This window comes from Protopterus annectens, chromosome 8.part0 (genome assembly GCF_019279795.1).
Source record: "Protopterus annectens isolate FY-2018-M chromosome 8.part0, PAN1.0, whole genome shotgun sequence".
NCBI lineage: Eukaryota > Metazoa > Chordata > Ceratodontiformes > Protopteridae > Protopterus > Protopterus annectens.
In genome coordinates, this window is record NC_056741.1 from 46348687 (window position 1) to 46420775 (window position 72089).

At 41.3% G+C, this 72089-nt stretch overlaps 1 long non-coding RNA gene across 1 annotated transcript; it reads right to left on the reverse strand.

Moving 5' to 3' along the window:
* Positions 1-11501: 11501 nt before the first annotated feature.
* Positions 11502-26803, reverse strand: LOC122808632. The gene is made up of 2 exons (XR_006365808.1): positions 26602-26803; positions 11502-12425 (listed from the first exon to the last, which is right to left on the reverse strand). It is a non-coding gene; the product is annotated as an uncharacterized LOC122808632 (long non-coding RNA).
* Between the last annotated feature and the right edge of the window lie 45286 nt (positions 26804-72089).

Below are 72089 nucleotides of genomic sequence, written 5' to 3' on the forward strand. Positions count from 1 at the left end.
ATGAGATGGACCCAGGAGGAATGTTCTAATACAGACTTACAGGAGGGACGGTCAATTCCAGAGCCACCAACACTAATACCAACACAGCAACAGGGAGGGAGGATGGAGAACTAACTGCAGAGAGACACACAGCACACTGTTCAGAAACACACAATTAGGAAACAGAAAAAATGAAAATACAGTACTTTTAAAACTGCAAGTTTGTACTTAACAGAAGACTAAAATACACTACTGCAAGTTTTACTTAACTTCAGCTTCCACATCCAGACCAAAAATCATTACATTTCCTACAAAATGGTCTTTAGTTTCTAGTAGCATACCACACACCAGCATTGCCCAAATCTTTTTGTACATTCCTGAACCAAACTTTTTTCATCCCCACAAGCCTTTGGTTTGGCCCTGATACCTAACAGTTACTTTTTTTCCAATCACTATTATATTAGTTGGAATGAGTTGTAATTTTCTATCATGCATATCCAATGTAACCACCCAGCCATACATTTCTGTTGGCATTGATTTTTTTTTTATGTCATGTACTTTATCACATGTTGACAGAAAAACTACGCTCAAATCCCTCACTTTTTGAGGTTCTGAATTGCACATTTTTTTTCTTTTTAACTGCAAATCAAAGTTCTGAAAAAAAAAAAATTTTTCTTTTTTCAGTTTCACCCATACATTTTTTCTGCACCTGAAAAAGTCTCAAAAGATACTCCACAAAAGTCTTCTGACCCCAAAAATATATCAACTGTCTTGTGTCTTTTAAAGTGAATCCTATTGGCAATATAATATTGTCCATAATGTCATACCTAACATCAGCAGCACTGTTTTTTCTTACCATTTTTCTGAAGCTGCTGTCCTTCTTCTCTTGTCAAATGATTCTCTTCACTCTGTACACTGTTTCATGTTCATTAACTTGAACACTTGCATATGTTTTTTACATAATTTCTGTCATCTACAGTATTCAAATGCAGAGACCTTCATCAGGTGAACATGCCTTTGTGTTTTCAGGCTGTGTCGTCTGCTTCTCTACCATGTTATCAGCTTCATTATCTGACTGCTCCTGTGACACTCAATCCATCACAGCACTCCAGCTTGCCTGTTTTCCTTCATCTAGATCTCTTTGGTTCATTCAATTCTCCAACATCCACACCTCCGCTTCCCAACTCCTTAACTAAAATTTCATCTTGCTCTGCTTTTCCCTCCAGAATTTCTCCAGCAGCAATGCTTACTTCTTCCTCCATCTTGGAATTCAAAAAACATTACCAGCAGCCCTCTGGTGCCAACTAGTACACAGAAAGAGTGGTAGAATTTCCCTGGTGCCCTGGCCAAAGTGTCCTTAGTCAATATAAATACCACCTCAGGTTTCTCCTGAAAAGAGGCCACTAGCTTAGAGGGACAAAAGTGGTTAATAAAGGGTAAATAAAATAACAGAAATAAGTAAACATTTTACAGCCTAATATTTACTAGACCCTCAACAGTAAGATGTCTTTGTTTACCCCTTCTACTGCACAATGGCAGGTGATAATGGAAAACAGTGGATCATGATAGTGTCTTTGCCTGACGGTTAAATTGTTATGTAAGTAGAGCAGTTTGTTAGCCGCATGCTGCAGCCTTAATGTTCCAAACACTATCACTAGACAGATTATCCCTGTCATTTTAAGCATTGATATTGTCCCAAAGATAAATGAAAACATACTGAAAATTAAAGCAAAAATAGTAACAGAATACAATACAATTATAAACTCTTAGTCTAGGATGGAACATAAAAGAATTGCTTGCAGCACTCATACAGTTTAGTGAGATAAGTAATGCTGACCTGTCCCTTTGACTTGAGCACTTTGATAAAATGTATTTGTTTCACTTTTAGGGGTCTGTATGATGGGCTTGCTTACTTTTATTTTCCTTTTTTGGACACATATTTAACTGAAACATACAAGAAATCACAGAAGTGCCACTGTCAGCTCTAACAGAAACATACACAGCATAAAGTAGTGTTCCTCCCAAGTCCAATAGGAACTGCTTAGGTAAACGTTTAAATATGTAACCATAATTATAATAACTAGTTACATTGCAAGAAAGACTTTATCATACTATTACTTAATTTTACTTCTCGTTTAAATGCAACTATTACAAATTAATGAAATTTATTGGTAAAAAAGTGCTTTGCCTGCATTTACTGGCATGTTAATGATGTCAGTAATATCAGCATCTTATTCTTAACTGTGACTTACACACGTTCAGTGGTATCCATTATTGCCTAGTGGCATGTTCTCCTGTACTCCTTTAGTATGTATGACACTTGGTGTATGTGTGTGTCCTGGTATATTTATATCTGTATCTATCTATCTATCTATGGGTCTACTTCTTTTCAACAAAATCACAGTTTACCGAATGTCAAAAAGCCGACTCCAATAAAGCGAAACTGCACTTCAATGAAAAGTCACAATTGTGAACCATGGTTTTTTGAACAATGGTCAGCAGTTCAGGGATGCTTTAGAAGAACAGGTGCTGTGTTTTTTTCATTTTCCTTTACAGTTGTAATGGGAGTGGAAACTGTACAGAAGTTAGAGCTTGTTGATGTAGATTGCAGTACAGTGAGGATAAGGAAATTTACCCTTTTTCCCCACTGTAGTGTGAACTCAGAGTTAGTATATATAATTAGCGGGGATGTGGGAGGTGCAGGGGGGCTGGACCCCCTGCAAAAATGTGTTTGCACTATATATTGTAGTGTTTTTACAGTTTGGTGAAATGTAGTTCCCTATAATGTGTTTTCATTGAAGTGTAGTTTCAGTTTATTGGAGTTGGCTTTTTGACGTTCAGTAAACTGTGATTTTGTTAAAAAGAAGTAGACATATATGTGTGTGTGTGTGTGTGTGTGTGTGTGTGTATGTGTGTGTGTGTGTATGTATGTACATTTATAGGGGTTCATATTAAAACACCAAATGCTGAAAACAGCGAACGGTGTGTCATCGACACATATTCAGCGAACGCTGAAAATGTCAAAACCACAGAACAGCGATTTCTTTCCTAGGGAAAGAAATCACTGTTCCAACCCCCAAAAAAAAACATTAAACACTTCCAAACACATACCCTAACCCTAATTATACCCCCCAAAAAAACAGTAAATAACTTAATACACATATGCACGTAACCCAACCATACAGCTAACGAAAAAAAAACAGTAAACATTTTAAAACATATGCACTTACCTTAACCTGCACCTTAACCCTAAGGTCAGTAATTCTCGCACATTTACATAAACAGTTCCAAACACATACACACTTACCTTAACCCTAATCGTACCCCCCAAAACAAAAGTAAACAGCTGAAAACACATACATACATAACTCAACCATACATCTAAACACTTTCACACATATGCACTTACCTTAACCCACACCCTAACCCTAAGGTCAGTAACTGTTGCACAATCACGCTCGGAAGCTATAGCGGACAAGGGACCACACTACACTTCAGAACAGGCAAAGTAACAAAGCGGTCAAGCGACTTCTTTCCCAGGGAAAGAATTCACTAAACAGCCGCTTCGCTGTTTTGCCTGTTCGCCCTATATGTGTCGACGAAAACGCATTCGACAAAATGCATTTTCGTCATTCTAATAGGAACCCATTTATAGATATCAAAATATTATTTACAATTTTTAGCACTGGAAAGATTTCCTTCCATCACTCCAAGCATTTCTGTCATTTTTGCAGTGTACCACAAATGCACAATTTTATACTGCAAAACTAGGCTGTTCTCTTCTTAAAAATATGTCTACAACTGGAATAACATTATTTTCTTTGCTTAATGTTTGTGCTGACAAACATGTACTCTAACCAAGATGCTTCACTTTTTTGCAATCATAAAGTCTTAAAAATTTGTACAAGTCAAATGACTGAAAAGTCAGATTACAAAAGGATTCCTTCCCTGTATGGATTAAGGTACGTACATGCATCTTCCACTTTTAATTGTACTGTCAGAATAAAGAGTCTCAGATATTATGCTATTTTAATCTGTAATCTGATTTCACTGAAATTCATACAGCCCATCTCAATTGTTTATTTTTATAGTACTTGTAGAGAATTTGTTCCTGAGAGTTCCAGCTGTAGTTATTTCAGTGGGGCTTTATCAGTAGCGTTCATGATTTCCCTCTGCATGGGAATTCTACTCCAGTTGTGCTGCTTTTGTTTAGATGCACCTCCTGATATGTCAAGATTTCTGGTTACAAGATAGGGATTGCTTCAAAAGTGACAGTCAGTTCAGCTGTAGAGTCAATAGTGCCAATATACACACTTTTCCATGCTCTCTTCCTACAATTTAGCACTTTTACATAGTGTAAATTTATAAGCAGTGTTGCATTTGCTTACAAATTTACATTATTAGTATCCACAAATATATTTGATGCATTGGTCTCTGCCATCTTGGAGTCCTTTCCCCATTCATCTCACAGGATGTGCTCTCCAACACTTCCTCAACAAAGAAGGGAAATTTCCCTGGCACTCTGGCAAAATTTCACTTAATTAGTTGGAATAGCACATAGGGTCTCCCTTGAAAAGAGGCCATTGGCCTAGTGGGAGTAGCGCGGTCGACAAAGCATAAAAAAATAAATGAATAAAAATAATCGATCAAGCCATCTTTCTATCTCTTGCATTAACTAGGTTAATAGTAGATAATCAGTATAGAGACGATTACATGCCTAGCCAATAACCAGCGAACAAAGGGGAGAATCTAACCCTATACCATTTGTTTGTCAGGTAAACACTTTAAACATTATGCCAACCACCTACGGCAATCATGGATGTATTTCATTCAGTGGGCACATTAAAGTTGGCTCCTTCCATTAACAGTGGCTTTATCCTTTGATCTCACCTTTTGATGTGTTTTTTTTTCTTTAGAGAGAAATATGTAACCTTCAGCATGATTGTGGTTGATTTTTTCATTCTTCCTGCCAGCCTTTTGTTGCTGTCCAGAGTTATGCCTCTTCTGTATGCATAAAGCTGTGATTCAGACCCATTTTCTGAGGTGCTGATCATTGGGGAGGTCTGATATTGATGGTACAGAGTACCCTGTAAGTGACGTCACTGGCAGTGTTGCAGATGTACGTTTGGTGACTGCAGGATTTCAGCAGGAAAGTCATGCATCATGGATGGTAATTTCATGAAATGCCATTATCCTGAATTTATATAGCTGAAAATCATTTTCAGCAGTAAGCAATGCTTGCCACTCTGCACTCCCTATGTGGAGAAGGAATCCCCACACCCCTAACTTATGTATATTAACTCCATGGTTACAGAATAGTAGGTAAAATTCACACACCACTAGGTAGAATAGTAAACTTAATAACTGAAAGTGTTTATCAGCAGTCATCATTCACAGTAATGGCACACACAAAAATATCAGTAGTACAAGTGACTGGCTCTTGTAAGTATAATCAGGGGCTTTAATAATCATGGACCCTGTAAGACTAAGCAGAAAAGGTACTCCAGTCTACATTCCTGGGTTTTCTGGAGTTTTCGAGTGTTGTTCCATTGCAAACTATAAATGAATATTTAGTAAGCCTCCTTTCAAATTTTACATGAGGAGCCAAAGTGACAGAAGTGATATTACACAACAGGTCCACTGATATTGCCAGCACTTAAGGTTTGCAACAGGAAGGGACAGACAAAGGTCAACCTTTTGCAGACATGTCCTTTACCTTCCTGTTCAATTCCATCCTCCACTGCCCAGTCCTTCCAGCACCTGAGCCATTAGCTGACCTCAGGCAGCTGGGTCACAGTCAGTGCATCATCCTTCTGCACCACAGCGATGGGAGGGTCAGAGCCTCATCCTTCTGCACCACAGCACTAGGAGGTAGACTTATTGAGTACTTGCTCTTAAGTTTTGGAATTGGTAGCCACAGCCTAATGAAGGGATACATCTGGGCATACGTAAAAGGAGACAGAGGGAAGACAGAAAGTAAAGGGCAAATAGTCAAATGGCAGTAGCTGGATCAGAAGCTGTGGAAGATCATTAAACAAAAAAGATTCCTCTGCATGGTAGCTGGTCTCACTGTCTGTAAGAAATGAGGAGTCCAGCAACTTGAGAGGATCTCAGACTACAGCCACCACTGCTATGGGTTAGAGGAGTCAGTTGTGGTGGTTTGGGCAATTTCTGAAGAAGACTCCTTGGCACCACCAGGCACAGCTCTCTGGGAATAGGCCCTGGAGCAGATCAGGGTACATTGGCGGGCTTATATTTTGCAACTTGCCTGGTATTCCCATGGGATAAACTGGAGACTGTTCATAAGGATAGGGAAGGCTGATCTGCTCATCTTGCTACCTTTCCAATTCTTACTTGAAACAGTGATTTAGAAAATATACGGATGGAGAGTAAATGAAGATCAATGAGAAAAATCAGTATCTTCAGCAAATACAGCATTGCTAATTGTGAAGGATAACATAGCTTGTCATCTGTAAGTGAAGACCAAGCTGGCACTGGATGGAGTTTGAATCTCATCACTGTCACCAGTGTTCTACTGACATGGGTTATGATCCCTGGATCTGCTCCACTGCCCATAATAGTTCTGATGGCTTACAGAGGGATGGTCTTTCAAGTCACACCACTGGTTCCCAACAGAGCAATTAAAAAGAAAAAAAAAGAAAAGTGGGCACAAATCTGATTAGAGCACCAGTTCACTAAATGCAGCCTGGTCCGTAGACCATGAAAAGAATATGCCGTGCTGTCCTGGGTATGGGCTTCCAGCATTTGCATCTGAACTAGGACTGCATGCTGATCACCTACAGAGTTGAGTCTTTGGCCTAGCACCCCATGCTTCTCCTTTTAACCATGGTGACTGCTTTTCAGGCGGCGCAGTGGTGCAGCTGTTAACGTTGTTGCCACACAGCAAGAGGTTCTCTGTTTCGATTCTTGCCTGGGGTGCTTCTCACAATTTTCTTTCTTCTTCTTACTGCTCTCACTAACTCTATTGCTCTACTTATCACCTCTCATGCTTTCCTTCTTCTTCCTACTGCTCTCACTAACTCTATTGTTCTACTAATCACCTCTCACACTTTCTTTCTTCTTCCTACTGCTCTCACTAATTCTATTGTTCTACTTATCACCTCTCACACTTTCTTTCTTCTTCCTACTGCTCTCACTAACTCTATTGCTCTACTTATCACCTCTCGCACTTTCCTTCTTCTTCCTACTGCTCTCACTAACTCTATTGTTCTACTTATCACCTCTCACACATTCCTTCTTCTTCCTACTGCTCTAACTCTATTGTTCTACTTATCACCTCTCACACTTTCCTTCTTCTTTCTACTGCTCTCAGTAACTCTAGTGTTCTACTTATCACCTCTCACACTTTCCTTCTTCTTCCTACTGCTCTCACTAACTCTATTCTACTTATCACCTCTCACACTTTCCTTCTTCTTCCTACTGCTCTCACTAACTCTATTGTTCTACTTATCACCTCTCACACTTTCCTCCTTCTTCCTACTGCTCTCACTAACTCTATTGTTCTACTTTTCACCTTTCACACTTTCCTTTTTCTTCCTACTGTGCTCACTAACTCTATTGTTCTACTTATCACCTCTCACACATTCCATCTTCTTCCTACTGCTCTCACTAACTCTATTGTTCTACTTATCACCTCTCACACATTCCTTCTTCTTCCTACTGCTCTCACTAACTCTATTGTTCTACTTATCACCTCTCACACATTCCTTCTTCTTCCTACTGCTCTAACTCTATTGTTCTACTTATCACCTCTCACACATTCCTTCTTCTTCATACTGCTCTCACTAACTCTATTGTTCTACTTATCACCTCTCACACTTTCCTTCTTCTTCCTACTGCTCTCACTAATTCTATTGCTCTACTTATCACCTCTCACACTTTCCTTCTTCTTCCTACTGCTCTAACTCTATTGTTCTACTTATCACCTCTCACACATTCCTTCTTCTTCCTACTGCTCTAACTCTATTGTTATACTTATCACCTCTCACACTTTCCTTCTTCTGTCTACTGCTCTCAGTAACTCTAGTGTTCTACTTATCACCTCTCACACTTTCTTTCTTCTTCCTACTGCACTCACTAACTCTATTGTTCTACTTATCACCTCTCACACTTTCCTTCTTCTTCCTACTGCTCTCACTAACTCTATTGTTCTACTTTTCACCTCTCACACTTTCCTTCTTCTTCCTACTGCTCTCACTAACTCTATTGTTCTACTTATTACCTCTCACACATTCCTTCTTTTTCCTACTGCTCTCACTAACTCTATTGTTCTACTTATCACCTCTCACACTTTCCTTCTTCTTTCTACTGCTCTCACTAACTCTATTGCTCTACTTATCACCTCTCACACTTTCCGTCTTCTTCTTACTGCTCTCACTAACTCTATTTTTATACTTATCACCTTTCACACTTTCCTTCATCTTCTTACTGCTCTCACTAACTCTGTTGTTCTACTTATCACCTCTCACACTTTCCTTCTTCTTCTTACTGCTCTCACTAACTCTATTATTCTACTTATCACCTCTCACACTTTCTTTCTTCTTCCTACTGCTCTCACTAACTCTATTGTTCTACTTATCACCTCTCACACATTCCTTCTTCTTCCTACTGCTCTCACTAACTCTATTGTTCTACTTATCACCTCTCACACATTCCTTCTTCTTCCTACTGCTCTAACTCTATTGTTCTACTTATCACCTCTCACACATTCCTTCTTCTTCATACTGCTCTCACTAACTCTATTGTTCTACTTGTCTCCTCTCACAATTTCCTTCTTCTTCCTACTGCTCTCACTAATTCTATTGCTCTACTTATCACCTCTCACACTTTCCTTCTTCTTCCTACTGCTCTAACTCTATTGTTCTACTTATCACCTCTCACACATTCCTTCTTCTTCCTACTGCTCTAACTCTATTGTTATACTTATCACCTCTCACACTTTCCTTCTTCTTTCTACTGCTCTCAGTAACTCTAGTGTTCTACTTATCACCTCTCACACTTTCTTTCTTCTTCCTACTGCACTCACTAACTCTATTGTTCTACTTATCACCTCTCACACTTTCCTTCTTCTTCCTACTGCTCTCACTAACTCTATTGTTCTACTTTTCACCTCTCACACTTTCCTTCTTCTTCCTACTGCTCTCACTAACTCTATTGTTCTACTTATTACCTCTCACACATTCCTTCTTCTTCCTACTGCTCTAACTCTATTGTTCTACTTATCACCTCTCACACTTTCCTTCTTCTTTCTACTGCTCTCACTAACTCTATTGCTCTACTTATCACCTCTCACACTTTCCGTCTTCTTCTTACTGCTCTCACTAACTCTATTTTTATACTTATCACCTCTCACACTTTCCTTCATCTTCTTACTGCTCTCACTAACTCTGTTGTTCTACTTATCACCTCTCACACTTTCCTTCTTCTTCCTACTGCTCTCACTAACTCTATTTTTATACTTATCACCTCTCACACTTTCTTCATCTTCTTACTGCTCTCACTAACTCTGTTGTTCTACTTATCACCTCTCACACTTTCCTTCTTCTTCTTACTGCTCTCACTAACTCTATTATTCTACTTATCACCTCTCACACTTTCTTTCTTCTTCCTACTGCTCTCACTAACTCTATTGCTCTACTTATCACCTCTCACACTTTCCTTCTTCTTCCTACTGCTCTCACTAACTCTATTGTTCTACTTATCACGTCTCACACATTCCTTCTTTTTCCTACTGCTCTCACTAACTCTGTCTGTTAAACTTTTACTTATTTATTGCATTTGTTAACTTGAAAGGTCCACTGGGTCTAGAAAGAGAACATTTTCAGTTGAGGCTCGAGGAGAAAAGCTCCACATTAATTACATACAAAGTGAAATGTTTATACACAGAACCAAGTATGATCAGCAGTGCTTTCACATTCAAAGAAAAAAATAAAAGCAACAACAGTGATTACGTTTCTCTCACTATACCACATCGACCCATCACAATTCGTTTCCTAGACTCTGTTTTTCCATCTCACAGCATCTCTCCTCCTGGCTTGCCTACACAATAATGTATCCTCCCCAAAAAAAAACAAGTAAAGCCATCTCAGTTCTAAATTTTTTTATATATCTTACTAATCATTAATTGCTACTTTTGTAAACTTTTTATGTGCTCTTGTGAAAATTCTATTGAAAAAAAATCTTATTTACTAGTGTGGAGTGTTCTCCCCAGGCATCCGCTCAAAAATAACACTTGCTCAGTTGGGCTATCCTGGTCAACAAATGTCAAATAAATAATAAAAATAAATAAATACATTAATTCATGTCTAAACTGTTTTTAATATTTCCACCCCTGACATTCTTAAACACTATATCTATCACTCTAAATATAAAAGTATGCCCTAAGTCATATTTCATCATATGGTTAGGCAGAGCATTACTGTTAACATTTCTTCGCATCTCAGACTGATGCTGAATTATCTGCTCCTTAAGTTTTTTAGTGCTCTTCCCAACATAGAACTCAGGGCATATCGTACAGGTAGCTATGTTATTTGTATTACAGGTAGCAAAGTGTCTGAAAGTGTATTTTTTATGTGTAATTGGATTTATAAACTCATTTCTGCCTAGTATGAGTTTACAGCAAGAACAATTATAACAAGGGACCATTCCCAAACCTGTTACTTAATTCTACTTTATTATCATAAGTCATGTCTTTGTAACAGAGTCACTGTTTTAAATTCTGACATTTTTTGTAAGCAAAATGTTTTTTTTTCTCTAATATACTATTTCATTTCAGGCATCGCCTCCAAAATCCCCCATTTATTCAATACAATTTTTTTTACCTTATTTGTTCTTCTATTATATGTTGTGACATAACGTGCATGGCTATGTCTGTGTCTCTGATTTATAATATTTCCGTGATCCATGGCTCTCTTAAAATAGGGTTTAGCTACTCCCTCCCTCTCATCCATAACTTGATGTACAGATTCGCTGCCATAACCTCTTTCTTTAAATTCCTGCACCACGGTCTACATTTGTTCACAACACTTTTGTATATCCGAGTTCAGTCTGCTGACACTCATCAGCTTACTTTTCACAATACCTTTAACTGTATGACCTGGATGCATACTGCTTCTGTGAGGATACCTGCTAGCTTGCACTCCTTTCCTGCGTATGCTACTAAATATGCTGCTGTTACATTTCTCTGTCTTCACATCCAAAAAAGAAATCTTATCTTTCGAAAAGTTGAGTTTAAAGTTAAAAAAACTAGTGTTTGCATTTAAATAACTAACAAACTTATTAAGTTCTTGTTGATCACCTTCCCAAATAAGGAAGATATCATCCACAAAATACTTAATAAAAGAAATCTTGGATGTGAAGTTTGATGGACAATTATAAATGTACTGAACTTCCATTGATTTAGGGCTATATTAGTGTATGTATTGACGATCGAGGCACCCAATGCCACTCCAGATACCTGAGTGTACACTTGATTATCGGAAATGAAAACATTACTAGTCAAAACTGCTTCAAGCAATTCACATATAATTTCAGTCTCTCTTCCATCTAAACCACTATTAGAGCACAGGAAGTCACGTCCAGCATCCAAGCTGTAAATTGTTAGGAATCACCGTAACAAATGAATTAATGTCGAGTGTTACAAAGATGAAATCAGTAGCTCGCTTCAAAACATGACACTCATGCAATTTAGTTAAAAAAAATCTCCTGTATCACAGATATAACTTTTCACATTAATGAGATATTTACTTAAAACAGATTCCAAACACAAAGAAATGGGCTCTGTGATCCATCCTTTGCCCGACACTATAGGCCTCATTGGTAGACATTTTAGACCCTCATTGGTAGACATTTTAGACCCTTGTGGATTGCTGGTAATTCATGTGGGACTGGGATCACTGGGCATGATACATTAAAAACTGTAGGTCATATATAGACATATTTACTGTATGTATGATATTAGGCAAATCTGCCCTAGCGATCTCCACAAAAGTTCATTCATCATTCAAATAATCATTCATAAAAGATGATCACTTTTGCCCAGCATGGCTATGGCTCTGCCTTTATCAGCTTATTTTATAACAATGTTAGTATTTTCCTGCAATTTCAATAAAGCATCATGTTCTTCTTGAGTTAAATTATACATTCTAGCTTTATCTCGAAGGTCGTACAGCTGACAAAGTTGTTGCTCACAGACACTGCATTTTAACACTGATGAAGAGAGAGATCCCGAAAGCTTTGGGGTTATTAAAACTTTTTTTGGCATTTCAGAGTTGGGTGCTTCATTTGGATTTGTCGTTTTATTGCCACGTGCTCTGTTGACCATATCTTCTGATCCAGTTTTGTTGGTAAAAGTTCACACATTCTCAGGCCACAAGATATACACGCACAGCAGAACTTAAATTTTGCTTTACAAATGTGTTAACTGTCTGAAATAAGAAATAAACAATACAGTGTGTCACATATTTAAATAATTGTTCTACCATAGCACAACAATAAGCAATAACAATGCTGTATGACAACATTTTTAGATACCCTAATAGATACTTATTCTGTTTATACTTTATTGACTGGATTAGTTCCACTAGGCCACTGGCCTCTTTTCAAGGGAAACTTGAGGAGGTATTGTTCTCCTACTCTTTTCAATAAGTGCCTTGGAATTGTTTATACCCAACTGAGCTACCTCCAACGTAAGTAGATGAGACCCCAATTTAAGGTCTCATCTAAAGAAAGGATGGTACACTGAGGAGAACAGCACTCTCCACCCTCCCACTTATGCTGACTGCAGTGTCAATATTGGAAATTAATCCAACTAACTGGTGTGAGAATGGAACACTCAACCTTATCTTCCAGCACCGAAGGTGAGTGTGTTACCTTTTGAGCCACTGAGATTAATAATGTTTATTTATTTATTTTACATTTGTTTACCGAGAAAGTCTGACTGGGCATGCATCCCATTTTCAGTGGATGCCCTGGGAGAAAACCTCCACAAAGATTAGCACAGCAAATACAGTAAATACAATACACATGTTAATAAAGTACAATACAGCGTCAAAAGGTTAATACGGTACAGTTTATGTTTTAAATAGTAAATGGTTGGAGCTTAAGGACAGTGGTTTGCTGACAATAATGCCAGCCCCAGGAAGATAATATGAGCATCTGACAAAAATATAGCACGTCAAATGATGGCCTGTACAGGGCAGTTGTGGTGGTGCCTCACAGTTCTCTGGTTTGATTCTTGGCTGGGGTGCCTTTTGTGCAGAGCCTGCATGTCCTCCCTGCAGTCGTGTGTGTTTCCTCACACATCCCAAAGACATGCCACAGGTGGATTGGACACTCTAAAATTGACCCTAGGTGTGAGTGTGTGTGTGTGTGTGTGTGTGTGTGTGTGTGTGTGTGTGTGTGTGTGTGTGGATTCACTTCATAATCTTGAAATACTGAAATCTCAAATTTCAGTATCTCGAGACCACAAAGCCGAAAATCCATAAACTCGAAACCCCAAAAGCGTGAAACTTAAAATCGTGACTTCTACACTAAACATACTGCAGACACAAACACAAACATACACCTCCCTTCACATACACAAACACCTACCCTACATAGAAGCAAGGGGGCAAGCTCCCCTGTGCTCCCCACACCCCCCTACTTAAATATACTAACTCCGAGGTTGCACTACACAGACAAAGACACAACCACACAAGCTACATTCCCCTTGCACACACACACATCACACTAACAAAACACACAGACACACACTAAAGCCCCTACCCAAAACCCGTAAAACACAAACACTTACCTACATCTCCAACCACCCACTCACACACCGCAACACCAGAACCGCTAATTCAAATTCTCTGAACTTTGGGATTTTGAATTTCGCGTTTCTGGGGTTTCGGTATTCTGCACTTTCGCCCTTCTGGTCTCAGGATACTGAAATTAGGGATTTCAGTAGTCTGAGATTCTGAAGGGAACCCATGTGTATGTGTGTGTGTGTGTGTGTGTGTGTGTGTGTGTATGCCTCCTGTGGAAGGTTGGGCACTGGGCTAGCAACTTGACAACTCCACTGCCAATTGTTCTGCATACTTTAGTTCTGCTGTTGCGACCCCTAACAGGAAAAGAGGAAACGATGGCCTGTTGCTTATGTTCATGTCATTCTATGCCTGCTGGTTAAAACGTAAAAGGGGAGAAATAATGAATATTCAGTGTAGTCTAGTAATACATGCACAGTGAACGCTGTAGTTGTTAAGGAGTCACAGTAATTAAAAGATGTGTGTATTACAACTCTGGCTTCCTGAACTTATAAATGATATTTTATATTCAAATCACATTAGGAAAATACACAGAAGCACCACTGGCAATAGTCTCCTTTCACCTAACTTATTTTGAATTATGTCTTCTTGTCTTTCGGCTTATCCCGGTTAGGGGTCGCCACAGCGGAACTCCGGTCCGCTAATGTGTGGTAGTGGATTTTTACATGCCGAGTTACCAGCCCTGACGCACAACCTTCAATGAAGGCATGCCCATACACGCAGGCCTCCACACAGAAGACGCTCTAGCTGAGAATCGAACGCGACAATGTCTTGCTGTGAGGTGACAACGCTACCGCGGCACCACTACCGCGGGTTTATTTTGAATTATGTAGCTTTATTTAATTGTTGGCACAGCTTTCAAAGAAGTCAGAGTACTCTCACATGATATGGCAGTGCCCTAGTTTGGAATAATGCCTAGGTACAATGAGAAGCCTTATTAATAAAGCACCATGAGACAGTGGACCCACATATCCTGGATTATTTAGGTCAGGGGCAGAACTGCTTCATAAATGAGTTGGACAGATCCATTATTAGCAAGGCCCAGTGACACAGCAGTGCTAACACAACTGGGAAAATCAGGATTTCAATTCAGATATGCAAAGGTAAAAACAAATTCTTGTAATTGCTTAATGTCCAAATAAAGTATCATCAGCATATGACCTAAATATATATATTTATATACCTATATTGATAATTATATAATGCAATCTAATTTGTATCCTAAAACATACATTCTGATTCAACAAAGAAATCAATTTGCCCATTGTAAATCAGGCATCAGCCACAGACAGAAAATCTGGCTACTGTAACCTAATATACATTTCAAAAACCTCAGCCTGACATAAAGAAATTTCCAACAATCTATAAGTATCAGAACATATATATTTTATGCATGCTAGTACATTAAGAAGCTGTCCCTAGGCATGAAATATTGCAGAAATTAACAAAAGATGAAGTTTACAGATACAATACCATTATTTAAAAAGGGAAGTGATTTCTTTTTTTTAATAATGATATTGTAATAATGCCAGTATTGCGCTCATGTGTAGGTAATGCTGGCTTATCCATGGCTGGCTTGTTTGATTGTGATGGTAAAGCATTACCCAGACCCCTAACGGATTGTTACCTAATGACCTCATTATTGATGAAGCCTAACTAGATTCACAAGGGGTGCAAATAAAAATAAGGAAAACTGAATACAGGGAAAATTGAAGAAAAGCAGAAGTGGGAGGTAATGCTTTGCAATGCCAGGAGCCCAGTAAACAAAATGAGTTGGCTACAAGTTGCTGTTGTAGAAATAGCGATGGACACTGCAGGTATAACAGAAATATAGGCTGTACTGTACAGCTGTCTGAGAAGTGCAGGAATGAATTAACAACTGATTCAAATAAAATCAGTAATTTCTGAAATTCATTATTACACTTTCATGGGTGCTTTGCCTATTGCATCCCTTGACATGGGAGCTATGGACCCCCGCACTCACTCTGATTATATATAGTAAGTCCAAAAGAACTTTTCTCCCTGACCTCTCCTGAAAATGGATAAAATTACCCAGTCAGACTTTCACGGCAAACAAATGTCAAGAAATACATACATAAATAAATAAATAAAATAAATAAACAAACAAACAAATAAATAAAGTCTGCTGTACCTTCAGCTACCCTGGTCTCAGAATTAGTATACATTCTACCTCTTCACACTTAAATTCTTGTTTGTGAAAGGATCAAGCTTACAACCCTTGGACATTCAGAGGGCATCTACAACTGCACAGTGACTAACATCACCATGATTCAAGATATAAGGAAAGGGCAGACAGACTGACAGACAGACTGAGGGATCAACAGGAATGAGAGTGTGTGGTTAGGGGGGAATTAAGCATATTGTGGGAGAGACAAGTGAGAAAGAAGAGAAGGAAGACATCGAAAATGGAAATCTTTGTTTTTCTGCTGCAGAAACCTGTCAAAGAATCGACATACAAAGTGAAGGCTGAATTCCCAAATTAAATTTGTTGAAAAAAAAACTTTCAGTGACAGTCAAGATTTTCTTTTTTCCCTACTTTTGTGCAACCTCACAGTATGTATATATAAGTCTGAAGAATTTTTTCTCATATGGGGGTTACAGGGAGGCTTACCCTGCAAAAAAAATGTCATTCCAAAGTTCATTGAAGCTATTTCAGTTAATTTATTTTAAGGAATCAGCATTCACTTAATATGTTGCTGAGCTATCAAGATTGATTGATTGATTGATTGATTGATTGATTGATTTGTTTTTGCTGCATTTCTGTCAGCTTCTGTCTCTGTAGTTATAGATGAAAGCAAAGAAAAGTGCCAGAACTGGACAGTAAGATGAGGCTGGATAACTGGACAGATAGAGAAGTGACCAGTGCAAAAGATGAAAAGGAACTTGTAGAACTTCTAGATCAGGCAGAGGGATCATCGAGGTACACCATTTTGAAAGCAGGACTACTTGATGTGACCCCCTCTGATTAAACTCTGCATTGTCTCTATGGAAACCATAGTAGTGGAGGCAGTGGACTATGAGATGGTGCCTCCGGTGCCCAGGAGATGGGATCTGTAGAAGGATGGCCAGATATGGGGAGAGGCCCTACTAAACTGAAAAGCCAGTGCAGAAAAAAAGATGGGCATAGAACAGTCAACTTACAGATTATGGAGCTTGTTTCTAACAAGACCTTCAAGGGCCTACAAGGTGAGCAAATTAGTGGTTATGGTTTAGTGGGTGACTATAGCAGTTACTACATATAGGAGGAGTGGGGAAAATCTGGATAAATATAAGGTAGTTGTAAAGGGTGTGAGAAGGAACAGGATCTGCAGGTTATAATCATCCTAGAAGGATGTCAATCAGTGTGAAAGGACAGTAGTTAAGGCCAACAAGATTCTGGACCATATCTAGGGGAAATGGACACATGGAGTGTTGTGATCATCATTCTGTTGCTTGTGGCACTAGTGAGGCCACATGTGAAATAATGCACCCAGTTATGATTTGCCATACAGATTAAGGGAGATAGGTCTGGGAAGCAACATAACAAAGGAGAGCTGGCAGAATGGATAAAAGACTGGAAGGTCTGATGTAGGTGGAAAGACTCTTAGTGACTGATACGTGCACAGGGGAAAGAGAGACAGAGGAAGGGTAGAAAGACTATGGATAAACCACATTGTAAGGAAACAAGTGGGTGAGGAACAATTAGGAGGAGAGGCAGCACAGGTAAGATGAAGGCACGGGGGAATCTGGATGGGGCAAGATTCAAGGTTGTTTTAAAGAACTAGGATTTCATGCACAAAGCGATATAGTTCTGGAGTGCATTGTCAGATGAAACTATGGAATGCGGGTCAGCAGACGAGCTCAATGGTGCTGGAGATAGATATGACAGAGAAGGGGGTAAAGGGAGAGATAACTGCAAGGGGACTAGCAGAAACAATAAAACAGACTTGAGGTTACTGGTGTTCCCTCAGCATCTTTCTGTGTTTTCCTGGTATATTTAATAAAACAATGCATTACACAATAGTGATGTAAGAACTGTCTAACAGCAGGGGATTTGGATTAAACAGCACTTTGAATGCAGACTGTGTCTCCATGTAAATTATCACACAATCGGTTAGATGCCAGTAGTGGCTAGATTGTAGAAATGTGTTTGCAGAGACAGTAGCAGCTGTTTGGCACACACACACAGATAATTAAATGGGATTGTAGGAGATTAAGGAAATCTCTGGAAACTGAAGCAGTGGATGGCAGAAGGCAAATGGAAACAAATAATAAGCAACTTTAATGACCTACTCAAGTATTTTGAGCTTTTAAGACTAAGGCAGTGGAAGGATGCAAACCTTGGGTGCACTTTGGGATAACAGGCCAACACATTCCTTTTTCTGTCCGACCATAAGGCCTGCAGGAAGGCCAGGACCTTATGTGGACCACCTTGTTGGGACTGTCTCCTTATTTGCGGTAGAACAGACTGTTGAAATGGTTTTGACTAATCATAGTTTTGTTAGTACAGCTGTCAGGCAGTGTGTGGCTGGGAGTTGGTACGTTGTTGTCTGAGAATTCCAGGCAATATTCCATGTAACTAGCAGACACTTAGCATGCCATGCTCTCAGGACACGTAAGGTGCACAAACAAAGTTCATGCACCTCTGTTCCAGTGATCACTAGCCTCTGATAAGAAACAGACCATCAAATTGAACAGAAAACAGCATGTGCTGTGTGTCAGTTGCTGTAGCCAAAATGCTGTCAGGTCTGATGTGTAACACTGGAGCCAGAAATCCTGTACAGCTGAACCAATATCTTTCAGAGGACATAGAGTTCAGCTGTGAAAAGGTCAGCATCCCTATTTATAACAGTTTGTTTCACTGGTGTTTGTCACTCTGTTGCTGAGTCCACAACTTGGTAGAGCTAGGTGTTGGACAGATTGCAGCATCCTTAGCCATGCAGCTGACTGTTTGTGTCCTACCATGAGCATATCATCTTCAAAAACCTACAAGGCAGACAGAATTAGGCTTCATGATCTGATGTCACCTGTGATCTTGGGACAGAAACTGGGATGAGAAACAAATGCAAGCTGCTTTCTCGTCATAAATGCAAACCTAAAAGTTTTCACAGGCGATTTATAGAAAATGGTCTACAATTTAAGTGTCAGGACCTCACAAGAGCTCTTTGTTGAGAGAGAGTTTTAGGTTTAGCTGGAAAACATTAACTGACGCACATGCACGAGTGACCGCATACTTACACACACACACACACACACACACACACACACACACACACACACACACACACACACACTCCCACAGACATGTGCATGCACACATATGCACAAACACGTGCAATCTACACACACATGGCATACACATAAGCAGACATACACACACATATATACAGCATATGTATAAGCACAGACATGCATGCTACCATATGGTCCCATGCACTTCCCATCACGGTTGTACTTAACAAACTTTTAGAAATGGTTATAACCTCCTTATCATATACAATACCAAATTATACAGTTATTGATACAAAAAGGTGTTTATTTTGCAAGTCATTTTGTTGATAAAGACAGACTCCTGAAAATTGCTTTGGAGTTAAAAACTCCTATCATGAAATAATGAAAGACTGATCCCACAATGCTTCACTCCTTAAATGAATGTATAAGCTGTTACATTTCCATGCTAATTGTTATCAACTATGCCTTGCAGGTGATACACTTTACAGTGAAAATTTACATATGAGACAATGTAGTAATAGTCAAACCTCAATGCAAGTAAGTAACTGCTCTGATAAAGAAGTTGTTTTTTAATTACCAGGAATGCCTGGAGATGTATATTTAGTTTAGTATCTGCATTCTCAATATTTTATGAGTGTAGTCATATATGAAAACTGAATAGTGATATTAAAACATGAAATCATTCTATAATCTTCCTTGTTTTTAAAACTACTTGTGATTTTAACATCATATAATAGTACAATAGGAGATTAAATTAAGCATAAATCAAAGATGCATTCAAAGTGCAGCAATATACTTGAATTGCTAAGGTCTCCCTGCTGCAGTTTTCTACTTTTCTACTTATCAAGAGAAACACTGAAATGAAATTTAAGGTTTTCATGTAGTCTGGCATAAAAGCATCCAGAGGATAATTAATACAAGCAAGACTACCTGCTTAAAGGCTTTGAGCATTGCCCTACAATATATGATACAACAGTGATAGAGTTACAAGTGCCCGAGTCTCTCTGATCATGGCTAGAACCAAGAAGAAAGGAAAAGACAACAGTACCTGAGCATAAAGTTCTACATCAGGCAAGAAAAGGACAGTACCCTTTGGGAATCTCTTATAAACAAGGTGATAAAATGCACAATAAAACACTAGAAAGAAGTATATGACCTTAAAATAGAAAATAAGTACATTATGAAATGTTGTGAAAATACACAGTGGCACAGAAGGTAGTGTTGTTGTCTTACAACAAGAGGTGCTCTGGCTTGATTCTTGTCTGGGGTGCTTTCTGTGTGGAGTCTTCATGTCCTCCCTATGCTTGCATGGGTTTTCTCCAGGTGCTCTGGATTCCTCCCACATTCCAAAGACATGCAGTAGGTGCTTGGACGCTCTAAATTGGCCACAGGTGTGACTGTATGTGTGGTGTGGGAAAACAATCACAGAAGGGTAGTGGTGTGAGCACTGGCTGTAGACAATTGTCACTGTTAATGGAACACCCTGACCCATTTGCAAAACTGGGAAAAGGAGGTTGTGGATGGATTACAGTCTCCTGTTATTTCCAGCAATACATTTATGTATTTATTTTTATTGTTATGCACTCTTTTTCTGGTATCATACCTTAAGGTGGAAACTCCAGTTGTTCATAGGTCCATAGGTGTTTACTAGGCTTGCAACCACAAGGTCTTTTTAAGCCTAGCCATGCATCCCAAATCTCTTGCAAATTCTGATACCCTTGAAGGTGTAAGAAGGGGTTTGGGAGATGAAACATTTACACGCAGGGGCCTGGGAGATGAACCATTTACAGGTTACCTGTGTCCATTAGATACACAGGTGCCAAACCAGGGATGAATTTCCTGTTCCCCATCCAATTGTCCAAGTTGCACTTGAATTAAGTTAGGGAGGAACTGTGGTTCACATGGATGGGGAGCCTGTTCCATAGACGGGGTAGTCTCTGGGATACATACCTCTCTCTCCAGCAGGTCCTATTTATATCACAGGCAAAGTTTAAGTCTTTAGAATGGGTAATTCTGGTGCTGATTGTTTTGTGGATATGCAGGAAGTCCGTCAGAGTGGGGTCTGACAATGCCCTGTATGCCAGGCATAGATCTCCTCTCAAAAGCCTGTAGCAGACAGGGATAGGGGCTTGAGGCAGTCTGCATACTTCATTTTACTTACACCCTGTATTCTTTTAGTGAGGAACCTCTGTGGCCATTCCATCTGTTGGATATGCCTGTTTAGGTACATACCAAAGGGGGCATTGTACTCAGTGACAGGTCTGATGAATGACAACCACAGTGGAACAATGACCTCCTTGGACTTGGATCCTATTTACAGTAACCACTAATGAGCAGCTTCTGTTCACATGGATAGCCTTTTGTTGGGTCATCATGGGGAGGGACACTGACTACTGGTGCACATGGGTTCCATTTTTACGGCATCCTAATAGATGGGATGCTGCACACAGGAACTTGTTGTCGTGTGACTGTCAGCATTCTTTGTTTATTTTATTCATTTCTCATTGGCTTTCTTTCACATATGAAGGGGTAAAACATTGATTTTTCTTGTTCCCTGGGCCCCATGGGTAAATTATTTACCTCAGGGATGATAACTAATCTTTCTTCACCATGGGTAACCTTTAGCAACCTGTTCAGACCAGAAGAACTTGGCACTGGCTGGGCAGGGGGACTATGAGATACTTCTGTGTCCTGAACTTCACTGGATAAAATTAAACTACAATGAAATAGTGGATGGCAGACATTTGGTGAACTACCAGTCCCAAGGGATGACAGTGCAATGTCCCATTAGCTGTGTTCCAACTTTCCCATAGGGATCTAAGACACAAACAGCAGGATACCAGCCCAAGGCAATACCAGAGGGACAGCTGCCTGGGAGGGCTGGAGGGACACGTGGCACATCACTGGGGGGCAGCCTCCCAGAATACCACTAAATACTCTGTTCTATTATTTCTGCTGTCTGAAAAGCTGTAACTTATGCAACATCAGTGCACTGCTGCTAAGCCTGTACGGTGCACCTTCCCAGAGACAAGACTTGAACTCATGACGTTACATTGCGTATTGCCCTAATCATGTTCCATCTGGCTACCCTCCAGGACATACTGAAGTATAGCTACATCAGTGGCACGAGACATTCAACACATATACAGAGATGTGTGGGAGGGGGATGGGCAGAGATAGGGAGAGGAAATTAAAATGGATTTAAGTAAGAGGAACAATTACCACCCTGTGTAAAAAGGCACATCTTAATTTTGATCATACAAGGAGCTAAAAATGACATTGAACTTTACCTTTATGTTTTTGTGAAGGATGTCAAACTAATGTGTTTTGATATTTTTCTTCTAATGTTTTTAGAGTCCATGACATGCAATTCTTTTAAAATATGACAGAAAAAATGCATTCTCTGGGGAGTTTCTATGTTCTCTCTTTGTATATGTGGATTGACTCTGGAATTTCATTTTCCTCCCACATCTCAAAAACATGCAGGTAAGTGAACCAATGATGCTCAAATTTTCCCCTAAGTATGAAAGCTGTGTACATGTGTACTAATAGACTGACATCACATCCAGAATATGTTCTCTGCCTTACATCAGCTGCTTGCCAGGAAAGTCATGGGCTTCCTGACTTCAATGAATTGGATTTAGATACACAAGATAATGACTGCTGAATTAAGATCCATCATCCCATGGTGTGTGAGTTAGTGTGTACGCATGTGTGTGTGTGTGTGTGGGCATTTGGGTGTGCATACATGCATGCATAAATGTGGATATATGCGTGTATCCAATCAAGAGAAAACATTTATATGTGTGTATGCTTGTGCGTACACATGCACATGTGTGTCTGTGCATGAGTGTGTGTGTGTGTGTGTTTGTGTGTGTACGTAAAGTAAATGATGGCAAAATAAGAAAAGAAGAACAGAAGTTATGTAAAAGGTAAAGGATGGTGACATTTTTTCTGGTGTGTGTTGCACAGCATAGTGCACATGCAGTAGTTGCAGCCAAGGTCTGATCTCCCATTTCTTACAGCTGTGGCAGCTGACTCATACAAATAGTTATCAGCGTTGAGGCTTGACTATAAAATCAGTACAGATACTCATAAGTGAACAGAAATGAAAAGTACATACATCTTGTAATATGCTAGGAACATGGAAGACCAAAGGGTAGTTTTATTTCACTTATTTGTATTTTTGACCTTAGTCTAACTAAGCTAGTGACCCCTTTTCAGTGGTCTCCCTGGGAGAAAAGTTTCACAGTAGCAGACATATTAACAATTTTAAGTCAGCTGTACAATCAGCCATAGTAAATAAACATCTTTACAAGCAGAAATTGTCATAACAATATAAAAATGGCTTTGTATATGTAAGTAAATACCTGCCTCATAAGTTTTAAACAAAGGCTCAACATTTGTTAGAATAAAGTATGTAACAACATATGTGTGCGAGTAAGACAGTCATACAAGAAAACAAAATGGAAAGATGCATACTCATTAGAAATATGAAGTGTAGCGCTGGTGGGGCCTAGAGTTGTACTTTCTGAAGTACTATCTGTTGTCTAGATGGACCGTTATACATATATCCCACCTGTGCCAAAGATCATTCTAGTGATCCTACCTGTGCCAAAGATCATTCTAGTGTTGCAGATAACATATTCAGTAAGAGAATTTACGCATGAGTACAGGTGTGCAAGTGCATGTATGTGTGTTGGGAGGGTGTACATGCTGGGTGTGATTCTTACTGTTATGGCCGTATTTCTCACTTGTTGGACTGCCGCTAACAGGTAAATGTGGTTCATTTACTCTTACACTGAACCTTGCAACTAACTATTCCTGAGATTTTTTTAAATAATTTTTATTAAAACAGGGGAAGTAACTTAATTTCCAAAAAAAAAAAAACATACACCAGCTAAAAGAAATTTCAAAAACTGAACAACGCTGAGGAGTAACGGGCCTATTCGTAGATCTGTAGGTACTATTAGCCATTGAGTACTCAGTTTCATTTCTAAAAATAACACTTATAAAATATGGCACATTGTGTATAGCAGATAGTTTAGCACAAAAACACCATTTGCCAACTTGGCTTAATTTTCTCGAAACTGGCATGCAATTGGAAATATAGGGGAAAAAAAACTTGCTCACCACCCAAAAATAACGGCCCTATTTACAAATTTTTATAGCTGCCACTATCCTAACTACCCCCGAGATTTGACTGAAAATAGCATCAGGTTGCTTGCCTCTCTCCCTGGATAATAAAAACAAAAGGATTATTTAGTGCATTATTCAGTGAAGATGAACCACATTGCATTGCTTTTCATTTAATTTTTTCAATGTATTTCATTGCCACTGTTCATTTTTACTTTGCATTCTTTGTCATTTCTCTGTTAACTTAGCATTTTTAGCAGTGTGCCCTGGTTTGTTTTGGATGTCTTCCAGTTTGCACTGCTTTCGAGGAAACAGAGACACAGACATCCAATATGAAATGTTCAACTTCCTTGTCCATGTGTCTGTCTTTTCTTGGTCCTGCATTGAGCATAGAGCATACTGTCATTTTCTTCAGCACCTCTTCAATGCTTCAGCACAGGTCTCTATGCATATCTGCTTCAACTCCAGCCCTGCCCATTTGTGGTCTGGGTGCCATTAGCAGCATGCTGGTTTCCATTAGCAGAATGCACTTATTTCATCACTTGGGACTATTCAGCACATGGGAGATGTGGGCATTCATCCATGGCATAATTGATGTGGCAGGGATTGTAATGTTGTGCAAATTAGGATACATGCAAAGTCATTTTATCTCAGTGTTTTCATTCAGATAATTTCACTGGCCAGGTGCCGGGTACACCATTTCTTCTTCTATCTCGTCTCCATTCGTGCTGTACTGCAATACTCATTACCACTGGTACCATGCTAACTCTAAATTGTGCCTAATTTGTGGAATATCCTGATTTTGCTTCATATTTTTGCCCTGTCTATTTTATATTTTTTTGATATTCTGCTAAACCAGGGAAGATTAGTCAGTCAATAATGCTAGATATTAGAGTTTTATATCTCTTATTCTTAAGAAAATGCATGCTTATACAAAACATGTTGTGCTATTAACCTTTTAAGTGAATTAGGGTAATATTTACAAATTGTCCCTGATTGTAGGCCTTTGTCTCCCAGTTGTTTTGGCTCTGTCCCCATTTCTTAAGTAAAGAAGATGAGTGTTAATCATTTGCATCCCCTGATTTCTAGTGTAAAGGGACCTGGACTGCCAGTATCCTACCAGGAATAATGTATTTTTTCTATTGTTGTAGCTTAATGTTCTCACTGATATGCAGATCCAGCCTTGGGACACAAGACACAGAAATTTAAGGGCACACCTGTTTCCAAGTTCTGCAGGTCATTGAAGAAGGGTATCTGTACATGTCATTCCAAGTCTCTACCCCAGCGGCCAGCAGGGGGCAGTAATGCAGAGTGAGTTCCCACAGCTTCTGTGTTTCTACAATGCAACATCTGCAAAGCATGCCAGGATCACTAGTCCGACTCCAACCTCAGACATTCACAACAGAATATGATACAAAACTCCTAAGCTCAGAAACATGTAAAGACAACAGGATTTCTGATTAAGCCAGATATCCCACTTTTCTTTACACTTGACAAGCACACCCACCTAACTAGTGACACAACATTAAAATAACAATATGCAGGAATGAATAGTACAGTGCTTTAGTTAACTCACTAAGCTGGAGATCTGTGTTCACATCCCATCACTTCTCTCTTGCATTCTATGTCACTGAGCAAGTGCCTGAACATCCTTGTGCGTTCTTATAAAGTATACATTAATTGAGCCCAGGAGTCCTGCATAAATTTTCATCACCCAATGCCAGCTGTCTGTTGTCGTTCTCGTCTTACAACAAGATTCATCACCCAATGCCAGCTGTCTGTTGTCGTTCTCGTCTTACAACAAGACCTGGCTGGCTGCAGGTATTGCAGGAGGCTCTGTAGCAATGCTGTGTAGGTGTTTAGTAGTAACTACTGTGATTCCAGTGTCATCTTGTATCTCTGTGTTTTCATGTTTTTTCTTGCAGCAACATTTAACTAAAATTACACCCCTTGGTTTCTTGTTTCTGACCAGACATCTGTAACCATCCTATTTCTTATAACCTTACCATACTCTCCTTCAGTCAGTCTGAAGTAGAAATCCACTTACGTAGTCAACTACACAGAAATGATATCTGTTCAACAGAGCTGTATACATAGTCAAGTTAGCCTTTTTATGCGTATACAGTTAGCCTTTGTTATGACGGATACACAATTGGAAGAACAATTTTATCATCACTGCCCTTATTATTCTCCAAACCAGCTACCATAACTGTGATCCTTTTATCAACTACCACATTGCTGTACTTCTGTTTCTCTGCACCATGCTGATCTCGTTTCCTTCTCAAAGAAAATCCTCAAGTTGTCTGCACTTTTACCTGCTTCCTCCCTCAGTGACAAGCCTCCAGCTGCTACCTGATTACATTACTGCCTTCTACCCATCACCTCTTTTAGGTGCACCCCTTTCTCAGGTTACCCCTGGTTCCTTCACCTTGTCTTGCACTGCTTTCCACACTCCCATTTGTTATATTACTCTCCTTCGTGCAGGACACAGAACCAAGTGTTACTGTCCGCTGGGGTCTCTGGCCTACGGCATGCGATGTTGTAATCAGTTAATTACTGACATCCTTTGTTCTGCTTCTGTTAGTACCAGTACACCCATATGATATCCATGGGCTTTCAGGAAATGCATCTGAGCTCCTCCCTCTCCCACAGAATGCGCCTTGCATACCACACCCCCTCCTTCCCTTCACCCACTTACAAAGCTACATTAACTGATTGTCTGTTGAAAGAAGAAAACTGACTTCTGCTGGTGAGCGAGTTCATCTAGACAGCGATAAACAACAGGGAACATAGATGTATATTTTAAACGATGCTGCCCCCTAGTGTTCAAAGCTTTAACTGAGCCTTTTGGCATCTGCTCCTGCCGACATTATAGTGCAGTAAATATTGAAGGACAAGTGTGGCTGACATAAAGTGGCCTTCTGCATTCTACATCTAACAAAATAAATGCCAGAGCAAAGTTTCCAGCAGCTGAGGGGTTTTACGTGAAGACTTTCTTAGCACAAGATACATATCCCTGACAAAAAAGGGAGAATCCTATTTATAAGGCATATTAAACTGTAAGAATAATTGTGTATGGAGCTAGCAAAAATGGGACGGGTAGTACAGTTAAGTGAAATGGCCTGCGCAAAGCAACTGCAGGCACACCAATAAACTCTGTCATTAACAAATCAACTCTCATAGCTGCGGCGGTGGTGCTGCGGTAGCGTTGTCGCCTCACAGTAAGTGCGTGAATGGGCGTACCTTCGTTGAAGGTTGTGCGTCAGAGCTGGCAACTCGGCACGTAAAAATCTACTGTCAGTCATTAGCGGACCGGAGTTCCGCTGTGGCGACCCCTAACCGGGAAAAGCTGAAAGATACAACAAATCAAACCTTTGTAAGAAACACATGGAAAATTTGGGGGAATTGCTTCCAAGGTTCAGCACAAAGTCATGCAAAGTAACAAAATATGTAACCATCAGAAAATTAAGGGATGGTGTACAGCTATCAGACAAAAATAGGGGGTCTTGATTAATTAGCATAATTAAAGGGTGATGTATAGCAAATACAGAGTTAAGGGATTCTGAAAAACGTATCAGAGCAAGTATTACAGAATGAGTACTACAAATGAATGCTGCAGACTTTGCATGTATCCTAATTTGCACAGTATTATAATCCCTGACACACGATTATACCATGGATGACAACTGAGCTGTTATTGGGCAATGCTGCACAGCCAGCATGTGGAAATTGTTATGCAGCTATCAGAATTTCGAAGCACTGGACAAAGATCAAAGAGACAGAGAGAGAGAGAGACAGACAGCATTAAGGGGTCAGAGGAATAAGGGTTACTACAACGTTAACATAGGAATTAAGGGGTGATATGACGTTATCAGAGATAAAGGATATTGTACAATCATTAAACATTCCTGGGGTACAGTTCATAGGTTATTACTAGACTAACAACCACTAGGGCCCTTACAAGCCTAGCTGTGCACCTCAAACCATTTGGGTCCCGAGTATCATGGGTGTCGATATGGTGGGAGGGCATGTTAGTAAAGAGCTAACTAAGGATTTGTAGGGGGGTGTTATTTAGGATAATGCATTTCTTATTGACAGCTTCTGTCCGTAAGGGACAATGGGGGCAAGACCGTTGGGCAAATTTACAGTTTCCCATCCAATTGTCAAGGTTTTGTTTGAATAGGGTCAGGGCTTAACTCTGTTTTACATGGATGGGAAGCCTATTCCATAGTGTGGGGATCCTTTCAGATGCATATCTGTCTCTCCAGCACTTTCTATTTATGTCACAAGTGAAGTTTATCCCTGGATCTGGTGTTTCTGGTGCTGTTTGTTTTGCGCATGTGCAACAGAGCCATCAGGACTGGGTCTGAAGAAGCCCTGTAAGCCAGGCAAAAATCCCTACTCAGCAGCCTGTAGAAGACTGAATATTGAGAGAAAGCCTTTAGGTGATCAGTGTAGGTCAGGGTATTCATTGCCTTGAAATCTTCTGGTGACAATCCTTTGTGAGCATTCCATCTGTTGCAAGCGTCTAGTTAGCTACATGCCAAATGGGACACTGTATTCAATGACAAGCCTGATATGGGTTGAGTAGAATGGTGCTACAGATTCCTTGGACCTGAATGTCATACTCTTACCTATAAGTTGGGTGACATAGAATAATTTACTTATTATCTTAGCTATGTTTTGCTCAAAGGTCAGATTGCTGTTGACATATATTCCCAGATCCCTTACTACTGGGTCGACTATATCGATGGAGTAATTAACTTGGGTTGTCAGTTTCCCAAAAGGCATTATAATGCATTTTTTGGCATTGAATTTTGGGTTATGGCTTTGGCACCAGTCAGTTTTCTGTGTTAAACTCACTTGCAAGATGTTGGTGTCTTGGGAAGAATCTATAATAGCTTCCAATTTACCATCATTTGCAAACTTGGTGAGCCAGAGGCCTTGAACGTTAGCCTTGACTTCTGAGAAGTAGATCCCAAACAGGAGCGAGCCCAGCCCAGAGCCCTGAGTATTCTACTGGTGGCTGGTCTTTTTCTGGAGGTGGTCTCACCGATCTTCACTTATTGGGTCCTGTCTGCGAGCCAGCTGGCAATCCAGCGAGTTTTGTAAGGATTTATGCCTAACCCAGAGAGCTTGTCAACAACGCCTGAGTGGGGTATTGTACTGAATACTTTAGTCAGGTCAAGATATGCAGCATGCACTGTTTTACCCTCATCCATTGCCTTGGTGACCCTCTCAAAGACCTCTACCAGGTTAAGTAAGCATAACGTTCCCTTAACAATGCCAAAATGAAATGATTCCAGTGTCTGTAGGCTGACAATGTCCTTGTTTATCATTTCCATAATAATTCATTCTATGGTTTTGCTTATTTGGCTTGTTAGACTTATGGGTCTGTAGCTCCCTGGGTTGGTTGATGGTCCTCTCTTGTGGAAGGAAATGACTGTTGTGGTTCTCCATTCACTTGGTACACAGCACATGGTCCTGATAGGTCATATTTTAGACTGTTCAGGAGGCAATTGGACTGTTGTCAGGACACATGATAGCGATGTTCTTGGCTTTAGGGAGTGCTGGCAGCACCTGGTCCCTGATGAAAGTTGGGGAAGTATGTTGAGGGGATTTCACCTGGTGGAGCTTGGGGGTTGGTGTGGGGGGGTAAAGTCTGAGCTGAATTTATTGGGCAGTAGATTTGCTATGTCACCCTGATTGGTGAAGGTGGTACCGTTCACCACCAGTTCGACACACTGCTGTGTGCTACCTCTAAGTTTCCAGACATAGCTGAAGAAGGTCTTATTTATTTATTATTCATTTATTTTCAGTTTGATGACCGGGGAAGCACTGGGCCAAGAAGAGCCTGTTTTCAGTGGAGGCCCACGGAGAAAAGCTCCATTGACAATACAAACATGCATATCAAGCAGAGTATATACCTCATGCTGAGAGTACAATCAAGCAGATGTGAAGAAATACACTTGTATATAGAGTAGCTGTAGTGACAGTGAACAATCACCCATATAAAGAAGCAATTCTACATTCAGACTATACCTTATTAATACAATTACAGACGTAAGAATTTCTATGTTTACAGAAATATAAATTTCTAACAAAATAAAAATGAGTGCAGTAAGACATTAACAAACATGCATATCAAGCAGAGTCTATACCTCATGCTGAGAGTACAATCAAGCACATATGAAGAAATGCACTTGTATACAGAGTAGCGTGTGCGGTGACAGTGAACAGTCATCCATATAAAGAAGTAATTCTACATTTAGACTATACCTTATTGAATACATTTACAGAAGTAAGAATTTCAACATTTGCTGGAATATAAATCTGTAACAAAATGAAAATGGGTGCAGAACAGCAGTCCTATAGTATTTGCAGAGTTTAGTAAATTAGAAAGAATGGTAGGGGGTCGGTAATAAGCAGAGTCTGAAGAGGTAGAAGTAACAGTAGTTATGGTAGGAGGTCGGTAATAAGCAGAGTCTGAAGAGGTAGAAGTAACAGTAGTTATGGTAGGAGGTCGGTAATAAGCAGAGTCTGAAGAGGTAGAAGTAACAGTAGTTATGGTAGGAGGTCGGTAATAAGCAGAGTCTGAAGAGGTAGAAGTAACAGTAGTTATGGTAGGAGGTCGGTAATAAGCAGCGTCTGAAGAGGTAGAAGTAACAGTAGTTATGGTAGGAGGTCGGTAATAAGCAGAGTCTGAAGAGGTAGAAGTAACAGTAGTTATGGTAGGAGGTCGGTAATGAGCAGAGTCTGAAGAGGTAGAAGTAACAGTAGTTATGGTAGGAGGTCGGTAATAAGTAGAGTCTGAAGAGGTAGAAGTAACAGTAGTTATGGTAGGAGGTCGGTAATAAGAAGAGTCTGAAGAGGTAGAAGTAACAGTAGTTATGGTAGGAGGTCGGTAATAAGCAGAGTCTGAAGAGGTAGAAGTAACAGTAGTTATGGTAGGAGTTCGGTAATAAGCAGAGTCTGAAGAGGTAGAAGTAACAGTAGTTATGGTAGGAGGTCGGTAATGAGCAGAGTCTGAAGAGATAGAAGTAACAGTAGTTATGGTAGGAGGTCAGTAATAAGCAGAGTCTGAAGAGGTAGAAGTAACAGTAGTTATGGTAGGAGGTCGGTAATAAGCAGAGTCTGAAGAGGTAGAAGTAACAGTAGTTATGGTAGGGGGTCGGTAATAAGCAGAGTCTGAAGAGGTAGAAGTAACAGTAGTTATGGTAGGAGGTCGGTAATAAGCAGAGTCTGAAGAGGTAGAAGTAACAGTAGTTATGGTAGGAGGTCGGTAATAAGCAGAGTCTGAAGAGGTAGAAGTAACAGTAGTTATGGTAGGAGGTTGGTAATAAGCAGAGTCTGAAGAGGTAGAAGTAACAGTAGTTATGGTAGGAGGTCGGTAATAAGCAGCGTCTGAAGAGGTAGAAGTAACAGTAGTTATGGTAGGAGGTCGGTAATAAGCAGAGTCTGAAGAGGTAGAAGTAACAGTAGTTATGGTAGGAGGTCGGTAATGAGCAGAGTCTGAAGAGGTAGAAGTAACAGTAGTTATGGTAGGAGGTCGGTAATAAGCAGAGTCTGAAGAGGTAGAAGTAACAGTAGTTATGGTAGGAGGTCGGTAATAAGCAGAGTCTGAAGAGGTAGAAGTAACAGTAGTTATGGTAGGAGGTCGGTAATAAGCAGAGTCTGAAGAGGTAAAAGTAACAGTAGTTATGGTAGGAGGTCGGTAATAAGCAGAGTCTGAAGAGGTAGAAGTAACAGTAGTTATGGTAGGAGGTCGGTAATAAGCAGAGTCTGAAGAGGTAGAAGTAACAGTAGTTATGGTAGGAGGTCGGTAATAAGCAGAGTCTGAAGAGGTAGAAGTAACAGTAGTTATGGTAGGAGGTCGGTAATAAGCAGAGTCTGAAGAGGTAGAAGTAACAGTAGTTATGGTAGGAGGTCGGTAATAAGCAGAGTCTGAAGAGGTAAAAGTAACAGTAGTTATGGTAGGAGGTCGGTAATAAGCAGAGTCTGAAGAGGTAGAAGTAACAGTAGTTATGGTAGGAGGTCGGTAATAAGCAGAGTCTGAAGAGGTAGAAGTAACAGTAGTCGGGAGAGACTGTAACTGCTGAAATAGATGCAGGAGAGGGAAACTGCTGAAACTAGTAGACAGATGTAGTTTGTGGAGGGGCTCATGTAGGACAAGGGCAGGGGCATATCCATTTTGAGGATACGTTTGTGGTCTTGTGATTGTCCTTAGCCTGAGAGACTATCCTGACCTCATAGTTGGCCTTGTTGGACTTAATTAGACCTCTTAATTTCTTGTTTACTCTTATAAGAAGGCACTTGTCTTTAAGGGAGTTGCTGTTCCTGATTTTGGCCATGAGTTTTGTTCATTTATTATATTCCCTGTTTAGATGAGGATTCCTACCAGTGGAGTTTGTTTTTAATGCTTTTTTTAGGGTTTATTTCTGGTAGGTATGGTGGCCTCTATGCGACCATTCACACGTTTGTATAGGGACTCTGTGAATAATTCTACATAGGTAGCTGTGGTTTTGGAGCTGGGGGGGGGGCTTGAATTTTGGCAAAGTGTCACTTAATAGGATGCAATTTGCCTATGAATACTTTCTAACTGTTACTGGTTAACTGGGTTTTCCGGGTTGATTTTTACTTCGAATGAGACAGCTTTGTGATCCGACTTCACGAGTGAGGACATGACATGGGGAGGCAGGGGTGCAATGCTCTTCCATGTTGATGAGTATCAGATCCAGCATGTTTTGTTTGTGCCTGTCAGTTTGTGGCAGTGTACTTTTCGCAGTCTATAGAGGGGTAGTTAAAGTCACCTGTGAATAGGGTGTTTGGATGGTGAGTACCTTCAGTAGATTTAGGTAAGAGCTGTGAGACTCTATGGGCATAGATGGTGACCTGTAGCTATCCATGATATGGTGAAGGACCTTATCTATGATGACTTGCATGTGGATGAGCTCCACTGTATCATCCTGTTTATTCAGCCTGGAGGTAGGTTTGTTGCTAATGTAGATTAAGACACCTCTACCTATGACCCCAGTCTGCACTGTTGTTTAACTAAATATGTGGAAAGCACTGTAGCCTCCAATCATTGAACAGTAACACTTTAAGATTGCTTGTAGACCTTTTCACTGTGTTGGCAGTTTGTCTTTTTGGCATTGCCTGTAAGGCTTTAAGGGGATCGATAAAGTTTTAGTCAATATCTGAAAGCCTGTGGGGGGGGGGGGCAGGTGTGGCCCATCCTTGACAAAGCAACGTGGTCTTTTGACCAGATACTCCCATGCTGACAGATATTGGACCCCCCTGGAGTGACATCAGAAACTAAGCTAATTATTACAATCAATTATTTTATGTTCATACTGTGGAATCATCCTTTGTGAAGGGAGAATGCTGCTCAATCCAAGGTTCATGCTTATCTGTGACACATATTCTGATAGATCCATTGAGTTTCTTTTCCTATAGTTTAGTGAAGTACTTCTCAGGTCATTTACATTCACTTAGACTATGATCGAATCATATAGGTACTTGGGGTGTAGTAACTTGAGTGCATGCATGATATTGTGGAGCCTGGCTCTAGGCAATTGACCGTTATCTTCTCCTTGTCTGACCTGGGGAGGGGTCATCTGTGTGTCACACAATGGAGTCCCCAGTGATAAGAGTATTAGGTAAAGTATATGCTTGTCTTATGGGCTTTGCACTTGGGGGGGGGGGGGGGGCTTTAGGAGTAGGCTTATGTGAGATGGTTGGTATTATATCTGATGTGTGTTTTAGTGACTGCTCAGGAGGAGTGTTACCATTAGGTGGCTTTGGATGTGTTTGAGATTTGAGAAGGTTTCTTTTTGTGAGTGTGTGTGTGTGTGTGTGTGTGTGTGTGTGTGTGTGTGTGTGTGTGTGTGGTGAGTGGTGTATGTGAGGGATGTAGTGTGGGTATTCCTGTCAACCTCATTTGTATGCAAGATTTGTGCCTGCAACAAAGTTATATATTTGCATCTTACTTGTATACCGTGTTTTTTCTTTAAAGATTAACTGGTTGTTTGAAAACATGGGACACATGCCACATTGCCTTAGAATGCCCAGATCTACCAAGCTGGCCACAGACATTTGGAAATTGCATATCTATGTTGTCTAGTCCTGTAATAGGGTTGGCTGTTTAGTATTAAGGATTGTGTTTTAACAGGGGTCTTCTAGGATAGTTTCAGGGGTTAAGAGCAGGATGTTATATAATGCTAGGCTATGGTAGTGCTATTCGATGCAGAAGCTAGCTGCAAATGGGGGCAATCAGAAGAATCTGAGAACTGAGATAGAAGGAAAACTAGTGAAACAGGGTAACAGCTTCTAGTATCTGGGAGGAGTGGTTAAGGAGAAGGGAAGTCTGAATGAAGAGGCCAAAGCTAGAATCAGAGGGTCTACTAACAACTGACATAGAGTGTCAGGGGTTAGTGTATGACAGACGAATGTCAAAGAAGCTGAATAGTAAGGCATACAAAACAATGGTGCAACCAGTACTACTGTATGGTACAGAAACCTGTCCAGTAAAGACAGAGCAGATGAGGAATCTAGAGGTGATGGAGATGAAGTGCCTGAGACAGGTGGTAGGATGCACACTGTGGGACAAATGGGGAAATAAGGCCATAGCAGCAGAAGCCAAAGTAACGCCAATCAGAAAAGATCAAAGAGAACAGATTATGGTGGTCTGCACATGTGTCCAAACCACCGTACTCTGTTTTCTGCTCAAAGAGAACAGATTACGGTGGTTTGGACACATGTTCATAAGAGCAGTAGATAATCTGGTGAAGAAGATTTGGGGCAGGCAGGAAGAAAGCAAGAGGAAACAAGGGTGTCTAGCAAAGTGGTTAATGGATTGTTTGAGAGAAGACTTGCAACAGTCAGGCATGAGTGTCAAAGAAGGCAAGATAGTGGCATTGAATAGACAGAGATGGCAACAGTTGACATAACACTATCCCCTAAGGGAGAAAGGAAGTTTGATGATGACTATCTGCTCTGAGTTAATTTCTGCACAACGCCACACTGTTTAACACCTTTCGGACCTAGTCCTAACTTTATAGGAACATTTTACTGTCTAGGCGCTTGCTACTGTACAGAGTACTGCTAACAGACACTGCACAGCGGGCAACTCTGATGAACATGCCTGATTTATAGCAGAGAAAAAAGCTTGAAAATTGACTTATATGCCAAACAACCACACTTTGAGGTTTCTTTAGTGTTTCCCAACTCAGAGAGACCAGGTAAACATTCTTACACAAGATGAATGATACTGGAATTTCTTATTGTCAAAGCACAGTAAAAGTAGCTCTCAAGTGCAGCTTAAACAACAAATAACTACCAAACAATTGCATCCCTGGCTACTTCACACTTCTACAAGGTGATTTGGTGGTACACAAAGCTAGAAAACCAACAAACACAGAAATTACTATTTTTGCCACAAACTTAAATAAATGCTTTAAAAATGCTCAAAGGTAGTAGTGGTTAAATAGTGTTAGGTGAGTTTGACTGAGATTTAAGCAGTGTTACAAGTTGTAATATAAAATGATGGAGTTCTGCATAACTAATCCAAACAGTAAAGAGGCACTGCACAGTTGGGGGAGACTTAAGGAGTGCTGCACAGTCATTAGACATTATTACAGAATGCCACACAGCTAACAAATTAAGATAGGATAAGATAGGATTAGAAGGAATAGAGGTTTAACCCTAAAAAAAATCACTAGGTTCATAGGTTCATAGGATGATACTAGGCTATTGGCCCAGAGGCCCTTATAAACCTAAACAAGAACTTCACCCATGTTCCCACAAAGTCAGCACCTGATTTCCCAGGTGGGATCCCAGGGGTATATTTTCTGTTTCCCATCCAGTCGTGCAGGTTCCTCTTAAAGAGGGCTAGTTAGGTACTCTGCTTGACATGGGGAGGAAGTCTATTCTACAGATGGGGGAGTCATTAAGACTCAAATCTATCCTGCCAACAAGTTCTATTAATGTCACAGACCAGGTTGAGACCTTGCGTATGGGTTGTGCGAGTGGAGTTTGATCTACAGATATGCAGCAACTCCATCAAGGCTGAGTCTGAGACGGCCTTGTAAGACAGACACAGGTCACCTCTGCTGTCTGTATGAGACTGAGTAGAGGGACAGGGCTTTTAGCCTATCTGTATGGGATAGATGTTTGAAACCCTGGATTTTCCTGGTCAGGAACCTCTGTGGTCTCTCCAACTACAATTATTAATGCTACTGTTTCAAAGCTCCTGAAATCCTGATCTGTGGTTTATATCTGGGTAGAATTTGTATGTTTCCCCATGTGTCTATTTCTATGAATTTCTTCCATTAATTATTTTTTTCAAACCTTCAAAAATGCTGACTAATTATCCACACTAAATCCACAAATCTTACCTTTACTTCTCACCTTTACTCTTGTGACACTAGATATGATGGTTGAAGTGGGTCCACAAGGTAAAATCCACTTAACTAGCAAAAAAAAAGAGTGAATAAGTAACAAATAAATGCAGGATGAGTGCTATAAAGTTGTCTAAACTAAGGTGTAATATTGATATATCGATGAACACAAGCTCTGAAACACAGGACACCGATGTGGGCACATCAAAAACATGCTTGCCCCAAAAAAATCAAAGGATTTAAACTGCAATCAATCATAAAAGGAAAACAGATAGCTTCCTTTTGCAATCAGTTAACAAAATCCCTACCACTAACTTTAGACACATTTTGTCTGAATGATGGCAGTTTTATCTAAATGTTTTTTTTTTTTTTTTTAATAAGGTAAGGGTTAGCGGTTGGTGGTGCTGCGGTAGCATTGTCACCTCACAGTAAGACGCTGTCCGGTTTGATTCTCAGCTAGAGCGTCTTCTGCGTGGAGACATGCGTGAATGGGTGTACCTTCGTTGAAGGTTGTGTGTCAGGCCTGGCAAGCCGGTACGTAAAAGTCAACTGCCAATCATTAGCAGACCGGAGTTCCACTGTGGCGACCCCTAACCTGGAAAAGCCGCAAGACACAAACAAGGGATGTTATGTGATCCTATCTCGCCTACATTCTGTACTGATGGGCTCGGAGCTGATCCTCGGCTCCGACTCGGCACGCTATTCTATAGAGCGAAGCCTCTTATTGGCTGAGCTATTCTCTATCCCAGGATGCACCACCACTAATCCCCCAGATCTCGTTTGCCGCTTACAAGCTAGGACGTGGTCTCAAACTTGGCTGAGCTAAGTGCTGTTTTTTTCTTAAAGTTTTCCTGTCAGGAAATTCTTTGTTCTTTACCCAAAAGCTGTTTTAACAGCTATCGTTGTGTATCAGTGTGTTTTTGGTAACATTTTGTGGTAAATTGTGTGTGATTGATTAGTGAAAGGTTTCCATTTAAGTTAGAGGGGCCTTCCCATATTCTTTAGCGAGTTTTATTATTTTTAGAGAGGTCAAGTACCTGTTTAAGTTAGAGGGTTCTTGGCCCTCCTTTTTGGTGTTTGTACTTGTATTGTACTTGTTAATTTTGGTCTATCGTTTAAAAAAAAAAAAAAAAAAAGTTTTTATTGTTGTTGAAATCTTTCTTTAGTGACATACATAGTATTGTGGTTTACAGGAATTATGTCTAAAGAGCATAGACCCTCAGGATTCAAGAAGTGCACGAGGTGCAATTATAAAATGTCCATCACCGATGATCACTCCTCGTGCGTGTACTGTTTAGGCGCCAAACACCTACAGGAGTCTTGCAGCGTGTGTCACGCTTTTTCCTCTAGGGTCCTCCAAGAGAGGAAGAATAAATTAATTTTAAAAGGGCTTATCAAACCCTCCTTCGAGGAGGCCTTATCTTCCTCTTCCTCTCCAGCTAAGAAAAAGAAAGCGTCGGCTCCGACCAGCCCGTCGGAACCGACTACTAAGAAATCTAGGCAGGCTTCTCCATCGGCTCCACGGACTTCAGAGCCGAGGGTGGAACGGTCTGCCTCGATGCCTCCAGTCTCGACTCCTCTGGTTTCGGAGCCGATGGCTGGGGCTTCGAGAGGCGGGTCACCTTCATCGGCTCCACTGATTTTGGAGCTGATAAGGGTTGCCGGCTCAGACTCTTCCCCTTCGGCGCCGAAGCCCTCCTCGGCACCGAGGGAAATTGTTTTGGAATCTCCCTCAGCACCGATACTGGTCGAGTCTATTCGGAGCCGGTCCCCCAGTCCTTCGGAGCCGATGGAGAAGTCGGTTCGGACCCGGTCGGTTTCCTCCCGATCTTCCAAGATGTCAGATTCGGACATCGACAGGGTGCTCCTAAGACTGTTTCAGTCTCCTGTATTCCAGAAATTAGTTTCGGCTCCAGTCCATTCGGCTTCGGAGCCGATGGCCCACCCTGTAGTCCTGGTTCCTCCTCCAACAGCCTCGGCACCTTTAGAGCCGGTGCTGGTGGAGCCGATGGAGGTTTTTGGTTCGGCCCCGACCCTTACTCCAACCCCGGCTCTCGAGTCGGAGTTCGGTACACGGACCTCCTCTGTCGGCCCCGGGGGGACGCTTCGGGACCGATGTTTTCGGTTCCGAGCCTTCCTCTCGGTGAGTCGGCTGTGGGGGTGCCGTCTACTGTCATGGCCAAGGGGGTTGGACCTTCCCAGGATTCTGGCGGTCCGGCCTTCAGGGCCATGAGGAGTGCGTTGGCCAAATCTTCTTTGGCTACCTCCACGGTCTCACCAGCACCTTCCCTACATACGAAGACTGGGTCTTTGGTAGTCCCCCTGTCCATAGACAGCGGAGCCCCGGGGCCTGAGGTCACCCCCAGTGGGGGTTCCCCCCCTCCTGGAGGTCCCTCTAAAGCTTCTTCAGAGGAACCCGCAAGGAAAAGACCGTGCAAGAGGAAGCACGTCGACTCCCCCGATGAGTCTCTCACGTCGGACACCGATCTTGATGATGCAGAGGGGTCCCCTAAGTCATCCTCAGATGATGTCTCCTTTGCAGACATTTTGGAAGCCCTCAAACAATGAGGCGGCTGGCATTCCAACCCCCCCTTCTGCTGACGTCGGTGTTCCTCAAGGCCTTCGGGGCTCAGCCCTCCGCCTCCTGGGTGTCTCCGCCCTTCGACGAGCTCCTAGATTTGATCTGTCGAAGGGTGTGGGAACATCCAGACTCTGTGGAACCGGTGCCTGCTCGCCCAAATAAGTTCTTATCAGCACCCCCAGAGAAGGAGTTTTTGACCAAAGGTGTGGCTGTAGATGCCTTGGTGGTGGCATCTGCTACCCAACAAGATGTAGCAGAGGCTTCAACGTCCGTCCATCCTCCTAATAAGGAGTTTAGGAGCATGGATCGGTATGGGAAGAGCACCCTTAGTTCAGCGGCCTTTACCTTAAGGTCCCTGAACTATTTAACGCACTTCACTAGATTTCAGAGGGATCTGATCAAGGAGCTTTCAGATGCCCTCTTGGGTAACCTACCTGAGCAGCTGGCCCAGACGGTTGGCTCTCAATTGGCTACGCTGTCATCGATATCAAACTCGTCCAGGAGGCTCATTTCATATGCGGCCGAGGGGGCGAGTAGAGCGGCGGGTACGGGTGTTGTTCTATGGAGGCAAGCCTGGCTCTGCCTGTGTCATTTTGCGGAAGCCTTTAAGTCTTCCTTTGCCGATGCTCCCTTTGATGGGTCCTCTTTGTTTGGACCCAAGGTAAAGGACACATTGACCCGCTGCGAGCAAGAAGGTAAGACTTTGACTGCCGTAGGGGCATGATTTTCCACTCCCTTTCGGCCTTATCCCAAGGCTAAAAGAGGAGGGAAAATGTGGTTCCGTAAATCCCAGAAGTCTTATCCCTCGCAGCAGGATTATCCCCCTTCTAGAGGCAGAGGAGGGGGAAATTTTTCTGGAAGACGCCGTCCCAGAGGCGGCAGAGGGCCCCGCAACACTGGAGACCGCGAGTCCTTTCGTGGCTCTTCAGCCTTCCACAATCCCTGAAGGATTGCCCGACTGTGTAGCTCCGGAGCCAGTCGGGGGTCGTTTTTCGAGGCTCCTAAAAGCCAGGGAAGGTATCACTCAGGACCGATGGGTGCTTCGAATCATCACCGGAGGTTACGCCATCCCTTTTTCTCACTCCCCACCTCCGTCCAAGAAAATCCCGGACCCGCCACCCAGTCAACGGGAAATGGCAGCCTTAGAAGTCTCAAAGCTGCTTCAAAAAGGAGTCATCCAACCGGTCCCCGCAGACCAGATTGGATTAGGGACTTACTCAAGATTCTTTTTGGTGCCAAAAAAGACCGGGGACTTGAGGCCCATTTTGGATCTCAGCATCCTAAATCGTTCAGTCAAAAAGTCCAAGTTCCGAATGGTCACCTTACAATCCATTCTCCCACTGCTGGAGAAAGGTGTTTGGATGTGCTCCATAGATCTCAAGGATGCCTATTACCACATCCTGGTAGATCAGGCGTCCAGGAGACATTTGCGCTTCAGCCTGGGAGACAGTCATTTTCAGTTCTGCGCACTGCCCTTTGGTCTCACCACAGCCCCCAGGGTGTTTACCAAATGTTTGGCAGTCGTGACTGCTCACCCGAGGAGTCTAGGATTCCAGGTGTTTCCGTATCTGGACGACTGGCTCCTAACTGCCACCTCCAGGCGTCTACTATTACAGAACCTACAAGCCACAATATCACTAGGCACTTCCCTTGGAATCACCTTCAATTGGCCAAAGTCTGTGTTGCTGCCATCTCAGCGCATAAGGTTCATCGGAGTAGAAATAGACTCAAACCAAATGCGGGTCTATCTTCCTACAGAAAGGATACAAACTATACAGGCTCTAGTCCGAGCCTTGCTTCTCAGATCCAAAGCTCCAGCAAGGATGGTCCTGCAGCTATTGGGCTCTATGTCGGCCACTGTTCTTCTAGTCCCCCTAGCAAGATTGCATATGAGAATTCTCCAGTGGCTCCTTTCGACACAGTGGTCCTTTCAGGATCTCCCTCTCAGTCACCTCATATGGATCACGGAAACCTGCAAACGGGACCATCGCTGGTGGCTGGTGCCCTCCAATCTGGATCAGGGACGACCCTTTGTTCCACCTCCTCCTATAGCCACTTTGACTACGGACGCCTCCCAGACGGGGTGGGGGGGCATTCCCTGGGCAGGTCAGTCCAAGGCAAATGGCATTAAGAAGAGAGTTTCCTTCATATCAACATTTTAGAAATGAGGGCGGTGCTTCTGTCTCTACAAGCCCTCCACGATTACCTCCCTCAGGGCGTAATTGCCATTCACTCCGACAACATGTCAGTAGTCTGGTATCTGAGCAAGCAGGGAGGGACCAGATCCTACCCTCTTTGCAGAGAGGCCATGAGAGTTTGGGAATGGGCAGTGGCGACCAGACGTTTTCTGGTAGCAACTCATATCCCTGGCAAATCCAACGTGATAGCCGACAGACTAAGCAGAACTATCCTCTCCTCACGAGTGGTCTCTGAAAGATGCAGTGACAACTCAGATCTTCAGCAGATGGGGAACTCCTTGTTGCGACCTCTTCGCAACCCCGCTGAACGCGAAGTGCAGAAAGTTCTTCTCTCTCACTCCAGCTCCGGGGGAGAGTCCTATGGACGCATTAGCCCATCCTTGGCCCACCGGCTTGCTATACGCCTTCCCTCCAGTTCCCCTCCTTCCCAGAGTGATCCAAAAGGCATCTCACTTGGGGAGAAAAATGATCTTAGTTGCCCCTTACTGGCCTCGTCAGGTATGGTTCCCCTATCTTCGGAAATATGCACTGGACGGTCCATGGTTTTTGGATCAGATCCCAGACCTATTAATTCATCAGTCGGGACAACTCCACCAGTCCCTTCACACTTTGAAGTTAACAGCTTGGCTCCTCCTCTTCCGACTATAGTCAGGAATCATACCTTAGACCCGGAAGTCATACGTATTTTATCATCGGCCCACAAGTCTGCCACTAAGAAATTGTATACTAGCAAATGGAAGAGATTTGCTATTTGGGCTCAACTCCGGGGTCTGGATCCCATCACTATTCCTGTATCGGAAGTCCTGAAATTTCTAACTTCCCTACTCAATCAAGGTTCTTCAGTCTCTACCATCAAGGTCCAATTGGCAGCTATTTCCAATTTTCATGAATCTATAAACCCACCTTTAATGAGCAACAGATTGTGTAAAACCTTCATGAAAGGTGCTGCGCTTTTACGACCTCCGATTTCTCATCCTGCTCCTCCGTGGGATCTCGATGTGGTATTACGTGCCTTAACCTCCTCCGCGTACGAACCGGCAGCAACATGTGATTTGAAATTTCTATCTTGGAAAACTGCCTTTCTGGTCGCGATTACTTCTGCCAGAAGAGTTTCAGAGCTTCAAGCTCTATCTGTAAAACCACCGTACCTGTTTTTTCACAAAGATAGAGTATCCCTCAGGCCTAATCCATCCTTTGTCCCTAAAGTTTGTTCCAGTTTTTGCCTGCAACAGTCATTAGAACTTCCAGTTTTCTTTCCAAAGTACTCAAACAAAGCGGAATACATCTTCCACACATTGGATGTTCACAGGCAATTGCGTTTTTATTTAGACAGGACCCAACAAACAAGGAAAACAGATCAATTGTTTGCGTCCTTTTCGGATAATAAATTGGGCAAAGCCATCACAAAGGTCACTATTGCCAAATGGATCAGGGACTGTATTAGTCAAGCTTATTCTTATTCTAACAAAGAGCTTACCACCTCTGTCAAAGCTCATTCTACAAGGGCTATGGCTACTTCGATAGCATTTCATTCTAAGCTTGCCATTAGTGACATTTGTGCTGCGGCTACGTGGTCTTCCCCGCACACTTTCATTTCCCACTACAAATTGGATGTGGCATCTCGGGGGCGAGCTTCATTTGGTTCCACAGTGCTCAGGAGTGTTTTCCAGTGAGCCACCCAGGATTTAGGTGCTAGGGATGCTGTCCCATCAGTACAGAATGTAGGCGAGATAGGATCACATAACATCTTTTAGTTATGTACTTACCATAACTTTAGATGTTTGGGATCCATCTCGCCTACATTCCTAATAACCCACCCTCCTTCCCCCTGCCTTGGAGATCAGAAGAGATCGGACGGTCCGAATTCTATTGTTTCATCTTGAAACATCTGGCAATGTTATATAAACAGTTATGTGTGTGTGCATGAATGCGGACAAACAAGATCTGGGGGATTAGTGGTGGTGCATCCTGGGATAGAGAATAGCTCAGCCAATAAGAGGCTTCGCTCTATAGCATAGCGTGCCGAGTCAGAGCCGAGGATCGGCTCCGAGCCCATCAGTACAGAATGTAGGCGAGATGGATCCCAAACATCTAAAGTTATGGTAAGTACATAACTAAAAGTTAGGATTAGCAGACATTAGTATTAATAGGTAGGGGGTTCATTAGCCTTTACTCTAACTCTGACCCACAAACACTCGGGCACACATTCCCACAGCTAATACCAAAACTTTCAGTATATCCAAAAGTGTGTGCATTAAAACCCAATCGCACACTTAACATAACCACATGCACTCGATCTTCCTCCTTTCAACACCTCCAGCTTTTGAGGCCTCCAATACATTTAAGGTATTTCCAAACCAGTTCATTCTATCCCCAAACTGGCTGTTTGACAGAGTGAACTGTACTTGGATTAAAGGGTAAAAGGCAGCGAAGAAATTTAAAGGCAGGTGCTCAGACAACATAACTGTGTGGCACTGCTTACCCATAAAGGGGAACAAAAGTTGCTGCTGATAAAATTAAAGGAGCACTAAATAATAATAATTAGTTAGGAAAGTTGCAGAGTTAAAGGATGCTATGCAGAAAAAGAAAGATGGGTGATGAAAGGTATCTGAGAGAGCTGAAGAGTACAGCATCACAGATGCCATTTCAATGATGTCATACAATTACCAGATAATGAATTAAGGGCACTAAACAACATGCTGAGAACGTGCTACACAGCTCTCAGAATTAAGAGTTGCAGCTCATATAACAGTTAAAAGATGTTGTTCAGCTATTAACAGGAATTAACTGGTATTGCTGAGCTAACCAAGAGTAGAATGGGTTTACCTTTCAAACGTTGAAACGAACATTGTCGAAAGACAGTTGTGCGGAAGTACGATTTCAAGTTTTTGGATAGCCGAATAAAAATGCATCGAATGTGCAATGAGCGAATGCACATTGACATTCGCTCATTGCAGATTTGGCATTTTGGCTGCGGAGTGCACTACAGTGGGGATCGGGAAATGGACCCCTTCCCCACTGTAGTGTGACCTCGGAGTTAGAATATTAAAGTAGAGGGGTGTGGGGGTCTTGCCTTCCACATGAGGGTGCAGGGGGCTTGCCTCCTGCATTACATTGTGTGTTCGATATCTGAGTTCGAAACAGCGAATTTGCTATTTGATTTGCTGAGTTTTGAACTTCAGAGACGGACGACATTCTGGAATCGCTTTTCAGTTCCCCCAACTGGCTGTTCGAAAAGCTGATTTTCAGAGTTTCAAAGGTAAACCGAAGAATGATGTAGTTATCAATTAAGGGATACTACGTAGAGACAAATAAGGGGTGATGTCAAATGCTCCAGGATTTGGGGGGTAATGTACAGGAGAGAGTTCAATGACACAACAATCCACAACTGAATTAAGGGGTCTTGGCTAGTGATCAGGGAAAGAGAGCGCGAGACTGAAGGGTGAATACAGAGCATTGTTAAGGGCTACCGAATGAGTAACAATGGGAAAATAATGATGCTGCAGACCCCAGATTTAAGGGGTACCAGGCAGTTCTCAAAAAAGACTAAAGTGTGTCAGTGGCCATCCAACGGGTACTGCATAGAGATCTAGGACAAGTATTTATAAGGCATATAGTCAGCAGACAATAAATTGCATTCTGTCAAAAAGCACATATATTGAAACTGCTAGTTAATTACTAGAAATCATCACACATAACACAGAAATCACTCACAAGTAAAGACTGCCCAACATAAATGAAATTTAAAACAATACAATAAACGTTTTTCAGGGAGCATGTCTCCTGCACATACTACACTGAGGATGCAGTGCTCGTCTTGTTAATATGTATACATATATATATGTGTATCTATATGTCTGTGTATGTATATATATATATATATATATATATATATATATATATATATATATATATATAGGTTCATAGATGTGTACTAGGCTAATGACCCTGGATTTTCCAGGCATTGTGCCACCTAATATTAGTTCACAGTGTCCATATCCAGTAGAGCAACTTGAATGATCCCTGGAGTGAACTTTCTGTTACCCATCTACTCGTCAAGATTTCTCTTGAAGAGGGCTAGCGAGGTGCTCTGCTTGACATGAATGGGAAGCTTACTCCAGAGTATGGGCAGTCTTTGGGAGATGAACCTGTCCCTCCAGCATGTTCTGTTAATTGTAGTAATGAGGTTGTGATCTCTGGAGCATGTGGCACAGGGGGATTGGGATTTCTTTAGTTGTAGCATTTCAAGTAGGGCTGGGTCGGACATGGCTTTGTAAGTCAAGCAGAGATCATCTCTAAGTAGACAATAGGAGACTGAGAACAGCTGATGTTTCTTGAGTCTGTCTATGTAGGACATGTGATTAAGGCCTAGGATCCTTTTTGTGAGGTACTTTTGTGGCCTCTCCAGCTGTTGTAGGTATCTGATCAGGTACATGCCAAATGGGGCATTATATTTGATGATTGGTCTAATGAGGGATGAGTAGAGATGGATAATGACCTCTTTCTTCCTGGATGCAAAACCTTTGGTTATAAGATGTGCCATGTAGAAGGACTTTCTGACCACAGTGGCAATGTGGTGGTCAAAGGTGAGGTGGCTGTCGACCTGGGTGCCCAGATCTCTTATGCCCCCTTCAGTGTTCAATGGGCTCCCATCAATGTGGTAATTTGTGGAAACTGAGTTTTTTCCAAAGGGGATGATAACACATTTTTTGGAGTTAAGCTACAGGCCATGGTTCAGACACCAGTCATTGGTCTCAGAGAGGCCCTTTTGTAGGATGTCTGCATCACTTGGAGAGTTGATAATGACTCCTAGCTTGCAGTCATCAGCAAACTTGGTCAGGCAGAGTCCTTATGTGTTGGCCTGGACATCTGAGAAGTAGATTTCAAACAGGAGAGGGCCCAGGACCAAGCCCTGTGGGACTCTACTATATATGGGTCCACGTCTTAATTCCGAAAGATCATAATCTCGAGATTCATAATATCGAATCCAGAGTCTTGAGGCTGTGAAATCTCGAAATTAAGAAATAAAAAAAAACATGACAACTGCTATAACCATGTTTTTGCACCCCCACACCCCCTGCAACTTAAATATACTAACTCTGAGATCACACTACAATGAAGAGAACAGTAATGTTCCCGTTCCGCACTGTATAGTGATGTGCATTACCATTCTCTTCACTGTACAGTGATCTCGATTACCATTCTCTTCACTGTACAGCGATCTTGATTACCATTCTCTTCATTGTACAGCGATCTCGATTACCGTTCTCTTCACTGTACAGCGATCTCGATTACCATTCTCTTCACTGTACAGCGATCTCGATTACCATTCTCTTCACTGTACAGCGATCCCGATTACCATTCTCTTCACTGTACAGCGATCTTGATTACCATTCTCTTCACTGTACAGCGATCTCGATTACCATTCTCTTCACTGTACAGCGATCTCGATTACCATTCTCTTCACTGTACAGCGATCTCGATTACCATTCTCTTCACTGTACAGCGATCTCGGAGTTAGTATATTGAGACTGCAAGGGATGTGGTGGGAGCAGTGGGGCTTGCCCACCTGCAAAAACATGGTTTTAATAGTTGTCATGTTTTTGTAGGGGTGCAATGCCCCTGCATCCCTCACACCCCCTGCAAATTAAATATACTAACTCTGAGATCACACTACAGTGAAGAGAACAGTAATGTTCCCGTTCCGCACTGTATAGTGATGTGCATTACCATTCTCTTCACTGTACAGCGATCTCGATTACCATTCTCTTCACTGTACAGCGATCTCGATTACCATTCTCTTCACTGTACAGCGATCTCGATTACCATTCTCTTCACTGTACAGCAATCTCGATTACCATTCTCTTCACTGTACGGCGATCTCGATTACCATTCTCTTCACTGTACAGCGATCTCGATTACCATTCTCTTCACTGTACAGCGATCTCGGAGTTAGTATAGTTACAATGCAAGGGATGTGGTGGGAGCAGTGGGGCTTGCCCACCTGCAAAAACATGGTTTTAGCAGTTATCATGTTTTTTTTTTTTATTTCTTAATTTCGAGATTTCACAACCTCAAGATTCTGGGTTTGAGATTGTGATCTTTCAAAATTAAGAAGTGGACCCATATAGATATAGATATATATATATATATATATATATATATATATATATATATATATATATATATATGAACATAGATCAGATAGATAGACTGATAGATAGATATACAATCATTTTATCATGACCTTATTACACCTACATTATTGCATTAACTTTATCTGAGGCTTGACATTTACTAAACCAAAGACTAAAACTGCTAAAAAAAATCGCAGTTGGTTCACAGTAAACATTTGTTTATGTTAGGTTAGTAGTTAAAACATGCTGCAAGTGGATTGGTGATCCTTGAACTGCCCATATAACCAGTTTGAATAGGGAGGCATGCTACAATCTAATTGGAGGACATAACGAGCAGAAGACCAGATCGCTATTGGCTATAGAGATCAGAACTGCAACTGGTCCCTAGTCCCTGTTTTACTATGCCTCCAATGCTCCTATTGTTCCTAAGTCCCTTCAGTACAGAATCCCCTCTCAGTGATCCTGCCACCTAAAGCTGTACAATACCAACCACCATTGATGAAGACCCTTCTGTTTCCACAAGTAGTGTGTGTGCTCCAGACACCATCCATCCATTATACCATGCCTGACCCTCTGGCTGTTTCCTCTTCCCCCTCTCCAGTACAAATTTTGGGAAATTTATGATCCCCACAGTCCTACAAGACCACCCCCTTGAAGTCACAATCAGTGGCACAGTGTCCCAAATTCACTCTCTGCAATGGGCCACTAGATTATTAACTACTTTGGCCAAGAAGGTGACACATGCCATAGGTAAATCTCCCACCACAGATACCTTTGTCCACTTCCACCCATTCCCAGCCATTGAGGATAGCAGCTTATCTAAACACAGATGCCACCAATCAGATCATAGTCCACCCACCCAAAGATCATCGCTTGGGCTCCCACTCACCAGCCTGACAGTAAGACACAACAAAGAGCACACTTTGTCTTGGCTTGACAAAGTATGCCCTGAATATAGTCTAGTATCCCAATACACTGCACCTGAAAGTGCTGTCTCCTTCTGAAGGTTCTTCTTTCTGGCCTGGTCCAGTTTGCTGTCCTACTGCTGATTAACTATGAGGACTGATCACTCTGTTTCTACAATGAGCTCCAAGTATGCCTCCTAAACCTGATAGGTTATTAGAACTCATTTGCCCTCCAATCAAATTAAAGGACAGCTTCACTTATCAGCATGCAAACTGGAGCACACAACCATATTGCCTAGTGATCCTATTAAGAATGTAGGTGGGTCTATGCTGACTGATATGCCTCAGATCAGCAAAGACATCTGAATGATGGAAATGCCTAAGCATTAGCAATTACTGTCATTTTATGATGACTACCTTACTGAATTAGAACATTGCCATTTTGAATTTTCTTTGGATTTCAAATTTTAAAGTAAACTGTTGATTAAAAATCCAGAAGTGTCAATTAAGTTTCATCTTCCACAAATCAACAGTCATCTTAAACATACTTTAAAATGTAAAATCAATTATGTATTATTAATATCTTATCTAAGTTCTGTTATAATTAAATTTTATGGATGATAGTGTTAATACTTTATCTTGCATGCTAAATGGTAAATAAAGGACTTCTGTATGCACCTCTGTCATGTTTTTGGTGTAATTAGTTTAGAAAAATGTCACTTTTTGCCCATCTCACTGCTATCTACAGGGGTCTAGACTTTAATCTCTGCCTTAAGTATACAATTTGCTACTCATTAAAATTTACATCAGACTTGTGTGTTCCTCTTCTTCTTTTTCTTCACCTGCCCTCAGCTGCTCCCAAATATCTGTAACCAGATGACAATGGAGCCGTGAATGTGAATACATTTCAAGCAACCTGATTTTTGTCTACCGCCTGAGAACTGGAGGAGTTGTCAGGGTCGTGATGGAACTGGGAAGCTAAGGTCTGATCATGTTTTCTTGGGGAAAGGAGTTAGTAAAAGTCCCACATTAACCTGGGAACTTCTGCCTCTGTCTTGTTTTAGATATATATATATATATATATATATATATATATATATATATATATATATGGTTCTAGGTTACATAACCGACAGCTGCTTTCACCGACAACACAAACATCGACACCACATAATCGACAAACCATAAACACGAAACCTCACATGCCCGACAAACAAATAACCGACGGTCCACAAACACGAAACCTCATACGCTGCACACACCACAATAACAACAATCAACTAACAAAACACATCCCCTGTCCAAAAACCACACACAGAACACAAGCACACCAAAATCCTCACAAACCCACACTAAACCTCACATACACAACTATCTACAACCCTAACCCAAACCCTTACCCTAAGGTCCGTCACTATCGCACACTCAGCTAACCCGCGCCCTAACCCTAACTCACTTAACCCGCCCCTAACCCAAAATATACTACTACCGCACACTTACCTAACCTGCACCCTAACCCTAACTCACTTAACCCGCCCCTAACCCAAAATATACTACTACCGCACACTTACCTAACCCGCGCCCTAACCCTAACTCACTTAACCTGCCCCTAACCCAAAAAAATACTACTACCGCACACTTACCTAACCCGCGCCCTAACCCTAACTCACTTAACCCGCCCCTAACCCAAACACTATCACTACCACACATTTACCTAACCCGCGCACTGACCCTAAATCACTAAACCCACCCCTATCCCCACAGACCGTCAATATCCACACTTACCTTACTCGCACCCTAACGTCCGTCACCACCGCATACTCACACAGCCTTTTTCCAAGTCACTATCCTTGGCGTCGGCGTTTTGATCTGTAGCATCGGTCTTCCGCATGTCGATCTTCTGGCGCCCGCTAATCCATTGTCGGTGAAAGCAGCTGTCGGGTATGTAACCTAGAACCATATATATATATATATATATATATATATATATATATATATATATATATATATATATATATATGTGTATATATATATATATATATATATATATATATATATATATATATATATATATATATATACATATATATATATATTTGTTAACTGGCTGAGCCCAGTAAATACAAGTGTCTCTTTTTGGATATCCAGAAGCACCATGTGGTTAAGTGATTTGCTCAGAATCACACAGTAGGCAATGGAGGTGGAAAGATTCAAACCTTGTACCTTAGGTAAAGGAAGTAGCTGGTTAACAGGTCAAAGCCTTAATCCTCTGCATTAACTCCCAGACTGAGTATCACACCAGCTGGGTATCACAGTTGTGTGGAAGTGTGTGCACCCAACAATGGGATGTCACCCAACATTGTACTGTTGACTACTCAAGCTGGCTATACAGGGGAAGGGCTTTTAGAGGTGTTAGGAAAAAGAAACATGTAACCTCCTTTTAGAGAATGGCCACAGTCCTCCACTCTCACTTCCCCCATATGGTATCATAAAATGCCAATAATCATAAAGTGCAAATAGACCAGTATGGGAGCAGGGCTTGATGATCAACTGAAAAACTTAATGAAAAAAAGCAAAACAAAGTTAAGGGTGCCACACAATTAGAGAGAGAGAGAGAAAGAGACTGAAGTAAAGTGCTGCAGGGGCATACCTCTCACCTGTACAGATTTTTGCATAATGTCCAGATTTTTGCCTCATATTTTTGGTCTGCTTCTCATAAAATTAAATAATTTGTAAATTATCGAGGGTTGAAGTCAGAAAATAAAGACAGACATTTGAGTTTCAGACTTCATACCCTTCAGAAACTTCATGCTAATGCAAAACATGTTACTCTATCAACTTTCTACATTTGCAAAAGCAATGCATAAAAAGCATCCCTATTTTTGGGCCTTTGTCCCCCCACTATTTATGACTTAGTCCAGATTTCTTGCTCTAAGAGGTTGAGAGATATGTGTAAGGGAAGGCAAGTGATGATGCAAACAAGCAGAGAGGATTAAGGGAAATGAGCCCTCAGAGTCTTCAGTGATGATGCACAGAACATAGCTAAATGGTGCTTCACAGGTACCAGAGAGAAGTATTTGGTTATCCAGAGCAAATAGTTAAGTGGTATTAAGGGGCTGCATACCAAAGATTTAAAGGGCTCTACACAGCAAAGAGTAAAGGGGTGCTGCACAGGTCGAGAGATTTAATGAAAGTGTGCTACAGAACAGAAAGCTGATGGGAAATTGCACAAACTCTAAACATAATTAAGGGCACTGTCCACTAGGTAACGAAGAAGCACTGTCCAGCTGCCAGAGAGAACTTTAAGGCACTGCACACAAAATTGGCAAAGAATGCACACCCCAGAGAGAATTAATAGTGATACACATCCCATGGAATATCAAGGGGTTATGTACATCTCAAAGAGCATTATCAGTCTATAGAACATGAAAAGCAGCTAGAAGGTGTACTTCCCATAGCTTCTGAATGAAGAAAACCTCACAGAAGCTTTATTCCTCCAGACACAACCTATGACAAAAGAAGAGAATGCCACTCTAGAAGAAGTAAGAACAGCACTAAGCAAAATGAAGTCAGGAAAAGCAGCAGGCTCAGATGAGACTATAGGAAACATGGTCAAATTGTTAGGCAAGATAGGGGAGAAATGGCTCCAGAGGTACTCATGGCAGTTTGGAGAGAAAGCATCCTAATACCCGCATACAAGAACAAAGGGGACATTAACAGCTGTGGGCAGTATAGAGGTATGAAACTCCTATCACATTGCATGAAAGTGGAGAGGGTGATTAATAAATGTATACACAGAGTAGGAGAAAGTAAGATGGGAGATGAGTAGCTCAGATTCAGAGCAGGATGCAGCACAACCAATCTGTTGTTTGCAGTGAGACAGATACTTGAGAAGAAGCTAGAGATGAAGAAAGAGATCAACTGGGCATTCCTAGACTTGGAGAAAACATATGACAAGGTCCCAGGAAATATGATTGTCAGTCCTACAGTGGTTCTAGTTCCCCAAAACATTAGTACAATTACTGCAGGCTGTGTACAGGGACCCAATCTATCAAGTATGAACATTGTTCTGTCTCACAGAGGGGTTCCCAGTGGGAGTGGATACACATCAGGGTTCAGATTTGAGTTCTCTGCTGTTCATACTGCTGATGGACTACATTAGCAAACAGGTTGGAGGGGAAAGATCAACAAAGTTGCTATGTGCAGACAAAGTGACATTACAGGCAGATTCTGAGCAAGAATTTCAGCAGAGGATAGGGGAATGGAATGCAAAACTAAAGGCACATGGAATGAACCTGAGTAAAGATAAGACACTGGTAATTGCAGCAAATGGGGAAAATCAGAAAAAGCTGAGAATTGAGATAGAAGGGAAAATAGTGGAACAGGGTAACAGCTTCAATTGTCTGGGGTAGGTGGTTGAGGAGAAGGGAAGTCTGAATGAGGAGGTGAGAACTAGAATCAGAGGGGCTGCAGCCACCTGGCACAGAGTGTCAGGAGTAGTGTATGACAGAAGAATGTCAAAGAAGCTGAAGCGGAAGGTGTACAAAATGGTGGTGTGACCAATTCTGCTGTCTGGTAGAGAAACATGGGCAGTAAAGGCAGAACAGCTGAGGAAGCTAGAGGTGATGGACATGAAGTTCCTGAGACAGGTGGTAGGATGCACACTGTAGCACAGGTAAACAAATGAGGACATAAGAGCAGAAGCCAAAGTAGATCTACTTGCAGAAAAGATCAAACAGAACAGATTACGGTGGTCCAGGCACATGTGCAGAAAAGCAGAAGATGGTCTGCTGAAAAAGATTTGGGAGAGACACGAGGAAATATGGATGTCCAGCAAAAAGGTGGATGGATTATGAGAGAAGACCTGTGACAGTCAGGCATGACTGATGAAGAAGTTAGGAGAGTAGCATTGAATTGAGCAAGATGGTGGCAATTGACAGAACATTCTGGCCTCTTACAGAAAATGAGAATAAGGAGGTGGATATTAATAATGACCCGAGTTGTATTTAGCATATCAAGCACAAAGGTCTGCATCCTGTTCTCTTCTGTTCCCTAGCAACATATTCCTCAACAATCTTTGGAACAAAGCTATAGTTGTGTCTTTCGGCTTTTCCCAGTTAGGAGTCGCCACAGCGGAACTCCGGTCCGCTAATGACTGGCAGAAAATTTTTACATGCCGAATTGTCAGCCCTGACGCACAACCTTCAATGAAGGTACGCCCATTCATGCATGCATCTACACAGAAGATGCTCTAGCTGAGAATTGAACAGGACAACGTCTTACTGTGAGGCGACAACGCTACCGCAGCACCACCACCGCAGTACGGAACAAAGCTATAGTAAAACCACAAAATTTGCTACAAGCCTCACCAATAAAATGCATCACTGTCTAGCCCTAAAAAATGCACTGATTACAACTATCCAATATATTTGATTTTTTCTCATCTCAAAATGGTTCAAAAAGTCCATTATAACCATATAAATGCCCTCATTGGAGCCAGCTATAAACCTGTACATACAACATAGAGAATTACATTCACAAAACCAACATTTAGTTCTTACTCAAGAAAAAAAAACAGTAACTAAAATTGAATCTCTTTCTATACAGTATATGTTGCAAAACTTTGAAATGCAATCCCATCAGCTATTAACAAAAATTTCATCCTACCCGCCCTTTAAAATTTCACTAAAACATGCCTAATAACAAAATGGAACCATCTTTGCTACATACCTAACAGCTAAGTCCTTCATTTTTAGTTGTGTGATTATTGTTAGCTTCAATTCATCTTACATAAATATCATAAATACCTCTCACACCTTTATTTTTTTCTACTTGTCTGTAAATTCTATTTGCCTAAGCAAATGGTCGATAATAAACTTTATTAGTACAATTCTCCAACAGATTTCTTTGAATGCTTTTCTGCATACATATTGTTTGCTTGGAGACTTTGGTATTAATTCTTGAAATGCATACAATCGTAAATGTAAATATTATTTTATAGATACACATACTGTGTGTGTGTGTGTGTGTGTGTGTGTGTGTGTGTGTGTGTGTGTGTGTGTGTGTGTGTGTGTGTGTGTGTGTGTATATATATATATATATATATATATATATATATATATATATATATGGGTCTATTTCACTTGATCTAAAACTCATTTGACCGACACCCAATTGATCTAAATTTCATTTGACTGACAACTCATTAGACTGACTCCCATTTCACTGACAGCTTACAATGCTGAATTTCAACATACTAAATCTTAAACCATAGACAAGCACACTTAGAACACCAATAACTAACCCTTTCCAGAACTTAAAAACTACTTACTTACCCTCTTAACAGAAACAGGACAAAGCACAACTAAACTAGGTGGGGGTCTACGCCCCCCACACCCCCCAATGTGGGGGGTTGTGCCGCCCACACCCTCCCCTAATTATATATACTAACTCCAGGATCGCACTACAGTGGGAAAAAGGGTATATACCTTTAACTTGCCTTACAGTACTCTACATGCTGCCACTACTGCTGGGAACACACAAAACATTCGCCAAATTACCTTACATACTTGTCCGCGGTGGTGGTGCTGCGGTAGCATTGTCGCCTCACAGTCAGACGCTGTCCGGTTCGATTCTCAGCTAGAGCATCTTCTGCGTGGAGACATGCGTGAATGGGCGTACCTTCGTTGAAGGTTATGCATCAGGGCTGGTAACTCGGCACGTAAAAATCAACTATCAATCATTAGCGGACCGGAGTTCTGCTGTGGCGACCACTAACCGGGAAAAGCCGAAAGACACAACAACTTCCCATAAAAATGCAAAGAGACAAACCCACATTTAGGAACACTGCAACACTACTTTCTCCATGACTATTGGAATTCTAACAGTCAGCACTGCAAGTTACAGTAATTCTTTTTATCACAAGCATGTCACTGGTGAAGGAAAACCCACAACAAGTCTATCTCTTAAATGTCAGTGAAATGGGAGTCAGTCAAATAAGTTGCCAGTCAAATTAAATTTAGGTCAATTGGATGTCGGTCAAATGGGTGTCAGTCAAATTAGTTTTAGGTCAAGTGAAGTAGACCCATATATATATATGGTGATACAATGATTAGTCATTATATTAGTTGGTCAACAAGTAAAACAGCAAACAAAACATAACCAATCATTATATCGCTAATTTTCTCTGAGAGTGTTGATGGAGAAGTACAGAGAAGGTCAGAAGGAGTTGCATTGTGTCTTTGTGGATTTAGAGAAAGCATATGACAGGGTGCCTAGAGAGGAGTTGTGGTATTGTATGAGGAAGCCGGGAGTGTCAGAGAAGTATGTAAGAGTGGTACAAGATATGTACGAGGGTAGTGTGACAGTGGTGAGGTCTGTGGTGGGAGTGACGGATGCATTTAAGGTGGAGGTGGGATTACATCAAGGATCAACTCTGAGCCCTTTCTTATTTGCAATGGTGATGGACAGGTTGACAGACGAGATCAGACAGGAGTCCCCATGGGCTATGATGTTTGCAGATGACATTGTGATCTGTAGTGAGAATAGGGAACAGGTGGAGGAGACCCTGGAGAGGTGGAGATATGCTCTAGAGAGAAGAGGAATGAAGGTCAGCAGGACTAAGACAGAATATATGTGTGTGAATGAGAGGGAGGATAGAGGAATGGTGAGGATGCAGGGAGTAGAGGTGGCGAAGGTGGATGAGTTTAAATACTTGGGATCAACAGTTCAGAGTAATGATGAGTGTGGAAGAGAGGTGAAGAAGAGAGTATAGGCAGGACGCTGTGGGTGGAGAAGAGTGTCAGGAGTGATTTATGACAGATGAGTACCAGTAAGAGTGAAAGGAAAGGTCTACAAGAGGGTAGTGAGACCAGCTATGTTATATGGGTTGGAGACAGTGGCATTGACAAAAAGGCAGGAGTCAGAGCTTGATGTGGCAGAGTTGAAGATGTTAAGATTTGCACTGGGTGTGACGAGGATGGACAGGATTAGGAATAAGTATATTAGAGGTTTAGCTCAGGTTGGAAGGTTTGGAGACAAAGCCAGAGAGGCAAGATTACGTTGGTTTGGACATGTGCTGAGGAGGGATGCTGAGTATATTGGGAAAAAGACGCTAAGGATGAAGCTGCCAGGTAACAGGAAAAGAGGAAGGCCTAAGATAAGGTTTATGAATGTGGTGAGAGAGGACATGCAGGTGATTGGTGTGACAGAGCAAGATGCAGAGGACAGGAAGAAATGGAAACAGTTGATCTGCTGTGGCGACCCCTAATGGGAGCAGCCGAAAGAAGAAGAAGAAGACAAAACATCGGCACATAGTATATTGAAAAAGAAAATACCTTTCCTTTTCTGATGCACTAACCAAAACCTGACCACATTCAGCTTAAATTTGTCTGAACAGTGTTAGTGTTATGGGAGGGGAATTTTGTAATTTAAGATGCAGATTAGGGTTAGGGGCAGGGTAAGGTTTTGGGTTAGCATGCATTACTAGGGTGGGCAGAAGGCCTTAGTACCTTAGTAACATGTATTAACCCTGACCCCAAACTGCATCTTAAATGATAAAAACACTTCCCATAATACTAGCACTACACAATGCAGCTCAGACACACTCATGCCTACTACACATACCAGTTACCTGTTTTGATGAAACACACCCAATAAAACTTATCTTCGATAAACCAAACATTTGATGAAAAAACACTTCCACTTGTTGACCAAAGCTATCATTGACAAAACAATCAGAACTGATGTATATATATATATATATATATATATATATATATATATATATGTATACACACACACACACACACACACACACACACACACACACACACACACACACACACACACACACACACACACACACACACACACACACACACTCACACACACACACACACACACACACACACACACACACACACACACACACAAACACACACACACACACACACACACACACACACACACACACACACACACACACACACACACACACACACACACACACACACACACACACACACTACATATGTATATGGCACATGTTTATTGAATGAACTGAGCACCAGCAGTCGTAATCAGATTTGCATTTTCTCACACATTACCAGGACTGCAGTTGGGTTACGGAATTTGTCTTTCCTCCACTGTTGTGTGAGTTGGTGTAGATATATAAGCATCAGGGGTGTGGGGTTGCAGGGGCCTGCCCCCATTCAAAAATGCTTTTATCTTCTTATTTTTTGTTTGTTTGCTTAATTTTTTTTAATTAATTTTTGTTTGATCTCTACTGATGTGATTACTTGGGTTTTGATAGTTTTTTAATCAAGGATTTGACATATACCCATATATAAATATAGAAAAAATATAAGTATATATATATATATATATATGTGTGTGTGTGTGTGTGTGTGTGTGTGTGTGTGTGTGTGTGTGTGTGTGTGTGTGTGTGTGTGTATGGGGTCTGCCACAAGCACATCACAGTAGAGTAGCTAGGGCAGAACAAGAGGGGTAACTGTCCCAGACATAAAGTGTTGGGTGGCAGAACGACTAGCTGATCCTGATTTTTCATCAAAAAGCCAGTATTGCATTTGCAGTCAAATCTGAGCTCTGCAGCACTCTGTGTATAGTCCAAACTAACTGCAGTTTGCTACAGTTTAAAAGTAAAAAAAATATTTTTTTTTGTTTTAACCAAAACCTGAGCACAGTAGTGCTCCTTGCACGCAGGGTATAAACTGCTGCAAATCTTTGCCGCATTTGCAGCAGCAAGCAGTTTGCTACAGTTTAAAATGAAGATTTTTTTTTAAAACTAAAACATGAGCACTGTAGCACTCTATGCAGTTAGGGTATAAACTGTAGCAACTGTTTGCTACATTTGTAGTATGTAGTTTGCTTCAGTTTAAACTGGAGAAGTTCTTTTTAACTAAAGCATAAGCGCTGTATCTCTCTGTGCAGACAGGGTATAAATTGTATCAACTGTTTGCTACATTTGTAGCAAACAGTTTTATTTTATTCTACAGTTTAAAAAAATTATATTCAGGGAGAGTTGGGGACAGGGCACAGAAATGGGATCTGAATAACTAGGGCAAGAAATGAATGTCTATTTTTGTTTTTGCTTTTCAATGGAAGAGCTGGGTGGGGGGCATAGCTCTAACCATAATAAGCCAATTGCTTACAATGTATCAATCAACTTATTACACTGAAGTGCCTTTTTTTATCTCTTCATTTGAAGAGTGCAGGGGTTGGAGCACTTTTTGAACCAGCTATGCTTCTGGCGCAGGGTCATGAGCGTCTTGTAGCACATGTTGGTTGCTGCATACACTTGAACTTGAATATGAGTTTAGGCAAGTAGCTGAGGAGGGAGTGGGATGGGGTGGGAATATAAATTATTGGCGGGGGTTAGAATTAGGGAATGTGAGAGGAGTTTTAGGGTTAATGAGAAGGAAGGGATTTTAGATTTAGGAAGAAGGAAGTGAATTTTAGGGTTAGGGAGTGGGAAGGGAGATTTAGGGTTAGGGAGAAATCAGGAAATTTAGGTTCATAGGTAGGTGCTAGGCTATAGGCCCTAGGGCCTATATAAGCCTAGCCAAAAAGGTACCCTGGCTTTCGCCACCCAAGAAAATTATTTTCCTGTGCCCCTGTCGAACAGAGCCACAGAAGTGATCCCTGGGGTGAATTTCCTATCTCCCATCGAATCATCAAGATTTTTCTTGAAGAGTGCCAATGAGGAGCTCTATTTGACATAGATAGGTAGTCTGTTCCAGAGTATGGGAAGTCTCTGGGACAGGAATCTATCCCTCCATGATCTGTTTATTGTGGTGACAAGGTTTAGGTCCCTAGAGTGTGTAGCTCAGAGGGACTGGGATTTCTTTAAGTGGAGCATGTCCAACAGCTCTGGGTTTGACATAGCTTTGTGTGTTAGGCAGAGATCGTCTCTGAGTAGGAGATATGTGACGGAGTAATGCTGGAGTTTTGAGATGGTCTGTGTAGGGCATCTGTTTGAGGCTGGTAATCCTCTTTGTGAGGTATTTCTGTGGCCTTTCTAGTTGTTGTAGATGTCTTGTGAGGTACATACCAAAAGGGGCATTGTACTCTATAATGGGTCTAATGAGTGACGAGTAGAGGGGAACAATGACCTCTTTTTTCTTGGATGAGAAACCTTTTGTGATGAGGTGTGCCACGCAGAAGGATTTCCTGACTACTGTGGCGATGTGATTACACCTATGTCCCAAGGTCTCTTATCACACTTTCAGTGTTAAGTAGACTACCGCCTATGTGGTAGTTCATGGGTACAGAGTTTTTACCAAAGGGGATGACAATGTACTTTTTGGCATTGAGCTTGAGACCATGGCTTTGACACCAGGCATCTGTCTCAGTGAGGCCCTTTTGTAGGATGTCCACATCGTTAGTTTAGGGAGGGATCCCATATTACTCACACTCTATATGAACGTTTCTGAATGAATGTGGGCTGTGATTTTTAATTGTTTCGTAGTAGGATAGTTTCTTATGAGATGTATTATATGAATATAATTTCTGATAGATTTCACACTATTTTTGTAGGATGATTGATGTGATAATGTTTGATTATATTTTTAACCTTGATACTAAGCTGTTTAAGATGTATATAGTGAACTTTGCCTTTTCTAAATTGGTTAATTAGGTTTGTTTTACCCGCCATAAAGGCTTATTAATTAGGGCGTGAATTTATGTATAAAAACTGGAGTTCTTTCTTTAATCATTGTAACCTGATGAAGCGCACTTGTTAGGTGCGTGAAAGCGCTCGTTCTATTTTAAAATAAAGACTCTTAACTATCGTGGTGGCTCCAGTGATTTGTTGGAATATTCTGCTGTTGATTTCGCTGGTACCTTTGGATGGTCGTGCTGGGTTTTGTGCTTTTGGTTTTGGCTTCCTTGCTTTTGTTCCTGGCTCATCAACACACGATGGATACACCGAATATTGAACTTGACTATGTTCCGGGTAATACTGATACTGTATCTAATTGGAATGAACTGTTTTACCAGAGAGAGAATCCTCTGCTTAACTATGACAACAAAGCTACTACTCCGTTAGCGGTGAATACCAATACGGAAAATGTGCAAGAGTTCTATGCAGCATTAAGGAGCTTAGAAAATGATCTATATAAGCTCCACAGACTTATTTGGCAGAGGAAGCACTTGGAGGCGTGCTTGCACTTCAAAGTTATCCCGCGAGGCATGCGGGTTCTCTGCATGCCGAGTTACGGAGAAGCGCATCCCGAGCTCCTACGAAGATGGCAACAGCTGAATTTGGACCTTGGCAACAATTATCTAAGGCTACTTATTGATTATTTTCTACCTATAGAGGAGAACCTCATAAGTAAGGTTGAAGGTGAGCATAAGGTTCTTGTTTCCCAGTTTAAAAGTGACTTTTGTGTGACCAGAATTAACAATATGTTGAGACAATTAACTTTTTATAGCAATAAGCTGGAGCAAACCAAACTCAGAAAGTTAAAACGTGACTGTAATGACTTTCAATCTGGCCATATCTTTTTATGGCCGAGGTTTAATGAAGCGGCTGCTTCAGGTGAAGTCAATGATCAGAATAGTGTAGCACCTCATGATAAGACCAGCACGACCAGTCGAATTGAACCAAGCTGTAATACACCTAATAGTGTTGCTTCGACTTTGTCACAGTTTGATGTAGATGTAACACTATCTAATTCTTCCTTACCCTGTAACCAACAGGGTTTGAACTTAACAACTGGAGGAGCCAGGCCCAAAGATGGGATGCACCAGATAAATAATGCTCATAAAGCAATTCCTGCTTTAAACTCCCCGCTCCCGTACAAGCATCGGGCGCAGACGCGCTCAACAAGCAGGGGAAGAGGCAAGCGCAAGATGTCTGGCGAGAATTGGGGGATCAGAAAGAAGAAGTTTTGAACACCTTGTTTTTTAATATGTCTTCTAGATTCCTGACTGAAATTGACTGTTCTGTACTCAATAGGGGGCTCTCTTTCATTCCCTCTAGAGGGAGTGAACTATCAGATACCTTGATTTCGCTTCGCAAATTTGCCAGGAAAGTGGCCCTTAAGCTACTTTTTAAAGACTCAGTTAATGCAAAGCATGATTACAATGTCGCTGAGATAAAAAGGAAGAGCTCTTATGTGCCACCTTTACCGAGCTCTGTTGACTGCTTTCAGAGAGCTTGTGAGCATGATTTTTATGTATATTTCAGTGAAAAGCGGCATAGAAAGCTTTTTGTGAACTTGAATGCGGCGCAGAAACAAAGCCTGGATGCCCTTTGTAAAGATAACAGTCTGATGTTTAGACCAGCCGACAAAGGGGGGGGGGGTTGTAATAATGGACTCTGTTTTTTATGACAACTTAATGAACGACATGCTTAATGATGATGTTGCATACTCCTTAATAGGTAAATCAGAAGTTGTATCAATCATCAGGAATGTCCATGATACATTATACGACCTTTTAATGTCTAGATGCATTAATAAATCCCTCTATGAGTTTCTTGATATTGAGGCACCCTTGATACCCATAATTAAGGGGTTGCCCAAGGTACATAAAGGGACTTATCCACCACCCTTGCGGCCGATAGTATCGGGCAAATTATGGGTAACTGAGAATGCATCAAAATATGTACAATCAAAAATTGGCCCCTTAGTTGAGATGATACCCACTATTCTGAAAAACTCATATAAATTGTTAGAAGATCTAAAAGAGGTATCATTACTGGATAGGATAACCCCTGACACTCTTATGGTCACCCTTGACATTAAGAGTTTGTTTACGAGCATACCAAATGAGTTCGGTATAGAGGCTGTCAGGAGGCACCTCAATGAATGTGGTAATATCAGTAATGATGAACAGTTTGTTATTTGTACTTTGCTTGATCTGATACTAAACAATAATGTCTTCATGTTTAGGGATAATACATATAGGCAGGCATGGGGGGTTGCCATGGGCACCCCTTGTGCCAATGCCTATGCGAATCTAGCTGTTTATGAATGGGAGAGGGTGCATATTTTCAATGAAGAGAATTTTGTTAACAAGGCCGTCTATTATAGGAGGTTTGTAGACGATATCATTCTTTTTTGGAATGGTACTATCGAATCCCTGCATGATTTTGTAAGCTATATGGGGACTACTACCTCCTTCCTGAGCTTTACGCATGAGTTTTCCTGTATTAGTATTAACTATCTTGATGTTACCATAGTTAAAAATGACAAGAATGAGTTTTTTACATCGCTATACAGGAAACCTTGTTGGAAAAATGGAATATTACATTACGAGAGTATGCACCCTAGGTACATCTTCCCCAATGTAGTTAAGAACCAGATGACTAGAGTTACCAGACTATGTAATACTGACAGTGAGAATGAACGTCTTTCAGACTTCCAAGAGCAATGCTTTTTGAATAGAGGTTATCCTACCCAATTAATTATGAATTGTAGAAACAACAACATGAATGCCTCTGAAACGGGCTCCATGAAGAAATTTTCATATAGACATCATCTTAGATTTCAGAAGGGCATAGTACAATATGACATCAAATATACCAATGATGTCAAATATATTAAAGAAATTGTGACTAGGAATTGGAAATTGTTAAATATGAACAAGGAATTGATGAATATAGTAGGTAAATATCCTAGTTTTAGGTATAACAACTGTTTCAACTTAAAAAGGATTTTATGTAAAGAAAAAGTTTCCTACATATCTACAGATTTAAGAACTAATTTTAGACAAGGAACGTTTCCCTGCAAAAAATGTTGCATTTGTAAATATATCACCAAAGAACAGAGATATGTAAATAGGGAACTGGGTGTTAATTTCACCCCTAATTTCTATGCCACATGTGACACTACCAATGTAATTTATCTAGCCACATGTGATTGCTGTGAAGTATATTATGTGGGCCTAACAATGCGCAGACTTAAAGATCGGGTGTACAATCACGTATATGATATACGGAAAATGAATGATAGTAATGTACTGGCCCGACATTGTCAGATGTTTCCGGCCCATGGTTTTAGGTTTAGAGTCCTTCAGATTCTATATCCTAACAGACGGGAGGGTGATACACTAGGAACCCTAGAATTATATGAGTTGAGGTGGATTTTAACACTTAGGGCACATTTAGAACCTGGCCTTAACACTTCACTCAATATTAGACCTGCTCTTCTTTGATCTTTCTGCTCCCCATTCTATAAGGGTTGTGGCTTGCACAAAGCTACCCATTTCTATATTAATTTAGATGAGTTCTGAATGAATGGCTGGCTCCTGATGGGTCGCCTCTAATATCAAGTGAGATAGATATTCAATTTTGTCTTTATAGAACTGAGTAGTGTTATTTGATATGTTTATTATTGATTTGGATAACTACATCCTTTTTATAATAGTGATTTTTCTTAGATGTAATTATTATTGTATAGGTAATTGTATATAAATTTGATCCTACCTCATATTTCTTGGCTATCCTCTCTAACTCTTCTCCCTCTCTTGCCCACTCCCCTTTTTCGTTTATTTCCATTTTCTTTTTCTTTTCCCTTCCCCCCTCTCTTCCCCACCCCACCCACCCCCTCCCCCCCATATCCTTTTACCTTCCCTCTTTCTTTCTAGAGCGTTATATTATATATGGAATACTGCTAGTAATTGTGTGATCCCATATTACTCACACTCTATATGAACGTTTCTGAATGAATGTGGGCTGTGATTTTTAATTGTTTCGTAGTAGGATAGTTTCTTATGAGATGTATTATATGAATATAATTTCTGATAGATTTTACACTATTTTTGTAGGATGATTGATGTGATAATGTTTGATTATATTTTTAACCTTGATACTAAGCTGTTTAAGATGTATATAGTGAACTTTGCCTTTTCTAAATTGGTTAATTAGGTTTGTTTTACCCGCCATAAAGGCTTATTAATTAGGGCGTGAATTTATGTATAAAAACTGGAGTTCTTTCTTTAATCATTGTAACCTGATGAAGCGCACTTGTTAGGTGCGTGAAAGCGCTCGTTCTATTTTAAAATAAAGACTCTTAACTATCGTGGTGGCTCCAGTGATTTGTTGGAATAGTTTAGGGAGGGAAGGAGGGTTGAAGTTTTAGAATAAAAGAACAAGGAATCAGGCTGGGAACTCTGTGTGAATTTTAGGGTTAAGATTAGGTGTCTGGTAGATTACACAGTTTTATAGGGATGGGTGCTGACAGGGCTAAGCAGTTGCAGGAGATTGGGCTAGTGGGATTTCAAGCACTTGCTTTGTCAATTGAGTGACAGTGAAGAAGTGTGGTGTGAGCTAGTAGAATGCAAACACTCATAGGAGACCCATATGTTTGTGTTTGGAGGAGTTTACAAAGGGCTGTAAATTGAAAAGCATATTCCAGTTTTGGTGATACAATATTCTTTACTATTGCTTTCTTAGACTAATCCATGAGATTGCTGATGAATCTGTAATTGTGACATTTCAAAAAAGCCTTGGGATAGTCTGCACATGATAAAATAAGTTTCGAGCTGGATCTACATCAGGAATGATTTATAGAATTGAAGTGGGAGGAGTGGTTGCACCATGGATCCTGTTAGTTGTATGTCAAAGATCTAGTTAGATGTTGTGCTGTGCCAAAAATCAAAGAACTTGCCTTGTCTGAGTTTATTATTAGGTTGATGTGGACCTGGTATTCCATAGTTTTACCATTACATTGTATATTGACAGGTAGATTTTGATTTACAGCTTCTGTTTTATATAGACAGGTGGTATATTATTTACATACATACACACATATATAGATTCATGCATGCATGCATACATACATTCATGCATACAGGCATATACACATTAATGCATACTTGCATACAGGCATACTGCAATATCTTGTGTGTCAAAACAGGTGGAATGTACCTTTACGCATATGTGGTGCTGTTACACTCTCATGAAAATTAGTTAGGAAAGTAATTGTATTAGTGAAAATAATGGCTGCCAATTTAGCCCATACAAAAGGATGTAGCCTGGAGATTAAACACAGAAAGTTTGTTCCTGAAGTTGAAGGATCATCAAGGGGTAGAACAGGGGCTACCCAAGGTTATTTGGTTGATGAGGTCAGAAGGCCCAGTCAAGGCCTACACTGGATACAGCCAAGAACAAGCTGAGGTGAATATTTTGTTTGTGGATCTTAAAGGAAGGCCTGACAAAACTTGCAGCGGTGACTTATAATTTGCTGCTTGTTGGTCGGAAGGGTTATGTGGGACTGAGCCTGTGTGGTGGAGTTAACTCTATGGGCTGTGATCCTTACTTCTAAGGTACTAAAATAATGTAAATAGTTTGTAGAAGGACTGACAAAAGCCAAGTGAGTTAGAGTTTTTGTTTGTTTCTTCAAATAAACCATTTTTATATACTTGTGCATCTAGTGTTTTTAAGACTATCAATAAATATATACATATGTACAAACCATACATGTATACATTGGGACCTGACTGCAAATATATACATGCGCACAAATATGTGCACAAGTACATACATACATGCATAGTTGCTTACAAATTAACATATATACATGCAAACATACATCAATGTTATCAATAAAAGCTGCTACACTGTGTCATGGAAATTAATGGATGCTGCGTTGCACACAGTTAAATGGCTTTATTCATCTCAAAAATAATTGGGGGGCTGCAGATACCACAGAGAGATGTGAAGCAGAGATCACTAGAGCTAAAGAGTGGTAACAGAACTATTAAACAAAATTAGGAGTTATACCATACAGCATATAATAAAGAAGGTGCTATGTAGTTATTTTTCCAAGTCAGGTATACTGCATAAACATAAAGGATGCCATTCAAGTAGCAGAATTCTGGGGTGCTAGCTATCAGGTAGAATGTTGCACAGCAAAAAGATGGGCCTAAGAGCCGTGCATCATAGGGTTGGAAGAAATGTCAAGTAGCTGTATAAACAAAAGGATTAAGTTCACAGGTAAGTACTAGGCTAGTGATCCTTATGGGTCATTGTAAAGCTAGGCAGTTTCCTAAGTACTTGTTTCTGTAGGGTCAATACCTTAACCAGTATGCCAACCCCAACCCTGAACAGTGCAGTATATCTCCAGGAGACCTATAACATTTGCTTGACTAGTGGTCCTTCATTTCATTAACTGTCCTATCCGCTGTTTGAGGTCTCAGCCTTAATTATAGATATAGGATGATGAACAATTGCCTGATAAGTATTAAAGAGTGTTGTACAGGAATCAGAGAGAGAGAGAGAGAGAGAGAGAGATAGTGACAAGTAGGTTTTGTACTACTACTACTACTAGTAGGGTATAGAAAAAAGTTAAAGGGCACCCAAGAGTTCTCAGAAAGGTTTAAGTGACATGTTGCAACAAATTACTAAGGAGAGCTACACATTAGACAGAGAATGAGGGCATGCAGACTTAAGGGCCACTGCACACTTCCCAAATGATTAAATATCTATAAGGGCCACTTCACATCTCCCAAAGGATTAAACAACTATAAGGGCTGCTGCACACCTCCCAAAGGACTGAACAACTATAAGGGCTACTGGACACCTCCCAAAGGATTAAACAGCTATAAGGGCTGCTGCATACCTCCCAAAGGATTGAATAGCTGTAAGGGCTGCTGCACACCTCCCAAAGGATTGAATAGCTATAAGGGCTGCTGCACACCTCCCAAATGATTAAATATCTATAAGGGCCATTGCACATCTCCCAAAGGATTAAACAACTATAAAGGCTGCTGCACACCTCCCAAAGGACTGAACAACTATAAGGGCTACTGGACACCTCCCAAAGGATTAAACAGCTATAAGGGCTGCTGCATACCTCCCAAAGGATTGAATAGCTATAAGGGCTGCTGCACACCTCCCAAAGGATTGAATAGCTATAAGGGCTGCTGCACACCTCCCAAATGATTGAATAGCTATAAGGGCTACTGGACACCTCCCAAAAGTTTAAACAGCTATAAGGGCTGCTGCATACCCCCCAAAAGATTGAATAGCTATAAGGGCTGCTGCACACCTCCCAAAGGATTGAATAGCTATAAGGGCTGCTACACACCTCCCAAAGGATTGAACAGCTATAAGGGCTGCTGCACCTCTCTCAAATGATTAGACAGTTATAAGGGCTGCTGCACACATCCTAAAGGATTGAACAGCTATAAGGGCTGCTGCACACCTCCCAAAGGATTAAACAACTATAAGGGCTGCTGCACACCTCCCAAAGGATTAAATATCTATAAGGGCCACTGCACATCTCCCAAAGGATTAAACAGCTATAAGGGCTGTTGCACACCTCCCAAAGGATTAAATATCTATAAGGGCCACTGCACATCTCCCAAAGGATTAAACAACTATAAGGGCTGCTGCATACCTTCCAAAGGATTGAATAGCTATAAGGGCTGCTGCACACCTCCCAAAGGATTGAATAGCTATAAGGGCTGCTGCACACCTCCCAAAGGATTGAACAGCTATAAGGGCTGCTGCAGATCTCTCAAATGATTAGACAGTTATAAGGGCTTCTGCACACATCCTAAAGGATTGAACAGCTATAAGGGCTTTTGCACACCTCCCAAAGGATTGAATAGCTATAAGGGCTGCTGCACACCTCCCAAAGGATTGAACAGCTATAAGGGCTGCTGCACACCTCCCAAAGGACTGAACAGCTATAAGGGCTGCCGCACACCTCCCAAAGGATTGAACAACTATAAGGGCTGCTGCACACCTCCCAAAGGACTGAACAACTATAAGGGCTGCTGGACACCTCCCAAAGGATTAAACAGCTATAAGGGCTGCTGCACACCTCCCAAAGGATTGAATAGCTAAAAGGGCTGCTGCACACCTCCCAAAGGATTGAACAGCTATAAGGGCTGCTGCACATCTCTCAAATGATTAGACAGTTATAAGGGCTACTGCACACATCCTAAAGGATTGAACAGCTATAAGGGATGCCTACACCTCTTAAAGGATTAAACAACTATAAGGGCTGCTGCACACCTCCAAAAGGATTAAACAGCTATAAGGGCTACTGCATACCTACAAACTAAGCTATCATAGAAAATCAGTGACTGCCATGCAGCAAAGAGCTAAGGAATGTAGCACATTACATACAGTGAAGAGGTACAGCTCACTGAATTAAGGGATGCTGCAGAACTACTAAAGGACATGTTATGGGTACTACATAGCTGTCCTAAAGAATTAAGGCATACCGAGTAGTAAAATTTTGAGAGGAGCTTCATTGTTTTGGAAAATTAAGGTAGTTAGCAAAGTTGGTAAGCAGAGAATGCTGCATACCATGTGTGATGTCCCTGCTTTGGGCCAGTGATCAAGGAGTCTCAATTCTCACCATGGACACCTGTGAGGGACATTCACTTGGAACAGAAAATAGATACACACAGTATTTCCAGATGCAGCTGTCTGCACCAAGCACAATTTCCCTTAAGAGCACACAGGGAACACACTCAGCATTTTGGCTGGGTCTCTCTCTCTCTTTCTCCAGGCCCCAAATAACATGACCCACTGACACAGCTGTAGGGTTGAGTCCTCAGCCAAGTGTTCAAAGCCAAGTCCTCCACCATGGTGGTGCAGCGGTTAGCATTGTCACCTCACAGCAAGAGGTTTTCCGGTTCTATCCTTGGCTGGGGTGCTTTCTGTGTGGAGTCTGCATGTCCTCCTTGGGTTCTCCGGTTTCCTCCCACATCCCAAAGACATGCTGTAGGTGGATTGGACACTCTAAATTAGCCCTAGGCATGAGTGCATGCGTGTGTGTGCCTTCTGTGGAAGGTTGGGAGCCGGGCTGGCAACTTGACACCGTAAAACTCCACTGCCAATCATGAGCTGACAGATGATCTGCTGTGGTGACCCCTAACCGGGAAACACTGAAAGAAGAAGAAGATCAGGTAAAAAATAATATAGTCTGCAAATAAAGCCAATCTTTCATGGTTACCATATCAATTAGGATACTCTACAAAAGGGCCTTACAGAAACAAATGCTTGGTGCCAGAGCCATGGGCTCAAGCTCAATGCCAAGAAATGTATAGTTATCCCCTTTGGGAAAAAACATGTACCCGTGAATTACCATATAGGTGGCAGTACACTAAACACCAAGAGTGTGATAAGAGACTTAGGGACACATGTGGACAGTGGTCTCACCTTCGATAACCACATCGTCACAACAGTCAGGAAATCCTTCTATGTGGCACACCTCATCACTAAGGGCTTTTCATCCAGAAAAAAGGAGGTCATTGTCCCACTGTACTCATCCCTCATTAGACCCATTATAGAATACAACGCCCTGTTTGGTATGTACCTCTCAAGACATCTGCAACAACTGGAAAGGCCGCAGAAATACCTCATTAAAAAAATCACAGGCCTAAAGCAGATGCCCTATGCTGACCGCCTTAAAAAACTCCAGCTATACTCTGTTGCATATCGTCTACTCAGAGGCGATCTCTGCTTAACATACAAGGCCATGTCAAACCCAGAGCTGTTGGACATGCTACACTTAAAGAAATCCCAATCCCTCAGAGCCACACGCTCCAGGGATCTAAATCTTGTCATCACAATAAACAAAACATGTTGGAGGGATAGGTTCCTGACCCAGAGACTCTCCAGACTCTGGAATACATTGCCCATACATGTCAAGCAGAGTGCCTCTTTGGCCATCTTCAAAAGAAACCTTGATGATTGGATGGGAGAAAGGAAATTCACCCCGGGGATCACGTCAGTCATCCTGCTAGACAGGGGTCCAGGGAATAAATATTGTGGGAAGAAATAGCCAGGGAATTGTTATGGCTAGGTTTGTATAGGCCCTAGGGCCGATAGCCTAATACCAACCTATGAACCTATGAACCTATAAAGGACCAGCCAGAATGAAACATTTAAATATATTTAATAAATAATAAAATAACATGAAAATACTAAATATCCATTTATAATAAACACCAGAGTTTCAGCCACAGGAAATATTAAAAATAACACAGATGGATGTATGCATACAGATACAGAAAAACAGTACTTAACCAATCTCACTATATTTCCTGACTGATCTAAAGAATTACTATTCCCTGGTTACTTACTAAAGCAAGGCAAGATGAAGTGGGTGAGTGGTCTTTCTTCTTTGTCAGATTTCAAAAACAGACTGCTCTGAGACTTCTGTCTCATCTAATATTAAAACATAATTTCAGTGCTAGATTACAGGATGACATCACATACATCTGGTCATTTAACTTTGGGTTCCCACACTACCACCTTTACTAGAAACTGAACCAGAATCTAGCACATATGTGTTACTATGCATACACATAGAGCTTTGCTAAGATGTGTTATAGTGGGTTCCTATTAGATGACCAAAGACGCATTATATCGAATGCATCTTGGTCGAACTTAAAACGACGAAAAGGCAAAATATCGAAGTGGCCTTTAAGCAAATTCTTTCCCAGGGAAAGAATTCTCTTGGCCACTTTCATTACTTTGCCATTTTTGGCAACAGCAATTTTTTTCCCCTTGGAAATAATTGCTGTTTTGAGCTTTCGAGATTGTAAACTTTCACTTACATGGGGTCGATTATTCATCTTTCACTTTTTTAAGCATTCGATGATATAATATATACCCGTTATGGCATGTGGAACCTATGAAACCATTTCAAATACTTTCACCTTTCCAGGGTGACAATTAGTTCACCCCTAAAGACAATGCAGTAGGATTTCTAGGCCTGGTTTTCACAGACATTTTGTCTCTGGCTACAGTCAGAACTGAAAATTACAGTCTTTATGGCCTAAACCAGGTAATGTAATTTCAGACAATTTTTCAAAGTTAGCTGGACTGAAGTTAACTTAGGCTCATAGGTTCATAGGTTGGTACTAGGCTATCGGCCCTAGGACCTATACAAGCCTAGCCATAACAATTCCCTGGCTATTTCTTCCCACAATATTTACTTCCCTGGACCCCTGTCTAGCAGGGTGACTGATATGATCCTCAGGATGAATTTCCTATCTTCCATCCATTCGTCAAGGTTCCTTTTGAAGTGGGCCAAAGAGGTGTCCTGCTTGACATGTATGGGCAGTCTATTCCAGAGTCTGGGGAGTTTTTGGGTCAGGAACCTATCCCCCCAGCATGTTTTGTTCATTGTGATGACAAGATTTAGATGTGGGTCTGAGGGATTGGGATTTCTTTAAGTGGAGCATGTCCAACAGCTCTGGGTTTGACATGGCCTTGTATGTTAAGCAGAGATCGCCTCTGAGTAGACGATATGCTTCAGAGTATAACTGGAGTTTTTTTAGACGGTCAGTATAGGGCATCTGCTTTAGGCCTGTGATTCTCTTAGTGAGGTATTTCTGCAGCCTTTCCAGTTGTTGCAGATGTCTTGAGAGGTACATACCAAATGGGGTGTTGTATTCTATAATGGGTCTAATGAGGGATGAGTTCAGTGGGACAAAGACCTCTTTTTTTCTGGATGAAAAGCCCTTAGTGATGAGGTGTGCCATATAGAAGGATTTTCAGACTGTTGTGGTGATGTGGTTATCGAAGGTGAGACCACTGTCCACCTGTGTCCCTAAGTCTCTTATCACACTTTTTTTATTTAATGTACTGCCACCTATGTGGTAATTCATGGGTACATTTTTTTTCCAAAAGGGGATAACTATATATTTCTTGGCATTGAGCTTGAGCCCATGGCTCTGGCACCAAGCATCTGTTTCTGTAAG